Source organism: Podarcis melisellensis, assembly GCF_964234715.1.
Source record: "Podarcis melisellensis genome assembly, chromosome: 6".
In the NCBI taxonomy this organism is placed as follows: Eukaryota; Metazoa; Chordata; class Lepidosauria; order Squamata; family Lacertidae; genus Podarcis; species Podarcis melisellensis.
The window spans coordinates 19,110,165-19,175,742 of NC_138538.1; the positions used below are offsets into that span (position 1 = coordinate 19,110,165).

Genomic DNA, 65,578 nt, shown 5'->3' on the forward strand with positions numbered 1-65,578 from the left:
CACTTTGAGACTCCTTAGGGTAGTGATAAAGCAGGATATCAAATCCAAACTCTTCTATTATGGGAGCTGGGGTCCAACAACATCTGGAAGGCTGCAAGTTTCTCCACCTCCACCTTTTAGAGGCCAGAATTTATTCCTGAGGCTTCCCACAACTGAAGTGCAATTATTCTGCTCTAAAATGTTTTGATTATTGCTATGTTTAAGCTGGGTTTTTTAATAAAAAAATGCTGGCTTCTTATTCTTTATGGTCCGTTGCTTTTTATGGTATTTTAGAGCGCTGCAGCCTCAGAGTCGGCCACAACTGGACCTAATGGCCAGGGGTCCCTCTACCTTTTCACTACTTTATTGTTAGCCATCTTGGACTATATCACAAAAGGTGGGATATAAGTGTTTTAAGTAAGAATAATAATAATCGTAACAACACCAACATATGTTAGTGCGTTGCTCACGAAAGCTTGTGGAGTGTTGTGTTGTTGTTGTTGTTTAGTCATTTAGTCATGTCCGACTCTTCGTGACCCCATGGACCAGAGCACACCAGGCACTCCTGTCTTGCACTGCCTCCCGCAGTTTGGTCAAACTCATGCTGGTAGCTTCGAGAACGCTGTCCAACCATCTCCTTCATAGATCACTGCCTTGTCGTGGAGAAGGGGCTTGAATAAGAGAAGCTATGAGCTATGCCGTGCAAAGCCACCCAAGACGGACAGGTCATAGTGGAGAGTTTTGACTAAACGTGATCCAGCTGGAGCAAGAACTGGCAAGCCACTCCAGTATCCCTGCCAAGAAAACTCCCATCAACAATAACAACAGGAGTGTTGTAGCTTGCATCTTTTTTGTCGTTCTAAGAATCATGGAATTGTAGAATTGGAAGGGACTACGAGGGTCACCTAGTCCGACCCTCTGCAATACAGGAATCTTTTGCCCAAAATGGGGATCAAACCCATGACCATGAGACTGAGTCTCATGCTCTACCAACTCATCTTTCCCAGGATGGCTGTTGTTTGCAAGATCAATATAATGTGTGCAAATTTACTGAAAATCTCAGAGCTATACTTTTACCATGAAAGAAAGCTCATCAACTCTTCAAGACTCTACAGGAAACGGAGTGTGATCCACATTTATTTACATGTGCCGTGCCTCCAAAGTTGCTTGGTTGCGCAAATGTTATGAACAGGAGTTACGACATCCCTGACATCCCCTCCTCCCCTCAATGTTACAGCTCTGTTGTTAATTATACTTTGGGGCCGATTCAAATTTTACTGGTGCCAGGAGATTTTTTTTTTTTTTACTGTTCACTGCAAAGGTCTCCCTCTGGGAACCCAATGAAATCAGTAGCAGGATTTGCAAAGGAGCTGCTGATGGGTGGCTGATAGGATTGGCAAGTGTAGGTCATGTGTGCTGGTCCAGAATGCCTTATTGGGCCTTGCAACAATAGGTTTTTGCTGGAGACAAGGGCTTAGGAAAGTGCCCACTGCTGTTACACAGAGTATGTGAAAAGTGTGACTTTCAGTTGCTTGCTCTGACAATTCCCAGCAAATTAAAACATATCAGGTATCTCCTCCTCACTAGCTGAACTCGGGCCTCGGTCCAGTATACCTGAAGGAGCGTCTCCACCCCCATCATTCTGCTCGGATGCTGAGGTCCAGCGCCAAGGGCCTTCTGGCGGTTCCCTCATTGCGAGAAGCAAAGCTACAGGGAACCAGGCAGAGGGCCTTCTCGGTAGTGGCGCCCACCCTGTGGAACGCCCTTCCAGCAGATGTCAAAGCTATAAACAACTACCTGACATTCAGAAGACATCTTAAGGCAGCCCTGTTCAGGGAAGTTTTTAACGTGTGATATTTTACTGTATTTTTTGTTTTTATGGAAGCCGCCCAGAGTGGCTGGGGAGGCCCAGCCAGATGGGCGGGGTATAAATAATAAATTATTATTATTATTATTATTATTATTATTAACTGTGCCATGTACATTTAAAGTACTCTTGTAGCACTTTTTACAGTCATGGCTTCCCCCAGAGAATCCTGGGAACTGTAGTTGGTTTAGGGTGCTGAGAGCTACAATCAGCTACAATTCCCCAGGTTCCCTGGGAAGAGGGATTGGTTATTAAACCATTCTGGGATTTTTAACTTTCTGAGGGGAATGGGGATCTCCTAACAATTCTCAGCACCCTTAACAAACTACACTTCCCAGAATTCCTTAGGGGGAAAACTATGGGTCATTAAAGTGGCACAATAGTGCTTTAAGCATAGGGTGTGTATGTGACCTCAAGTTGGACTTATTTATGAGTGGACGTGCATTGGAACATAATGTTTGAAAGCTGTTTGTAAGGTTAGTTGTCAGTGCAATCCTATGCATGTCTACTCATGGGTAGCTGTGTTAATCTTCTGCAGCAAAACGGCAGCAAAGTAAATCCCATTGCCTTTGATGAGGCATATCTCTTAATAATTGCTGTATTCAATTTATTTTGATTTGGGGGGGAAATCCCCAGAGTCAGAGGGTCGAAAGTCTCCCTATCTGTAATATATATTAGCATCTGTCTGTCTTCGGAGACAGTGAAGGGGTGTGCCTTTGGGTGTGAAGTCAAACTGTTGGAAGGTCACAGTGCCTGTATAGTGCCCCTGGCCTATTGACATCATCTCTGATCCAGACTCACAATCTCAAATCCTCATTGATAGGTCATTGATTTAATCAGCGGTGAGATAATCACACTTACTTTAACCCTTTAGAGATGGGCACCACCCACTTCTCAGGAGTGAACCTTGAAGTTCAGCAAGTTGAAAATAGGCTAAATCCAGGACCTGATTAAAGGTCATCCCTTCAGTGTCACATTACAACCTGGGAGAACAGGTTCAAACACCTATTCAGCTTGGATCAATCATTCCCTCTTCCTTTATTCTACCTGTGAAGTTAAAAGATGTGTGCCATCTTGGCCTGCTTAAAGAGATGGCAACAACAACATGTCATTAACAGCACATTATTCCTTCTTCCAACATCATTGTACGATACTCCTCAAGCTAACAGAGAGCAACCCAGCCAGATGGGCATGGTATATATTACAAGTTATTATTTATTTGTTAGAAGAGGCTGAATACTGTCTCCACTACCCTGGTAAAATATAGGTTTAAGACAGGGGTGTGCAATCTTGAGGGCCACTTTCCCTCACAGACAACCTACCTGAGGTAAATGGGTCAAGTGATACAGCTGTTACCTCTGTAGAGTAAGTCTCATTCCAGCCATGCCAAAGCCAGATCATTTCTCCATCCTGTGTCAAAGTGAGGAAGAGACAGTAACACATTCCAGTCAGCCAAGTGCAGGTGTGGATCTATCATGAAACTCTTGAAACTTAAGATTCAGGGCCCCAAAAGCAACTTTAATCCACATTGCTTAAACTTTTTAGGCCTAGTAGATCCAATTTGAGTGGCACAACTCAAATTGATTAATTTTTTGTTGTATATATTTCAACAATCCCAAAGTTTGAGAGCCGATTAGAACCAATGTTGTGAAGGTGTGGTGATCTGTCATGGAATGACCCCATCAAAGAACATAACAGTGGTTCCCCAGACCTTGTTGTTGGTTGTGAAGCAGCCCCCATGACAGCTGAAGCTTCAGAGCCCCCCAAATGTAGGTCTGCCATGGATAAATGCACTCAAGGAGAGTGTGGATCAAAGTTGCTAAGAGGTGTGGCCTGAGGAGAGACCTGAAACCAGAGAGAGGGTTCCTTATCTCTGCTTTAAAAGACATGCTTCTATTGGGGTGTGTGGGGAGAAATGGACTGCTACTGCATTCATTTCACACTGGAGGGACTTATAGGAATGACAGGTGGTTCTCTTGCAATTTATAGGTCTAAACAGGCTAATCTTAGATTTCCTTTGGGAAATCAATAGTTGAACTCGCTTTGCTTCAGATGATGTCACAAGCATTGATGCCATAGTCTGATTCTCACTTGCTCAAGGCCTTCAAACAAGCTACACAGCCACCTGTTGAGGCTGAAAGCTCAGCGGCAGATTTCCTGCATCAAGCTGGGGGTTGGATTAGACTAGATGGATGGTCTACAGGGCCCCCTCCACTCTCTGAGTATGATTCTGTCACTATTTCAAATACTTATTTGTTCACATCCAGCAGAGGAGAGATGCTGGAGAAAATATATGCACACCTGGGTGCAAATCCCCATTGGAAGCCCAACTGGTTCCCCCTGAGGTGGCTGGATGCATCCTCTTTTGTGAACAGGGGATGCACATTCTCACCTGCAGATTTAAGTCCCTACTACAAGTGACTCGAGATGGAAGGTGTGATCTGCCAAACTCTGCCTCTGCTAGATTTTGGTTCACTCCCAAAGGACTTAATGCTGGGTTTCTGCCAGTGGTGTAGCATGGGGGTGCAGGGGGGGCCGGCCGCACCGGGCGCAACATCTGGGGGTTAGGGTTAGGGGGCGCAAATCCATGGGTTAGGGGACGCAAATTACTTGCCTTGCCCTGGGTGCTGACAACCCACGCTACGCCACTGGTTTCTGCACAGAGATGTGTGGAGTACGTGCATTTGCTCACGTACATCCCTTGTTCTCTCTGCATCTTCCATGCCTCCTCCCCCACTGTCAGACCTTATAAGCTCCATGGAGCAAGGACCCGCAAGGGCTTGCTACAAAGCATTGTCCACATTGATGCCACTCTTATAATAACAACACAGCAATGACATTTGACGGGCTGTCCCCATTGCTTGCCCAGAAGTATTAAATCTGTTAGTCTTTAAAGGGGTTCTCTTGGTCCTTCTGGCATACTGGGAATTGTGACCTTTTCTGTGGCAGCCCCTAAAGTGTGGAACACTGAGATGCACCTGCCACCTTCATTGTACAGCTTTCATCATATACTGAAAACACACCTCTTTCTCCTGGCTTTTGGCAGTTAACATATTTTCCTTTGGGAGACCCACCTCTTTTGCTGAATTTGTATGTTGCAAAATTATAACTTTGATTTCTTTCTATAACTGTATTGTGGTAACCCACTGTGGAATTGTATCCCTTCATCATAGCAGCATATAAGAAATCCTAGCAATAAGTAAAACAAATAAGTTGCCACTGTCCTCTTTTGATGTAGTTTTACTGTTGTGGACTGTTAGCATAGCTACTCCGCTGACAATTAATTTATCAGTTCCTTTTCTAACAGTGAATTCTATGCTTGTCTATGCAGAACAGAACTTAGTCCCACTTGAGTTCGGTTGGACTTACTCCCAGGTAAGTATGCATAGGTCCAAAGTCTCAATCCATAGCTTGCTGCTTTTGCTGTAATTGCTTTTTGTATTAGCTTTCTCAGTTTGTTGGCCTTTTATATTTTTAAAAATACAAAGGGGGGAACAGCTATTGTTTTTTAAAAAATAAATAAATCCTAGGAGTCCTTGATGCAATCTGAAAACTATTTTGCATCCAGCAGAGTCTAATCTAATTAAGTATGCACAACACCTCCTTACACTCCATCTTAAGACTGTAACAAACTGCAGGCTTTGGGGCTTTTCCATCATGCACAGCTGTTCCTCTCTCTGCCCCACAACCTTTTTCTTTTTAAAGGGTGGTTGTTTTTATTATTCATCCAGCATAAGGAAGAGTCCCAGAGTTCTCAAAAGCTTATCCGCTGCTCTATAGCATTTTAGCTGGTCGTCCTAATAAGAATATCATTCTATGGCAGCTTTTTGAATAGGCCGATTGATTATATTCAGAGGCTGCTGACAAATCCTCTTAAAAGGGGTGTGAGACAAGGAGACGGGAGTGCCTTTTCCTCCCCCTTTCCAGGAACTGTTCTAGTCAAGTGAAGAGCAACAGAATTGTGACCCAGCCCAGTGCTGAGTGATTTGGGTTGCTATCACACTGCATTCAGATAAAGGTGGCAGTTCACACCCTTTGGATAAAGCTATTGTCCCATCTGTCTCCAGACTCCATGGCAGCGGTGCCTGAGATCCCTTTAGCCCCGAAGCCACATGGAAATAGGGATGTTTGTTTAGGGAGAAGCATCAGATCCCTGGGAAATAAACATTATTATTTTAAATGGTTTTTAATTGGGTTTTTCCCAGGCGTAGAATCTCACCATCAGGACCATTTGGCCCTATTTACCAGCTCCAGAACCAGGTAGATCACTGCCCCTATTTTACACCTTTTTGGAAAACTGCATTCTGCTTGGACTTCTGTTCCAAGGAGTAGTGGGGTTGGTTGGTTGCAAAGTATACCAAATAGTTAAACACTTGGACCACACTTTGTTGTTGTTGTTTAGTCGTTTAGTCGTGTCTGATTCTTCGTGACCCCATGGACCAGAGCACGCCAGGCATTCCTGTCTTCCACTGCCTCCTGCAGTTTAGTCAAACTCATGCTGGTAGCTTCGAGAACACTGTCCAACCATCTCGTCCTCTGTCGTCCCCTTCTGCTTGTGCCCTCCATCTTTCCCAACATCAGGGTCTTTTCCATGGAGTCTTCTCTTCTCATGAGGTGGCCAAAGTATTGGAGTCTCAGCTTCAGGATCTGTCCTTCCAGTGAGCACTCAGGGCTGATTTCCTTAAGAATGGAGAGGTTTGATCTTCTTGCAGTCCATGGGACTCTCAAGAGTCTCCTCCAGCACCATAATTCAAAAGCATCAATTCTTTGGCGATCAGCCTTCTTTATGGTCCAGCTCTCACTTCCATACATCACTACTGGGAAAACCATAGCTTTAACTATACGGACTTTTGTTGGCAAGGTGATGTCTCTGCTTTTTAAGATGCTGTCTAGGACCATGCTTTGAACTCCCAGAAAGGTGGGCTTCCAGTCTTTAATCCAAACTATTTCCCGTTCTCACAAAACAGCCTGCATATCCTCTTCCTTCCAGCTGTTGCCACTGTCAGTTAAAAACTGAATTATATGCCAAAGCTCCTCCCCCAAAAAACCCATTCCCCACACCTCTTCCAGGCCCTGATCATCTGTAGTGTCAACCTTGAGAGTTTTACTGAAAGGTAAATAACGAGTTTTAACTTTGTGGTTGCATAAAGACACAGGCAAGTTTCAGAAGTGTGCGTCTGCTGCCTAGAAGCCAGAGGTCGTGAGGTGGGTGGCAAAAAACCCACATCTTTCACAGAGAGTTACCAATATCCGTTCCTGAGGATTATTTCCCATCATCACAACCCTGGGCTTCGAGGAAAAAAGGGTAAGGGAATTAATGCTCCCACGTTTACACTCTTCTGTGGTTCTGCTTCCCAAATTAAAGTTGTTTGCCTCCGCTGCAGATCTTGACAGCTCAACGTGGCACCTGGTTGTGGGTGCTGAAATTCCTTTTGGTTCTGAGATGGCTGTTGGTTGTTTCTTACAGCAGGGGTGGCGAAAGGGAGAAAAGTCATCCCCTCCGACATCATTTGTGTTAAGTTGTGGGTGAACATATCAGATGACACAGCGATTCTTGTTTATTCACAGGCCAGAACAGAACTGAACTGAAGGGTTCAGCCAGCCTGCTTATATAGAGCTCCACTACAATGCAACAGTAACCACTTTCTGTAACTATCCAATCACTGAACGTCACTTTCAATCCCTTATTTGCATATGTGGACCTGAGTGACAACTATCTACAGTATCCCCCTGCTGGCCCACTACATAACAATTTGGGTCATGGATGGGGAACTTTGTCCCTCCAGATATTGTTGGACTCCAGTCTTTCATGGCCAGTGGGATGATGGGAGCTGTAGTGCAGCAACACCTGGAAGGCCACAGAGTCCCTGTTTCAGGGGACCCTGACATAGAGGGTTGTTTTGTTGTACAGTGGTACCTCTAGTTACGTACTAAATTAGTTCTGGAGGTCCGTTCTTAACCTGAAACACCACTTTAGCTAATGGGGCCTGCTGCTGCGCCTCCGCCGCACGATTTCTGTTCTCATCCTGAAGCAAAGTTCTTAACCTGAGGTATTATTTCTGGGTTAGCGGAGTCTGTAACCTGAAGCATATGTAACCTGAAGTGTATGTAACCTGAGACACCACAGTAAAATCTAAATAACTTTCTCCTTTCTTGCTATTTGTTAACACGGAGGCATAACTCAGGGGGCGCTTTCCTATACTTATTCTCAGATTGTAGACCCTTGGGTAGCCAAAGCCATGAAAATAAATAGGAAGGTGGTAGCAGCAGGCAAACCCAAGGCTTGCAGAACTACATTAAAAAAAAAAAACCCTAGGGGGAACTCCCAGAAACAGCTCTATGAGGGCTGAACATGCTCAGTGGCCACAGAATGATGGCTATTGGAGGAGAAAGAAACAGAAAACTAGGGTGGAATGGGGAAAAAGTTTGGGCAGGCTGAAATCCTAAACAGGATCCCGCTGCAGCATTTTGTTGCAGGTTTCACTTGTGAAACTGCCAGAGCTGAGTAACAGGCAGCAGTGGGGTTCAAGAGTCAAGCCAGGCCCAGAAAAGACTAGTACTGCATATGTAAAGTCTCAGCCTGAACCAGAAACCATTATTACAGCTCTTCCTGAGTATACCTGAAGGAGCACCTCCCACCCCCATCACTCATCCCGGACACTGAGTTCCTCCTCTGAGAGTCCTCTGCTGGTTCTCTCACTGTGAGAAGCAAAGTTACAGGAACCAGTCCTTTTCGGTAGTGGCGCCCTCCCTGTGGAACACCCTTCCTTCAGATGTCAAGGAAATAAACAACTATCTGACTTTTAGAGGGCATCTGAAGGCAGCCTTGTTTAGGGAAGTTTTTTATGTTTGCTGTTTTATCGTGTTTTTACTATTCTGCTAGCTGGGGAAACCCAGCTAGATGGGTGGGGTATAAATAAAATTGTTGCTGCTGCTGCTGCTGTTGCAGTGAGCCTACAGCAAGCCATGCGACTTGGAAAGCCTTTACCACTTAGGGAGACACTCCAGTTTATAACCCTAGCACAGGCATGGGGGCTTGTGGGACTTCATCCAGTTGTTGCAGAGCTACTAGTTATGCTGACTGTAGAGATAGCAGAAATTGTGCAATGACTGGCAGCCACAGAGACTCTATCTCTACCCTAGTTGAGCCTAGTGGCTCAACCCCATGTGGCAGCTGTGCAGAGCCAGGGGTCCACTTCTGTAGCCCCAGCAGCTCCTGCCAGCGAGAGAAGCTACTGTGCTCTAGGTAAGAGCCATGGATGAGAAATCTGCCTCCCACTCTCCTGCCCTTGAGAACACCCAAAGTCTGCTGCTTCAGCTTGCCATATGGAAAGCCATTGCCACTCATAAGACTATAATGCTTGGAGACTAGCTGACTTTATGCATTGTAATCTACAAGGAAATGATTCCTTCTGAGTACACTGGACTTTTCCCTTACTTGAGACAGTCCTTAGTAGCGGGAAATATTAATTGCATTTTCCACTTTTGGCTTCTGAATGGCAGGAGTTTTAGGGGTTTACAAATCCAGGAGCAAAGCAAAAAGGAGGCCAAGAACAGGACATGCAAGGGCCATTGAAAATGCAGCCTTATTACAGCACCAACTTGAGCAAATTTTACTCCAAAGTCAGTTCCAATGAGTTCAATGGGGCCTTTATGCGTGCAACTGGGCTTAGAATTCAAGCCTTAAGATTTCTGCATTCAGAAGGCTGGATTTGACATGAGGCAAGCTGCTGTACGCACAGTACATACGTCAAGCAACTACTGTACTCAGCTGGTAGAGGAAATGCTCAAAGATAATAAAAATGTAGCAAATGCTTAATTTATGTTCTCCACACTTGTCTGGCCTGGCAACTTGAAAAGAGCTGCAAGACTGCTCTCTGCTGTCCAGATGCCAAATTCCTTGTAACAGAAATGAGAGACTTTGTAGAAGAGTAGCAGCAGTGCTAAACATAGGAAGAGGCTTAAGACACTGTAAAAAGTCTTGTTTTATTGCGGCATAAGCTTTCATGGACTAGAGCCCACTGGAACAGTGTGTGTGTGTGTTCTACTCAGCTGATATATACATGCACTAATGTTTAAAATCCTAAACAATTTCACCCCCAAATATCTGAAGAAAATACCTCCTTCCCTACAGACACTCTCCAGTGCTAAAATCAGCAGAGACCCTCTTGGTAATTTCAGCCCCCTTAGAGTATCAGGGGATGGGGACCCAGGCGAGAACATTCTCTGTGACAGCTCCTAAATTGTGGAATTCATCCCCCACAGAGGTGAATCCATCATTTGATGGCTTATGACATAAGCTGAAGACAAACCTCTTTACTTTGCTCTTTAAGACACACCTATTATTCTGACTGTAAACTGTTTTAGCTGATTTTAATTTGTAGTGCTGTGCTTGAACCTTATGTAAAGTTACGAAGTTCAGTAATATATGTGTTAACAGTGGGTCTAAAGTGCTACAAAATGCAGTTAGCACTAAGCCCGATCCCACATATCATCGCACTAGCTATGATTTGATTAAAACCTCAAGTGGGTGAGGAAACCTTGGTTCTGATCCTGTTCTATACAAATAGAGTTGTTGATAAATTCTAGTTCTGCAGTTCCATGCTGGCGTCTCCTTTTTACTATCCTAGAGAATGGGGACTTGCAGGTCAGCAGCAGCAGTGTTGTGGAAGAAATGAAATTGCCTTTTGTGTAGTCTCACTGATTCAGCCTACAGTCATGGGATAAAGAACATATACCCTCTTTGAATTTGGCTTTATTTGTGTTAAATAAATCATGACAGGGTGTAATATGTCCTGTGTTGTTTTTCATCTGAGGTTGTATTTACCTAATTTTAAGACTTGCTAAGGAACAGATGATTGTTGTTATGTCCGTGCGATGCTCTGGTTCACCAGAAGCGGCTTAGTCATGCTGGCCACATGACCCCAAGGCTGTCTGTGGACAAACGCCAGCTCCCTTGGCCAGTAAAGCGAGATGAGCGCCACAACCCCAGAGTAATCCACGACTGGACTTAACGGTCAGGGGTCTCTTTTTTAAAATGTAAAATGACAGAATTCAAAGAGGGGGTACTTTCTTTCCCTCGACTGTACGGTCTATGTAGCTCAGAATTGTCTACCCTGATTGGCAGAGGTTCTCTAGGGTTTTGAACTGGGCACTCTAGCAATCCTTCTTGGAGATGCCAGAGAAAGAACGTGGAAACTTCTGCACGCAAAGCAGATGTTCTACCACTGAGCTACCATCTTTCCAAATTGGGGACACTGCAAAACCCTCCAATACAGCCAGCTCCAATTGTGAACACGACTTAAAACATAGTTGAGAAATATGCAGCTTAATCATGCTAGCCACATGACCCGGAAGCTGTACGCTGGCTCTCTCGGTAAATAAAATGAGATGAGCGCTGCAACCAGAGTCGGTCACGACTGGACCGAATGGTCAGGGGTCCCTTTACCTTTTTAACATGCATTATGACAACTCCAGATCCATTAATAGGTGGTTGACCTTAGCAGAAGGCTGGAAAGCACTGGGAGAATTTGATTCAATGCTGGCCATTTGTTCCACTGAGTTGTAGAATTTCACCATTGCTTAATGAGTGCATTTTATAACACTATTATTTTTGTTTGTTTCTTAGCAGTTTATAAATAACATTGACACCATTCTTACAAATGTTCAAAAATCCAACACGTACCAATACTGAGCTCATCAAATACCTGGGGGACAACAAATGAGCCCCAGAAATATACCAATCCAGCACATGTATTTACTCCCCAATGATAAGCATATTGCTATCGCTCTGTATTCAGTCAGTGTAAAGGCCAAAGCATGAATCTAGCTATCTTCTCCTTAAAAGTGAGGCCAAAGTGTATTTGAACATTGGGTTGTAACTACCAACAAGGCTTGGTTCAGAAATGACACCTCTTGCATAGCTATGCGTGCAGGGAATAAAAGGAAGAGACTAGATTGAATTTACAACCAACACAGCCATTGTGCTCATTTATACCTGTAGATTCAATATGGGATGGTTTCTATACCTCCATGAGGTGAGCTTGAATTTATTTATTTAATGTATAAAGAGCACTTGATCAGCTGTCACTTTCTATATTTGGTAGGGTCATTTAGATTAAATGAGCAAGGCAACGTTTTACACTTAGAATAGGGCTTTTGTCAACATGATCAGACACCTACCAACATATGCAGGCAGGATGAAGTGTCTTAAAAAAAGCACAGGTTAATGCAGTTTCTGTACCCCATATGCATTTAATCCTTTCCCTTCATATCCTGAAACAGTACATGTCAGCATGCCCAAGTGTTGATAGATTTATTTTTGTCCACAGTATGAGTTGCACAAGGCTTCTCTCCCACTCCCCACAGCAGTGTGGAGGAGTTGCCAGGCTGAAGTTGGTTCAATAAAACTATGTTCCAAAATAAAATTCTGTGCTTGAGATTTTCACTCTGCAACAACAGAGGAAGCTGGTGAAAACCTAGAAGAGTAAGATTCAGCAGAGACTGAGCTTTGCTCATTACTGCTCTTCAAGTGACAGCCATTGGACAGCAAGGGACAAAGTATTTCCATACATTAGCGTTTATCCATTACGTTTATTTACATTTTTTTTTCATTTAAAAGCCAAAACAAAACAGATTTGACACTCTAAAATTTTTATTAAAATTACTAGAAGTGCACTTAGAATTACAAGAACAAAAAAGACTTGATGTGTTCATGGAGGATACCCAGGTTCCTATGAATTCCATAGGCGGATGGCAGAATGTTCTGACTGAATACTGAAAGACAGTGGCCAAGATTCAAAGAGGCCCACACGCATGCAGAAGGCACTTCCGTGCATATATGGACAGCCAGTTCTCCCTTCTGGCTACAGCAGGCATGGGGAATGTTAGACTCCAGCTCCCATCAGCCTCAGACAGCATGGCCAATTAGGAGAGATGATGGAAACTGCAGTGTACCTGAAGGGTCACAGGTTCCCAATCCCTGTGCTAGGGGCTTTCTATACCATACCGAACATTGTTTTGGTGGGTTTCCCAGACTTCACGTACTGCTTTGAAATGCAAAGACACACAAGAGGCTAAGATGACAGGAGTGAACTTCATGAGCCCCAGAACACCACATGCCCTCTTTGTATCTTGGCCAAACTCGCACACACAAAAAAAATTAATGGTTCAGTGCAAAACTCTTAATATGGAATCAAAATCCTAGCAACCAAGGGTTTCAAGATAGAATTTTAGCATAGGACTAAGCGGTCTCCACACAGAGCTCTTTCTAAAAAGTAGCCTGAGCAGTTGGCAGTTAGACCACTTCAGCATAGGAACTAGTTTCAGATGTACCATGTCATTATTAGTCATTGTTAGCTCAAAGCCACAGGTTCTAAGAATCTAACTTTCAGCAGGCTGTAAACATACTTCAGACTCAGATTTTATCACTGCATGCCTGTCAGGCTAAATTATGTGTGCAGATTTACATAAATCGCTATTAGCTTTGGCGCTATAACCTCACATTGGTTTCACTTATAATAATTAGTGCAAAAGGTTGTCGTTAAACACAGAACAAATGATCTGATTGTATAACAGAAGTATAATTTAAGGCAGCCTTTCCCAACCCTTGGGTCTCCGGATGTTATTGGACTACAGCTGGGGATGATGGGGGAGTTACAGTCCAACACCACCTGGGGACCCAAGGCTAGGAATGGCTGAACTAAGGAATCTGGCCCAGTTCTCAAACTTGCTTATGACAGTTAAATGCACTGTTATTTTTTGTACACAGAACATGACATCCGAATGTGCCACACAAGAGGATATTTACACATCCAGCAAAAGGAAAAGGTTATTCAGGACTAACATTTCAGACTTAACTACATGGCAGTACATTCAGAAGTGCTGATAACCTCTGGCAAATCACTTCACTGTAGCCCTATTCTCACTGTATATTGATTAAATGTGATGGGGAAGTAGAATTACACCTGCAGGCCACATCATAAGATCTCTGGGTATTCAGTAGAATAAGTTCCTAATAGGGTTTCTGACCTGGCAGATAAAACCTGCAAAGCTGTATAGAGCCCTGTTCTTCCTATCCCATTCAGCACAGGACCACCAGGCCAGCAGACACCACCCAACTTGTCAATCACCTGTTTAGTTAGTGTGTAAACAGCAGGCAAGAATAGAGCTAGGGTTTTTGAGGTATCAAGAACCAATTTGAGAATCAGCTCTTGTATACTATGTACTGAAATGTTTTTGAACCACAGCAGCCTAAGAATTCAAAATGTGGCTGTATGCTTACAATAGGTTAAGCACATTAACACTGCCATGTCAGCATGGAAATTCTCGTACATCCCTTCATAGCATTTGTTTTGGATATAGAAGTGCAGTTTTACATAAAGGGCAGTATTTCCAACATATTACATCTAAGAAACCAGCTGCTAAAGTTCACCCCTCTTGTTCTCAAATTGTTCCGAACTCTAGGCGCAGAGGTAGAAATATACAAGTTTGAGTTTAAGAGGCAAGAAATAAAACATTGTGTTTGAATTCTTCTGTCTTCCCAAGCACCACACAAACACCATCATACTTCACATCTGAACTTTGCAAAGATGTCAAAAGATGGAGAAATAAAAAACAAATTAAAGAAACAACCAATTCCCTCTAAACTCACAGAAGCAGGTACTGTACAGTTGCTGAACGCGCACAAGAGCATATTGTGAAGTGAGAGAATTACTCACAACTGGGACTTGTGTGGTTGAATGGCTGGCGTCAACTTTTGTAATGGTGGATTTGGAATAAAATCCACCATTTCTCTACAAAATCAAGAAATGGAAGCCCATTTCTAAGAGCTGAACCTAACAAACCAGGGCTTCTATATTATCTAGAAAACCTAGTCTTCCGATGCTTGACCAATGTCTAGGACAGCACAATAATTTGAAAAGGATGCTCACAGGGTGAAATTATTGCCAAGTTCCTGATGATGTATAGGCCTTAGAAGTCAAAAGTGAAAGAAAAAGCAGAGAATAATATTTAAGATTAACTGGAAAGAAGAGAGATACCCTTGAGCAGGCAAACAGTAAAGGAGCAACCATTAGAAGAGGCCAAGTATGGAGACAGCAGGAACCAAAACTAAAAAAGGCTCTTCACTTTTAAGGACGCCAAAGAATCTTGAGGCAAATAGTGTCTGTGGTACATTTCCCCTAATGGAAGCCAAGTATTGAAGAGTTTTACTCCTTGCAATATTCACTGATCCCTCAAGGAACGTAACAGAACTTGGGCCACCGTGTCATCTTCATCAGCATTATAATCCTAAAAACAGGAGACAAGGGAGAATGCGTGTGATTAAACAGATTTTGGTCTTGTGTACCAGAACTGTTAAAGCCAATTTCCTTCTTTCACTTCTCATTTCTCTCACTACAGGATGTTAAGTGGTATAGGCACAAATTTCCAAGGGGTGCGCCCAAGATTTCCTTGTATGCGCAGGGCCCAGTTGTGGCTTCGCTCATTTCTGTGTATGGGCTGATCTGTGAAGGGTCATCCCCCCTCCAAGGACGGCAATTAAATGAAACACTATTTCCTAGCTTTTTACATTAGAATAAGGCTGTCCAAAAAGATAAAGTTTAAAATAAAAGACTAGCATTTGGTAAATTCCGAAGAGGCTGTTTCCTAGTTACTACTTACCACAAAAGTATCATAAGAAAATTGGTGTCGTCGTTGAAGATGTTCCATGAAGTTAGCACTTCTGTAGTTTGGATCACCCCATGGCATTGATGCACAAATCGGGCAAACCTGGAAAAAATTTCAGTTTATCCAACCCAAATTTCTTCCATTTCAAGTTTGGTGGGAGGTTCCCCCCCCCTCATCTGATCAGCATATATTCTAGATCCTGCCCACTATTTTCTTTGTCAAAGCCTTGTCCCAGGAAAACCCTTAGTAAGAAACCCAAAGAACAGGAGGGATATTCTGTCCATACAAACTTATTAGTCACTGCCCCAAGCACAGCACTGTCTTGCTGCAAAGCCTAGGAATGGCTTTTCAAAAGGCATAAGGAAATGGTGTGGGAAGAGTGGGAGGGAAAGAAAGCCTTGGAGGGCAAACAGAATTCTACTGGGGATTCTTTGGCCGCAAGCCAAATATCTTGATGCTTCCTAGTGTAAACTTTGGGTGGGGCAACTCCTACTAACTGCAACAATCTGAAGTATTCAAAAACACCACTACAAACACCCAGCCACGTTAGTAGTTGCTAAAATGCAGCAATGGCAGAAAAAAACTTTGTGAAGAAATTTTTAGCAAGTCATGCAGCACTGGGATACTAGCTATAATCAAAGTAATGCTATTTGTTCCTTCAAGGGAAAAAAAAGCTTCATATTAAATGACCTCTCAACCCACCCTGAACTACACTTTGAAAAGTAATGCAATTACCACTCGCTTTGCATCCATGCTGTGATACTTTCGGCAGTGTTCTACCAGCCCTTCCTGGTCCAGATTTCTCTCATTGCAGTAAGGGCAGGGAAATGTGAACCTATTTGGAACACTCCTGTAGAAACAGAGGGTAAGGCCTTCACTTCTATGAAAAACTTCCAATTACGTAGCAGCTTAACTTCATGTAGGAGAAGGCTCTTTGAGTAGCACAGCAGAATCATTCAACAAAGCAACTATGATAGGCAGTGCAAGCTATTAGGCAGTACTACAACCTCTGAAGGGAAAAGCACACAAAATAGCTCATAATTAAGCCTCTAGTGCCCTCAATGTTTGAGGCTTTTAAAATATGAAAGGAAACCCCTTTCTCATTTGGCACAAAGCAGCAACACTTTTCATGCTGCAGATAACCTTTCAACATGTGGCTCCGAAGATGAACAGTACAGTAGATACGGTACAATGCTACATTGGTTAACAAACAGTCCTGTTTACTAACGATTTGGTTTATGAACTCCGCAAAACCAGAAGTAGTGTCCCAGTTTGTGAACTATACCTCAGTCTAAGAATGGAATCCGAATAGTGGAAGGGCACCGGCGGCAGGAGGCTTCAATAAGGAAAGCACGCCTTGGTTTAACAACAGTTTCATTTTAAGAACGACTTAAGCTCATAAAATCGAGGTACCACTGTAATAGGAAGTAATTCTTGCCATCAACTACACATATGTACATGTGAACAATTGCTAGAGCTGCTTTGCATTAGCTAACAAACATTTGTCTGGATCTCAGTTGAGACTGCAAGTGAGGTGCCATATACTTAGACCTCATCACAGTTCATTTAATCAAATTCCAAATAAGGTTTCCTTCTTTGGGAAGCTCAGCTGACCTTTGTAGCCTGTGGGTGAATGGTTATGACATACTTATTTCACCAGACCTTTCAATTGTCCAGAGGACTCTCACTCTTCCATTATGTAAATGTACCCTCCAAATAATTTAATCTCCTCACAGGGATACCATTTTAAACTAAGAACAACCTTCAGGAAGGGCTCAGGTGGCAAAATTCAAGGGTCCCAATGCTTAAGTGGAGAAGATCTCCAAGGCCATTTGGTTAAGATACAGCAAACTTCAGTTTTCACACCTATCTGAGGCTGGCTCCATTACAAGTAAGCAAATCACAACAGTTGAGAGGTTACCTGGTATCCTGTGGTGGATCTTTTGTCACGGCTTTAACACCTTCCATTATATAATTCTGGTACTTCAAACAAGAAGCTGCATGATTACGCAGCTTTGAGAGGGACATCTGTACAGAATGAGAAAATAAAACATTTTCTTTAAAACAGTGTAGGTGTTTCAGATGTGACATAAAAGTATGTTCCAAGGACTGCACACAAGGGTTGTTGTGACAGGCTCTGGGTCAAAGAACACAGAGTTACACAAGGGACACATTGTACTAAGTTGATTTACCACTTTGCAGCAAGACTGCAGCACCTAGCCTATCCCTTACTGTTCTGTTAGCTGACACCTTGTTTATCCAGACACTGTTCTTATCTTTCATTCCCAGGAGATTAAACAGTCTACTGTTTCTCTTATGCCCCAAGTTAGTTAACTCTGTATAATACAACCAGCTAGAAAGAAATAAACTACTGTAGCTTGCTTTAAGAACTGCATTGTGACAAGGTCACATGAACAGCACCAGGATATATGGATAGTGTTAAAATTGTACTTGGGGACAACTTCTCTCCTCTTCAAAATTATAAAACAAACTCTGGATTCAGAAAGCAGAGGTGGATGGAATTTAATATTTCCTATTGTGCTGTGACATTTCCCATATATAATGTTAGACTCTAAACAAGTTTGTATCATCATCTGGACTTCTCCAGACACTGACAAAGTCCAGTTGCCAACATTTACCAATAAAAGCTTTTCTTTCTATATAGTCACAATATTGTATGATATCTTATTTGTACTGAAAACACAAATTACAGGATTACTCTATGAACAATTGAACAAGAATTTTAATTTTGGTTTACCAAATCTAAAGTAGTCTATGATCTGACAATTTCTAGAATGGTAAGGAATTTTTAACAGTCTCAGCTGGAAAATAGATCAAGCTGAGCACATTTAATATAGTATGTGTGTGCATTTATAGATAAGAGGATGCTGATTTAAGCTCAGTACAGAATATGATACACTTGAGAGGCATTCAGTTTGAGACATGGAAAGTCAGATATTTTAAAAACAGAGGACTTCAGTTTTACTTTCAACTGCAAATGATATAGACAAAAAACATTCTTACAAAAGAGCAAAGTACTTTTAGATACTTTTAGATATAACAGCTCTTCATTAATCCCCCCCTTACATTCTCATTGTACTGTGAAGACTGACACTATAAAGGAGCGCTCCACAACGTGGTGCCCTCCATATGTTTTGGGCAACAACATCCATCAACCTTGACCACTGGCCATGTTGCTTGGGTCTGATGGGAGCTGTAGGGCTTCGGGAAGACAGCTATAAAATGCAGTTCCATTCCTGACACAATTTTGGCACAAAACAGTCCCCAAACTATCAGACTTTATTCAAGATATCAGCCGTACATCCAAAATCCACTTTGTTAAGCCCCTTAAAGGGTTATGCAACCTTCACTACAAATCATAAACAAAGTGCATGGGGTCCATTGAAGCAATTATGGCATCAATTTCACAAAACAATTGTATGCTCTCATGAGAGCTACTTCATATATTACAAAGAAATACTAAAAAGCTGCATGAGGGCTTGCCATGTATTCTCTTCACCACCTGCACTGTAATGTTGGCGTGCAGTCATGGGGTGGAATCCAAAATAGTGCTAAGGCAATCATTCTGTTAGCACAAGGATTTATGCAAAGGAGCATTCTAGCCCCCCCTCCCAAAAAAAAGCTGCTCCAGGGCTTCCCCAAACCCACTGGAGCAGATTTGGAGAGAGTACAGAATGGAAGAAGGGGTAGTCCTGTTGTGCAAGTGGAAATCCTTGCACTGACAGGACATGTTAGTAAAATATGTCCCATGATCCCTTCCTGTGACAAGATCTGAACATGCTGGATTGCTTCCACTACTGACAGATCTCATTGCAGGAAACTGAAAGACCCATTTCCCACGCTCTAGTCGAGGCAAGGAAAAAAAGTAAAAAAAACGTTACCTTGGCCAGTTCTTTGAAAGACCTGAATAGCCTCTTCCCCACCACCATGAAATTCAGCAGGGCTTACCAGAATTTTGTTTTACACAAATCTGACAGTTATCAAGTGAGAAATCTAATGTGAAAATTTGCTTTTATCTAGATTCATGTTATATATAGGTAAACACAGGCCAGCTTTTCCTACTTTTTTATTGCAGCCATTGCAAGTAGTCTCTGTCATTTCAATTTGCTTTTCCAAGTCGAAAGCTCTGCTGCCGTGAGACAGGGTACTGCGGCAAACTCCACAAACTGGCTTTTTTGGCTTAAGACACTCCTGAATGCATGGTGTGCAAAAGCTAATATGAGAAAAAGACAGTATATTAACATTTGCATTGTACACAATCAGTCAATGTGCCAATGCACCCCTTTCTTATAACACCAAAAGAAATCACAAGCAGCACAGGACCTAGAAACCTATTAATATATTACAATGTAATCTTTAAAAGGCAACCTACACTCAACTATTTCTATAACTTACCTTAAAGTTACCTAGTTAACCGGTTAACAGCTTCTTGTTCATTTTAGTAATGTCTCTTCTTGTTTAAAATTGACTACATAAGGAGCATAAAACCTGCTCCTCAAAGACCTTGTAAAACCAACATTAATGATAGCGGCATGAATCACTGATGACGTTTACTTTTGATAACATGCAAGATGAAGTCACAAAAGTATACCACTGGTGAAAAGTTAGCCACACCTTATATAAAAAGTGAATATTGCTGCTATAAACTTCACTAAGCAGCAGTGTTAGCAATAGTAATCATATTCCTAGGCGCTGTATACTTAGCATGCTATATACATAGCATCAAATCATGGCAAAATAAAAAACACATATAAAAGTAGTCAGGGACTATGGATTGCACCTGTCACAACCATTCACACTTCCAGTAAAAACAGGCAGCATAATTGCTCAACAGGTGCAGTTTTGATTTCTTTCATTTATTTCTTTAGAACTGACCAAGGAAGAACAGATATAATGCATGCTACTACTGCAGGATGACAATATTTGTTTCATGTATACAGGGCTACCCAACAAGAGCATTTCTGCAACCGAGTCTAAGCGTTATGCCTTCTGTGCTACACAGAAATGCATTTATGTGACCAATGAAGTTCACACAACACCAGCAAGTTAACAGCAATATGTACCTGTTAATAGATGGCAAACGGTAACACTGCTGGGAGCATGTGGCCATTTTTAGCGCTGGAAAAATTATAAAACTTTCAGAAAGTTTTTTCAGAGAGCATATAAGTGCTAGCACCCCTATTTTCTTAAGGCATGCTTAAGGTCAGCCAATTTCTCATGCTGGTTCCTAAAAACCTCAGAAAGGCTACAATTTTTTCCTTCACTTATAATTAAGCACCTGTTCTTCCACTTATAATTAATTACCTGTCACTTATAATTGCCAGTTAGTTCTTTTGTTTCCACCATTTCAACCCTGTGCTCTACCAGAAACGAGCAATTTTTAACCTATGGCGCAGGGTTTCGAGGTGCGCTTGGCACTGCCCTTAGGCGCGGGATTGGTGAAAGGAAGGGCGAGCCGCTCGTGCAGCAGCAGCAGCAGCAGGAGGAGGAGGAGCAAAAGCGAAACAGAAAGTGTAAACACTGCAAAGAAACTCCATGGAACCGAAAGCTAACTCTGGAAAGAACCTACACGCCCTGTTCCTTTGCAAGCATCTCCGCTCAGCTGCAAAAGCGGCAGGCCGGCGGAGACCCGACACGTTAACTCGGGAGTTGTTATGAACGGCCAAAAGGGGAAACTCGGGTTTAAACACCACCACCCCCCCAAAACCCCCACACCCGTTTCCCACCGCATTGGCGATTTAAACCCGGCCTCCGCCGCAGCCCAGAGCTTTGGTAAGACAAGGCGGGGGCGGTGCAGCTGGAGGAGGGAAGAGGCTAACGGAGCCGCGGCGGCCTCCTCCTGGCTGCGCTCCTGGCGAGAAAAAAGCGGCCCGTCCAGTTCTAACCGGCCTCCGCCCAAGAGCGGCCCCCCCAGCCCCTCGTTGCCATGGTTACCTCACCCACCCCTGCGGCCTCCTATCTCCGCTCCGGCCCCCGCGGCCTGTTCCGCACTCACACATGGCCGCAGGGCGCCCTCACGGGGCTCTCGAACACCTCCAGGCACACCGGGCAGGTGAAGCGGGACAGCGGGTCCAGCCGCTCAGCGGCGGCCGTTGCCCCCTCCGCGTACCGGGAGCTCGCCTCAGCCAGCGCCATCTTCTCCCACAGGCCACTTCCGAGAGCCTCTGCCGGCAGCGCGACGGCAACGACGCTTTAGCCAACAAGCCGGGAGCGGAGGGGAGGGAGGAGGAGGCGGCGGGGACGGCGGCCTAAAAGGGCCAGTGCCGCCCAGGCCACGCCCACCGGGTCCGAATGCGCCTGCGCGGCCGTGGCGGCGACTTTCGTTTCGTCACAGGAGGCGTGGTCTCCCTTACAAGGTAGACCAAGTTCAATGCCGTACGGTACTTGGGAGGCAGAGCTGCCCGGCGGTTTGGTCACTGGGTGGTAGACACAGACCACAAAGTGCGCAAGGTGACTTTTGCTTGCAGAAAAATAAAATAAATGAAGACACAAATTTGCGTTATTGTTGCACATTTATTTATTTATACCCCACCTCTTTCCCCTGACAGGGACTCGAGGCGGCTTGCATTTTACAACAAGGAACAGCTAAAAATATAGGAAAACGCAATCGCTAAAAAAACTCCCCAGTTTATAGGCACAGGTGCAAATATAAAGATAGATGCTATAATTTAAATAGAAGCAGTTTGCATCTCGCTATCTCTCAAGCAGGGATAGCTCTGCTTACTTGAGCCTATGTAGATTCAAAATGGACACGTACCAAAGGTGAGATAGCTGATAGTAAAAGACCCAGAGGTCACCCAAAGCTCTGATGTCAGAATATTTGCAAACGCAAGGCAAACATTTCTCAGTGGATGGAAGGCTCTGGCAAACAATAGGAACATCTGGTCATTTTGCAGAGATGCCATGCACAACTTTTATGGGAATCACTCTTACAACTCCAGAATGATCATAAGAAGCTAAACATCAGCCATGACCTCTCCCCTTGCGGTTTACAGATGTGACAAGCGCAGCATGTCTTTCCCATTCAGGAATGGCCTCTTCAGTTGCAAGAGGAAGTGTATTCAGACAAGAACTTGTCCAAAGACACAATGCAACTACCTTGTCTTATGAGCACTGGCAGCTGCCTTATAAGTTATGCATTGAGGCAACCAAATACTGTAACTTCACAGGCGTCTCAAAGGAGCAACATGTTGGGCAAGAATGGGGGCAAGTTTATTGCATTCCAATGGTAAGATTGGAAGCTTTTATAAAAATAATTCCATCCCAGTGCATCATAGTCAGGAATTATACATGTGGGTTTTTTCCTCAGGGATGCAGTGATGGAGAAAGCCTTACCTGTTGATTTTCTGCATTTTCTGCAGCCCTGCCCATTTAAAGAACTTTTGTACATTGAAGGGTAGTGATGCTATTCATTGGATATCATCCATCAAACCTGACCTGAAGGCCTAGCAACTGTTAGGTATTGCACCAGATATTTAAACTTCCAAGCTACTAAAAATATGATCTCTGCGTCTCTGGTGATGCCACAAATAAATTTCCATCACATTTTGAGCAGTGGAAGCAAAACAGGCAAATATTTTACACTAGAATATAATTACTCTAATAAAGTTTTCACAGAATAAAGATAATAGTTTGAGTTCCTCACTTGAAGCTTTATAAATTTATATATTGTAACATCACAAATGGAAATCATTAATTATGTAGCTATTGATTGAGGAATTATTACTATAATGGAAATGTAACTGACATCAATTAAGATTATGGAATGCAGTGATATAAGATAGGAAATGCACTCAAACCATCATGTAGGGAACCACTTTAACTAAAATGTATTAAATGGAAGTTAATTGGCATTTTGATAATTGTATAATTTGGGAATTGTTATAATTATAATTTGGGAATTATTATTACAATTTGGCTATTAGTGGGGGTTTATTGGAAAACTAATTTAAAAAATACATATTTTTAAACTCTAATAAAAGGGTTTCCCTTTAGCTAGAACCCAGCCATACGATGTACTTGCTTGGGATTAGCAATTTAGGAACAAATGGGCTGTAACTATTAAGATTTTTGTGGTCAACTTGCTCTGCTTTACAAGATCCTTGTGTGACCAGCAGCAACTTTAAAATTGTGCAATAACACTGTATGCCTGGGGACACATTTTTCACTGGACTAGAATTTTTCATACATTGGTGACATACAGGAGATTGGTAGCAAAGACAGACGCTGAGAGCTTGGAGTGGGAGGTGGAATTAATCACCATGCAATATGGGGAATTTTCTTTTTCCTTCAGTAACTGTGGATATTTGTCACTGTTGGCAGCAGGTCACCTTCTGGTGATTTATGCTTTGATTCCATACGTTGCTGCTTGAGGTGTGAGGGAAGGAACACAAGACAGTCGCATATCAGTTCATATATGAACAGAAGCTATGCGTAGGCTGTTCTGTGTTGAAGAGGATAAGGGGAATAAATGCATCAAAGCTATTGAAGACAGCTTTCATATAAGGAGCATGGCGAAGGGGTTCCAAAACACCACTGAAATAAGATATGGTAGGTGTGGGAGAACTTCAAAATGGGGTGTATAATTTCATTATTGTGATTATAATTTAGGACCAAACTGCTTAGCATCATTCAAATAGGAGGATGATAAAAGGAGGGACAATCTGAGCTTGCTTCTAGACTGTCACTATTTTTAGGTGAGATTCAAGCACAAGGGTCAGCAACCTTTTTCAGCCGTGGGCCGGTCCACTGTCCCTCAGACCATGTGGGGGGCCGGACTATATTTTTTGGGGGGAAATGAACGAATTCCTATGCCCCACAAATAACCCAGAGATGTATTTTAAATAAAAGCACACATTCTACTCATGTAAAAACAGCAGACACGCCCCACAAATAACCCAGAGATGCATTTTAAATAAAAAAACACATTCTACTCATATAAAAACATGCTGATTCCTGGACCATCTGTGGACTGGATTTAGAAGGCGATTGAGCCGCATCTGGCCCCCGGGCCTTAGGTTGCCTACCCCTGTTCAAGCACATACCAACATTGTATGCTGCACAATTATAGTTAATTTGGTTCTCTTGAGCAACAAACCTGCTTCTCCAGCAGAGAGGATCTTTTGGTGAAAAGGAATGTGATGGGGAAATGCCCTGGAAGGTGTGGGGTAGCACTTGCTTTGACATAATGAGCATTTATTTGCAGGGAGGTTAGATGGCATTAAGTGGCCAGTGTTGTGTAAATCTGCCTGCAACTGTGTCAGGTGAGATGCTCAACAGCAGGAAGCGCCCTGTGTGTGCAATGCATCTCCATGTACCGCGCGTGGCACTGTGGTGTAAACCACTGAGCCTCTTGGGCTTGCCAATTGTAAGGTTGGCAGTTCAAATCCGTGCGACAGGGTGAGCTTCTGTTGCTGTGTCCCAGGTCCTGCCAACCTAAGAGTTCAAAAGCATACCAGCACAAGTAGTGGAATGGTAAGCAGTGTTTCCGTGCACTCTAGACGCATTCCAGCTTTGCAAAAACTCTTGGTGTGCAATGAAGCCTGCAGAGGCATGGAAGGTAGCATTCAATCTCCAGGCCTGAGATCCTTCACCTCCGAACGAGAGAACAGGTTGGAAAGTATATGATTATGCTGGCACCGTAGATGTGAAATACAGTGGTACCTCGTGTTACATACGCTTCAGGTTACATACGCTTCAGGTTAAGAACTTTGCTTCAGGATGAGAACAGAAATCGTGCTCCAGCGGTGTGGCAGCAGCAGGAGGCCCCATTAGCTAAAGTGGTGCTTCAGGTTAAGAACAGTTTCAGGTTAAGTACGGACCTCCGGAACGAATTAAGTACTTAACCCGAGGTACCACTGTACTAGTTTCTGCTCTGGAAGGCAAATCTTTACATTTAAAATCTTTGAAAATAGCATTTAGTTAAAATAAAAATAGAGGAGTGGTAGGCTTGCCAAAGTAGGAAGTTTTTTGGGGCGAGGGGGGGTGGTGTGTTTGAACACAATGTAACTCTGGAGCCAAATGTTTCTTCTGATGTGCCAAGCAACATCTCTTAACTAGCTGAATTAGAAAATGGAAAGGCGTGGATTGCACGCTGGTGACAGAAGGCTTCTGTTCTTTTCATAGAACTGTGCTCACACAGCACTTAGTATGTTAACTGCACAAGCTAACAAGGGGAAAAGATTTATCCAGAGTTTCGCTTCTCCAAAGAAATAAATGCATCCTTTTTCTTAGAAACTGAAACTCGAGAGTCAAGCTCTCAAGGCTGAAGGCAGAAGCCCAGTCTCTGAAGCAGTTAACAGTGCATTCTTCACCTAGCTGTGTGAGCTTTCACCAGCAGAACTGTAGATTTCATCAAGTGCATTCCAGACATTCCAGCAAGCCTGTTAAATCAGCTCAGTCGTCCCCCTCTTCTTGTGTACAGTGGTACCTCGGGTTACATACGCTTCAGGTTACACATTCCGCTAACTCAGAAATAGTGCTTCAGGTTAAGAACTTTGCTTCAGGATAAGAACAGAAATCGGGCTCCGGCGGCGTGGTGGCAGCAAGAGGCACATTAGCTAAAGTGGTGCTTCAGGTTAAGAACAGTTTCAGGTTAAGTACAGACCTCCGGAACAAATTAAGTACTTAACCCGAGGTACCACTGTATACTACAGGCTGTGCTCCTGCTTGCTTTGCTCACCAGCCACACCTACCTCGTCACCCCCAGCCCTCTGGTCCCTGTCACTGCCCCCCCCAACTAACCTCTTAGACCTTCCCCTTTCCACCTCTGGCTTCTGCTCCAGCAGAGAGAGTTGAAGAGTCAATCCACTTTCCATCTCACACAGAGCCCCCTTTCCTTGGTTCTCTTAATGGTCCATCACCCAGGCCATTGCCCCAACACAGGAAACCAGCCTGAATAATATTTTAACACTTGCAGGCACCAGGAGGTATGATATCTCATATAGCCTTCTCTCTCTCCCAAAACACACTACACTAATGCTGCATCCAAGGGGAAAACTAGAAATATTTATTAGCCTTGTTCAGGTTTTGCAAAAGGGTGTGGGTAGGAAAAGCCTACTTTGAATATAATTCATAGTGTGGAACGTAATTAGCACATACTAAGGGATGGTGCGGAACTAAGGCTATGTATTAGAGAGCCAAAAGGAAAACATTATGGTTCATGTAGCGGAATGTATGCACTGATATGGGCTTTAAATCTATCTTCAGGCAACACATGAAGGAAGAGAGGTTTGCTCAGCCTGACTGTTGAAGCAGGCACTTATTACAGCATTTGTTTAAAATCTTCTTTTTCCCTCAAGGGAAACATTTAAAAACAGAAAAAGCTGCTAGAAAGTAAGTAATCATACAGCCAGCAGGCAGGATAGAGTGGGTTTGCTGACATTAGCTTCAGGGCTGGAGGATGTGAGCACATTTTACTTATTATGTTATTGGTCATGTATGGTTTGGAGGCTTTTTGTACAGAAGGAAAACTTAAAGCATGCTGTTTTCTTCTTCATTGAAGTCCAAAGCTACTGAGGAAAAAATAGTGATCTTTTTAAGAATAGGACTATTCTTCTCTGTCTTCTTTCAATACAAGATGTTGGATGGAGTTAAAAATTAATGACATAGCTGAATTTCATTGCTGTGATTGCGTTTTAATTATCGTGAAACAAATGTATCCTACTAGTTCCCTGGAGTGGACTGATGGCTCTGAGCCTCTCCAGATTAACTGCAATGAACTGGTAGTGAAACTTCCAGATTCTGAACTGAAAATCTTTTGCTGGAATTCCTCTCTGGATTAACACACCCTGCCTCATACCACCCCATCCATACTCTACTAAAACATCTTGCCTTTGATTTCTGAAAGCCAACAGATTCAAGGCAGGATTGAATCAAATGGATTGAAAATGACATCACCCACACATGACAGAGGTAGGAGGAGGTACAAAAAACTTTTGCAATTGCACAAATAACTTTTTTGGGGGGAGGGGGAAGGAGCCCTCCATTCCCCCCAAGAGAAACCCAACAATTACCGAACATATTGTGGTACTGCATTAGATGAGTGTGTAGGGAGGGGGCTGTGTATGTAAGAAGGGAATGGGGTGCCCTAGCTGCCTACCCTACTGCAGGCTGCAACAATTTGTTACAGGTCCTACTGCCTAGCAGAAATCCATGTAAGTTATTTTTGCTCATAAGTGCATTGATGCAATGCAACAGCATAGCTGCTGGGCTTTGGAGGGGATCCCGTGGCTTTACATTGTTTATGACGTCACACACGTGCAGGGAACGTCAATCTCCCGCTGATCCCGACGTTTCCATCGATTTAAGAAAAGCCCTTCTCTCCCCTCCCCACCCCTCCCCTTCTTCCTTATCTTTGCAGCTGCCAGAATCACCACCTGACGGACGTGTTCCCGGAGTAAGAAACGAGCAAGAGCGAAAGGCGGAGCGAGGAAGGTGAGTAAGTACCATGCTGCTACTAATGAGGGTTTAAATATTTATTATTTAAATATTAAAAAAGCTAAAGATAGAGAATTCGACGCATGCGCCCTCGAAGACTCGCCTTTCCAGGCGCACAGATACTAGAAAAAAACGTTAGAGCAACTCATAGATTGGGGAGGAAAGATCCCAAAAGAGCCTAACGCCTCCAGCCCCGCTGTGGAAGCTAGAATTAGAAATAAACGAAGGAATCGGTATGTTTTTGCATGGTTGCGATTAGGTGGCGAGCATAGTTGCCTTCCAGCCTCCAAACAAAAGGAAAAAGGGAAAAACAGAAGATTATGCTCATTTCAAACTTAGGTTGCAACTTGCTTTCTTTTTTAAAATGTGATTTCTGCCCAATTTGTGGCTCTCCCCCGAGGCATTCCATGTACAGCATGTTAACGCTGAGAGTAGTTTGGATCCTCAGCCTCCCTTTATGCAACCCACCGCTGTCTGGCGTCGCACGCACACAAAAGCACAGCCCACTTTATCACTTATTTATCACTTATCACTTATCACATAACAAAGAACTAAAACGGATTAAAATTACCTCCGCTTCCTAAGGGCTTTTAAACCAAATAACGCTTTTAAGCGGAGCACCGCGGAAGGCGCCGCCCTCCGCGTCGTTCTCAAGTGGCAGGGAGTTCCGCAGCGCCCCAAATGGCCCGAGTTTCCTCAAATGCTCCGCCGCAGCCCAAGCCTCTTTTGCGGTTTTATTTGGGGTGGGGGGGGAGAGAAAAAGAACGCGGGGCAGATTTTTTAATTTATTTTTTTAAGGCCCATGCGGACCCTCGGGGGGGGGGGGCGAGTGTGAGGGACGCACACACGGAGAGAGCGAGAGGAGGTTTTGAGACAGGAGTCGCGCTCACTTCCGGTTTCCGGTTGGGAGGCGGGGCAAGGAAGAGAGAGTGACAGGATGTTGCGCGTCCGGGTCACTAGCGACTTCCTGGCTGGCGAAAGTGGCGGCGGCGGTTGCAGGTCTGTGGTCCAGGGTGGGAGGCGAAGAGGAGGAGAAGGGGCAGTTGCTGCCGCCGCCAGCACCGCCGGGTTCTCGCGCTGCGCCTCGCGAGATTTCGAAGGGAGGGCAGAGGAGTCGGTGGGTACCGCTTCGCGACAGCGGGCGGGGGGGGGGCTGGGGGCCGAAGGAGGACTGGGAAGCCTCTTGGGGAGAGGAGGGAGGCCCTCAGGCGACCCCCGGCTGTGGGGGCGAAGGGGAAGGGGAAGGCGGCGGGTGAGGGGGGGGGAGCCTGTGAGGATTTCCGAGGTCTTCGTTTGTTCGCCCACCCTTCTCTCTCTCTCTCTCTCTCTCACACACACACACACACCCCAGTTGAGGAAGGACTAGGCAGATGGTCACCCCCTGCAGTTGCATTTTTTCGCTGGCCTTCCTCCTAGCTTTAAGGACCTAGGTTGAAGGATGTGTGTGTGTGCGTGTGTGTGTGTGTATATATATATAGGTTTAAGGGTGTGTGTGTGTGTATTTATGTTTAAGGATGTATGTCGTGTGTGTGTGTGTGTGTGTGTGTGTGTGTGTATATATATATATATAGACAAGTCAGAACACAAACCCAAACTTTGGCTCAGATATGTTGACGACACCTTTGTAATTTGGCCACACGGGAAGGAAAAACTGGATAGCTTCCTCACACATCTCAACAGCCTACACCCCAAAATACAATTCACTATGGAAATAGAAGCCAACAACCAACTTCCCTTCCTTGACGTCCTAATCTACAAAAAACCTGATGGCTCCCTAGGACACACTATCTACCGGAAAAAAACACACACCAACCGCTACTTACATGCACAATCACACCACCACCCTGCACAAATAAACTCCGTAGCCAAGACTCTCATCTCCAGAACCAAACGCCTGGCTGACCAAGACCACTTGACAACTGAGTTACAGAATCTCTCAAATGTGTTAATTGCCAATGGATACCAGCAAAACAGGGTTACGAAGCTAATCCAAAAAGAAACACCCCCCAAAAACCAAGACACAGAAGAAAACAATGGCATGGCCCTCCTTCCTTATATCAAGGGCACTACAGATAAAATTAGCAAAATCCTCCATAAACACAATATCAAAACAGCCTTTTGCACCAACCAAAAAATAGCCAATATCCTCAGAAACCCCAAGGATAAAATCCAGTTGGAAAACCAAGGGGTCTATGAAATACCCTGCAAAGTCTGCCCAGCCACGTACATTGGACAAACAAACAGACGAATAAATGCACGTATCGCAGAACACAAGAATGCCGTCAAAAAAGAAGAAAAAACTTCCTCTCTTTTCCAACACATGAAAGAAACAGGACACGAAATTAATTTTGCAGATTCCAAATTGCTCTTTAACATGGAACATCACCACAAGAGAATAATCATGGAAGCCATCGAGATAGAGAAACACCCCCACAACATGAACAAGCGTGACGACACATCCCGCTTGCCAGACATCTGGAAATTAGCCCTCCCCACAAAAACTGACACCAGATCCAGAGGCACACAGAACGCCATCACCAATCAACCACACCAGACCCAAACCCAGACCCTCTCCACAGATAAATTACAGACACCATCCAGTAGCCAAACCATGGTGGCACCTCCGGATGCTGCACCCCCCTGCAATCCCTACACAGATCTGGCTGACACAGGCCACAAAACCACAGCTCGCCCCTATACACGAAGCCAAGCCAGAGCACAACTAAGTGCAGTACAGCCATCTTCTCAGAAAAACTCTTCACAAAGTTCAAGAGGTCAAGACACAAAGACTTTAGCAACTAATCCACACCTAATGACCCACCTAAGTGGTACTCAGGATATCACTCAAGAAATCACTCAAGATATCCCTCAAGTAATTAAGGAACAAAAGAAGAAAAGGCACACTAGCCTGGGAACTTCCTCTCTGCCCAGAACATTGGAGGCTATACACCACACCCCCTCAACAGTATTTATAGGAACTCAAACACTGAGATCCTGCTCTGTTCCAGTAACAAGAAGCCGAAACCACCAGCCTGAAGATGACGAGTGAGACCTCGTCGAAACGTCGCCTAGACACCCCAACTTTTACACGGGAAGACACCCGAGGACACCAAAACCTGCATTCCTGTACCCGTGAAAATCTACGAAAGCATATATATATATATATATATATATATATATATATATATATATAGGTTTAAGGATGTGTATGTGATGTGTGAATATATATATATATACACACACACACAAATATATATATGTACATACACATGCACGCACACACAAAAGCAGCCGCCCTCTCTCTATATAATGGGGGTAGAGGCTGGTTTTGTTCGTTTAAATCTACCCCCCTACCCTGTGTACAAGCCACACAAAGCGTGCCTCTGTTCTGAGCGCTGTTTTTGGCCTTGCACCTTGGAAGCAGCTTAGGCTCAGGCTGATGGAGAACCGTGGCCAAAAAGTAAGGAGCATAGTGGTGCTTTCTTTCTGGGATTGCATTCCATGCTATCTCTCACCACGGGGTCAGGTTGTGCAAGGGACCAGAGGCCTGTTTGTAGCTGGGGCGCACATCCATTGTAAGGACTGTTACCTTTGCAGGGTTGGTTTTTATTTTTACCCCCCTGGGGATGGGGACCTTTCCTCAGGAGTGAGGATCAGCTTGCAGTTCTTTTCAAAATAGCTTGAGGATGTTGATTGGCCACTTCATTGTTAGGCACTGATTTTCTGCTGGAAGAATTAAGTAATACGCAGGGGCACAGGTCTTGTGATGTGAAAAGTTTCCAAAGATTACTCTCTTGGTGTTTTTAAATTCGCCTTTCTTTGTCTTTTTTATATTATTTGGGACAGTTTTCTGTTGCGGGACATCCATATATATTCAGCTCATGGTCCACAATCTAAATGAAGACTTAATTTAGAAAAAGGGTGTACAATAATCTTAGAAAGTGAGGGGCTCAAAACTATACAGTGGTACCTCTGGTTAAGAACTTAATTCGTTCCGGAGGTCCGTTCTTAACCTGAAACTGTTCTTAACCTAAAGCACCACTTTAGCCCAAGGGGCCTCCCGCTGCCACTGCGCCACCACCACGCAATTTCTGTTCTCATCCTGATGCAAAGTTCTTAACCCTAGGTACTATTTCTGGGTTAGCGGAGTCTGTAACCTGAAGTGTCTGTAACCCGAGGTTCCACTGTACTAGTAATGTGGGAATTTCCAAGGCTTTCCACCTGTATTTTTTGTACAGATTCTGCATGCTTAAGTGTTTGCCAAAGGAGTCAGAAGCTAACGCCCTGTTTATAGTGTTCTGCATTGTAGTAGTCTATAGTGATAAGAAGAGATAAGCCTGAGACTGGAGAAAACGCAGGTGCCTGGCTCAATAAGAATGGCTTCTGGTAGCTGAAAACTTGGAAGTTTGTCTGGTGTGATGTTGAGCTAAATTCTGGGATCTGTAAATACATTTTCTGTCTTGTCTGTAAGCTTCCAGAAATAAAACATTTAATACCCATTTAACTTTACACAGTGAATAAGCCTCCTGCAAACTGCCTTGAGTTTAGTCTCTGCAGAGTCAGGGCTCTGGCATTTACATCTGAAGGTGCTAGTAAGCTACTTTGCAGGAACTGAACATATACAGATGGTAAGTCATAATTAGGATGGAAAAGAGATGCAAATATTATACATTTTTCCAAAAGAATGTAGTTGATTCCAACACCCCTTAGTCTAGTGTTGCAGGCTGCAATTCTACCTAGAACAACGTCCAAGTGAACTCAGTGTGATTTTTTCTGTAGAGGAGTGTGCTTCACATCACAGGGTAAAGCTCCTTCAGAACCACTGATAGACAAAGCTGAACAATTTGGCATTTGATCAGGCACTATGTGGAACTGCTTTTTCTTATGAGCAATAATGTTAATTTCCCCATATGATTGGTTTCGAAGTTGTGGATGATTTCACATAAGCAGGAAAATTGTTGTAGGAGTTGACTTTTCAAATTACACAGGCCTTCATTTTATTAGCCATTAAAGAAAAATGCCTAGTGTAGTATTCGGCTTCTCCCATGTAGAGGGCTGAGTTGCATCCTTTTTCGTCATTTATTACTTGGGTGATGAATTTGAATAGCAGAGTGTCACATCGCAGTAAGATTACATCAAGTTCTCTAGCTAAAGGGACCTACCAAACAAAACTTTCTCTAGGCTTTATAGAATTGACTTGCTTGTCAGTTTTGATCCCTAACCCAGTGAAACACCATTAACTCTTGGTTGCTAAAAACCTGGCAAGATAAAATTCCTCCCAAATGTTCAAAGAGTTTTACATATACCACACCAGTAATCCTTATAACAAGCATTTAAGGTAAGTGGGGGTTGCCCCAATGTTGCACATCCAGCGATGAGACCAAGCATGAGTTTCTTGCCTAAGGCCACCTAAGTAGGTTCATAGTAGAAGGCACAATTTGAACTGGAGGCTTTCTGATTCACAGTTCTGTCACTAGGCCAGTATGCTACAGTAGCAGTCATTGTTGGTTTTGTTTTGGACACCCCCCTCTTTTTCTTTTTTCTTTTTTTTAATCCTTCCCTCCTCCTGGTTTCTTTTTATTCCTTTGTATAAATTCCTTGTGAGACACTTGCCTCATAGTTTCCCAAGGCTTATTAATTCACAACTACAAAAAGATGTTGGGAAAGGTCCAGAAACAGGCAACCAAAATTATTAAAGGGATGAAGCCGCTCCCCTGTGAGGAAAGTTTGCAGCATTTGGGACTTGTTAGTTTTGGGAAAATACAAGTAAAAGTGATGTGATAGAGACGTTAATACTAATTATGCGTGGTGTGGAGAAAGTGGAAGTTTCTCTGTCACATAACATGAGAATTTGTGAACATCTCAGGAAACTAAACATTGGAAGATTCAGGAAAGGTAAAAGGCACTTCTTCACACAGTGCATAGTTGAACTGAAATTCACTCGCTTCCAGAGGAGGCAGTGGTGGCTGTGAACTTGGATGGCTTTAAAAGAGGGTTAGATAAGATTGTGGAGGGTAAGGCTAGCATGTCTCTTAACACCAGCTTCTGGGAATTGCAGGTGGACAGAGCGCTGTTGCACTCACATCTTTATAAGCTTCCCACAGGCATCTGGTTGGTCACAGTGAGAACAGAATGCTAGACTACATTGGCCTTGATTCAGCAGGCTCTTACAATAGTAAAGTAGGGTGAGAGATGACAGATTTTAGTAGTAATGGTAAGTGATTTGTGTCTTCTTTTCTTTCAGAAGACTGCAGCACTATCTTACATTGCCGCCGCCTCCTCCCCAGCCTGCTTCACTGTAGCCATGAAAGAGATGAGGTAGCCGCCCTTGAGCGTGCTAGAATCTAACTTCAGATGGATGCAAAATATAAAGACGATGTATTTAGGAAGTATGTACAGTTTCATGAATCCAAATTGAATACCTCTGACAAGAAGCAGCACTCAGTTAGTGATGAGTGTCTACAAGTGACAGCTTCAACCTTACTCTGTTTTCCCAAGACTGATCCCTTCTACAGATTCCGGCTGATAAAATTTTATGAGATAGTTGAAAATTCACTTAGGTCCTTGAAATCTTCACGTTTGCGTTCACTCCAAAATGCATTTGGCATTCTGGAATCAGTTGGAGTTAATCTTTTTCTTTACCCTTGGAAGAAGGAATTCAAAAATATAAAGGTAAGAGTGTGCAAATATGTCTTTTGTAATCTAAATATTTGTGCTTTCAACTCTTAAAAGGGCGTCTGTTCTATCTGTAAGGTGGTGTGTAGCACTCAAATTTATTCCAAAGATTAAAAAATAAATGCAAGGCGAAAGTCTGGTTGCTTTTATAAATGCCTTTAGGGCAGTTGTGCCAGACTTCATGTCCTTTGTTCAGACCAGTTAATCTTTATTGTAATTTAGGATGCAAAGTAGATTTTCACCTGAAATCATGATTCAAGAAACTTACCCTGTGAGCTTCAGTTGGGTTGGAATTTGGCTTTAAGTTTTGTTACTTTAACCCTGATTTCTGCATTCAGCCTTGCCAATTCCTATCCTCGAGTTCAGCGAATATTTTCATTGCATTTTATTTTAGAATCACCTCATTATTCTAAATGAATAACTTCAGTGCAATTCCTCAATGTACATTTCTCACCCACTTCCCTAGTGCTCTCCATACTGTGGCCTGTAAGGAAAATAATGAAAAGTTCAGTCATGAAATGTAAAGTTAGAAAGAATAAATAATGAGAGTTTGGTATTGGTCAGCCTTGATGCTGGTGTTCAAGAAGAAGAACCGTACACAGCCATTTCCAGGGCTTGTGTATATAAATCTGGTGTTGCTTCCCATAATCTAAGCTAATGTATAAATTGCTTTTCTAGTCCTAGTAACAGTGTTTTAGATCCTGATGCCAATTTATTCTCTGTATCTCCCCTTCCTTTTTAAAATATCTTTTAGTGTTTGGAGCAGTTAAGGATTCTATCTAGCAATACTGGTCATGATTCTAGCAAATATATCAACATCAAAACATTAGTACAGTTTAACTATAAATCTTTACAATTTCACTGACTGATTTTAGCAAAACATGCATTTTCTGTACCCATCCCACCATTTCAGTTCCTCCATGATTTCCTAGGTACCAGAAATATCCAGTTGTCCCACCCCATTACACCTGATACAGTTCTCTATGGTATTCATCTATTGTGTCCTGTCAACACAAGGATTTCTGCTTGCCCAACAGAACTTTCCCTGCCTGCTCCAAATCTTCTATGGAGGGTTGGGAATCCCTAGAACATATTTAGGGGATACACAGAGGGAGGAAAGACCTGTTGCACAAGTAGGAATCCGTATGCTGACATTACCACAATGTAGCCATGCTTTGGCTGTAACCAATTGAAATTAATTTGCCTTAGTGTGCTCAAGTGGATTGTGCATAGAATTATCCTGAATTTTAGCACCAAACCCTGTTTTTTGAAAGTGCATGACCCCCTCATGTGGTTATAACCAGTGCTTTCCCTCCTAAAAAATGTTTAGGGGTACTCTCATTTTGACTCAAAAAAATCACCATTTTATAGTTCAAATTGGGGGAAAAAATACAGTAAATGGACAAAAGTACAAAGATTTACAAAATGTTTAGGGGGTATGCATCGCCCTACGTTCCCCCCCCCAAAAGCACTGGTTATAACATGTACACTATTTCAGAATTACATTTGAGCACTTAGTTGAATACTATGTTTACCATTTTTTTTCTCTTTCCCATCTTCAGACTTACACAGGACCTTTTGTTTATTATGTAAAGTCTACAATACCAGATGAGGATATAAGACAGATACTTAACTCAATGGGATACATCCAAGAACTTGGAACTATGTATAAACTCAAAGACATGGTTGATACCCTCCAGGTAAAGATGGTATCATTTGAACTTTTCTTGGCCAAATTAGAGTGTGAACAATTGATTGAAATTCATTTGCAAGTGAAAGATAAAGGTTACACAGAACTTGATATTGTAAATGAAAGAAAGAATAGCAGTGATGTCCGAGGCTGCTCAGATGCCTTGAAACGTCGTGCAGAATGCAAAGAAAATCTAAACACTTCCATGTCACGAATGGTACTTCAGAAATCTGCAAGTGAGAGAGGCTGTAAAGATTACTTCAAACCCAAAGTTAGCAAAGCTTCTAAATCAGTGGATGCCTATGATAGTTACTTGGAAAATAAGAAGCCACCTTTGATGACATCCTTGAGTCTCAGAAAAGAACCCATTTTGGTTGATACTGAAGATGACATTAAAGATGAAATAATTCGTCCTTCGCCATCCCTCCTTGCTATGTCAAGTTCTCCGCATGAATGTTCTGATGAATATTTGCCAGTTTCATCCCATACCAACGGCATATTAAGAACGGGTATTCCATACAGTACTTACTATTCCCCTCAAGATGATTTAGATTTATATACTGACTCTGATTCTAGAAGTATGTTCAAGAGACAAGAACCCACTAAACATGATGTATGGCTGCTAAAGAACGATGCCAACCCGACTTACCATAAACGTACACATCTAGCCAAAGATACCACTTCCCTTAAGTGCCAAAACTGTGGATTATCTTGCGGCACCTCCATTTGCCAAAAGTGCGACAACTTGCTCGTCTGCAGGCAGGAATATCCACCAGTGAAGCAGAGCAGCTATTCACTCAAAACTCTTGCAAGTGAAGGCATATCTTCTGGGTCAGTGATAAGGGAGAAGCCTCAGTACATGTTGCAGACTCAAGACCGAGTGTCTCAGTACAGTTCAAAATCGAAGCCTTCAGGCTCTTCACGCTGTGGATTTTGCAACAGACCAGGAGCTACAAACACATGCACTTTTTGTTCAAAAGTTTCCTGCGATCCTTGCCTCACTGCTTACTATTATGATCCCTGCTGTCGAAAAAGTGAGCTTCATAGGTTCTTGCCAAACAATCAGTTAAACTATAAATCAAACCAGCTACCACACATGGTTTATAGATAGACCTTTATTTTTAATCTTTTGTTTTTTGGAAATCCTATAATTTGGGACAAAAGGGCTAAAAACACAAAACATTCTGATGTTGCTAGAAGTATCCTACTGACCTCTTAGGAGAAATAAAAAAGTAGACATGCCCTAACATTGGACATATACATCTTAACATAGTGCCAGTCTTCAATGATGTGACTTTACAAATGTTGTCTATTCAATAATTGACACTGCTGCTACTGTTTTAGGTGACTCTTAGCTGCTTTTCCATTCTAGATGGGAGAGAGGAGCAATTTTTTCCTTTTTTTTTAGAAGCAGGCAGGCATTGCAATTCATTTTTTTCTAAAGACATCATATGTCTGTGCTTTGTGGCTGTCACACTGCCTCATCCACATAACACAGCACCAGAGTAGTAACTAGAAAGATGACCAAGAAACTAAGAACAGCATTTTCAGTGAATTGTGAAATTGTCTGTTTTGGTAACTTGCACGGAATATTCCTTTGTGTTTGCCAAAAAAGTGATTTTTTTTTTATTTTAAAAAAAGGAAAATTAATAGCATTACTTAAGCTCCAAAAGGCAAAATCACCATGGCATCTATTCCTTGTGTCTCTTCTACTTTTCCTTCACCATCTCAAGCATATAAAATCAAATTCTAAACTGAATATTTGCTTTATTTTTCGGTGTTGCCAATACACCTTGTGTGTGTGGTTGTTTTTTTAACTGTTCTAGTATTAAGAAGTGAATCAGTATGTGTTACGTTACGCCTGGAGTGTTCCCAATGAATTATGATCAGATTCACCTTCTGTTGCACATGTATCAAATCCAGTTGTTTTTACTGTAAATAGGTGTTTTGGAAGCAGATTATTTTTAAATAAATATATTCAGTATGTTGTGGTTTTTTAAAAATATATATAAGGTCCTGTAAATGAAGTCTCTGGGTTATTTTTTCAGGTAACATTATTTTTTCCTTGTACTGTATTTCACCTACAGCTTATTACAGCTGTTGTGGTAGACAGGTGTCCCCAAATCCATTAGTCTCTTTGCTTCTTTCACCTGGTTTGAAATTCTGCCTCTGGAGCTTTGTCAGAGAGAGGTGGGCAAGTCACTTGGCTCCAACCGTTTCATGCAGAAGTGAAGCTTTTCCCCTTGTAATGATTTTTAGCCACAACAAGGATGTAGAAGATTCGGCTATGCATACATGCTTTCTCCCATCCATGCTCACGGGAGTGTGTTTGCATAAAGTACACAGCCACAGCGCACTAGAAATAATGATGGTTAAAATAACAAGGATTGCACCATTCCCAGCCAACTGAAATTTCTTAAGCCACAAAGGATATCAAACTGTCCTTTTTAAATAATTCGCCCTTTTTGTTTAATTGCTATTCCATTGCATTGAGTTTTGAATTTTGTGGCAGATTACATTTGACCTTAAAACTGTTAATTTTTAAGAGCGTGGTTGTTGATTCTAAGACTTGCAGTCCTTTCACCCTTTCTGTGACAGAAGCTTACATGAATAGCCAGTGTGTGGCAGGGGTGGGGGTGGCAGAAACATAAAGGGATTAAACACATTGTAGATTTGGTGAAATTCTTCTGTTGTGATTGAGCATCAAATACACTGTTTCACATGATCTTTCTGGAATGTTGCCAACAGCAAAGTGTTACCAAGAAAAGAATACATGGTTGAGAAAAGTAGAAATGAGATTATTGCGATGGCATACTACTGCATTCAGCATTTTATTTTCTTTGCAGGCAAGTATTAGCTTGCTGACTGGGAAGGTCTGTGTAAAATCATTGCTTAAGTGAACGATGAAGGTTTTCATAATCTTAGATGGATTTTTTTTTAGAAGCATATATTCATATACCTGTAGATAAAATGTGTATATAATGCCAAATTTGAAATAATTTTACTCTTTCTAAAGTATCAGCCTGTAGAGTTCATTTTGATGTGTTCCGTTTCTGCTCAGCCTCTTCCAAGTACCATGCCTGTCTTTACTTGGCTGCTATACTGTACAGCTTCTAGTTCCTCTCTTGTTCAGGTTCCATACTGCTACTCACATGACACTAAATGAACAAAAACTGTGATGCCACGTAATTTATACAGTGAACCTAGCAGGGACTAATTATATTGCTTTAAAAAGGAAAAAAAAACAGTCCTGTGTACATATTTGTCATGGAATACCTGTGGTATTTAACAGTGTTAAATTGCAAGTGATACCATGCAAACTATACTTTTATGTGTATCTTACTGTATGAGGTTGCTGTGATTGAGACAGTAAAATATATGTTAATTTAAAATGCAGCTGCTTGGCATCTGATTTGTTAAACATCTGAATTTCTGTGTTATGATTTGTAAAGAAGCACATCACTCTCCTAAAAGCTTGATTTTTGGGGGAGTGGGGATTTAAACATGAGCTCATTTTTGTGGAGGGATTGTAGCACATACCGTAATGGCCAACCACTTCACAATCCAGGTTATGCTTGCCCTCACCACAGTCTGAGGTTGTGTATTAATCCTATTTTCAGCTAAAGCTGGAAGATTTTTGATGCTCCTCCCTACATCACAGCAAAGCCAGCCCCATCGTATTTGAACCTAGACAGGAGAGGGGATTCTCCTAATAAGCATTGGCAGTGGAAATCCTTTGCAAGGATTTATACTTACGAAATGGGGCTTTCTTCCCTCTCCTCCCCATGTGTCCCCTGGAACGAGTTTGGGGTTGGGAGGTTAAGAGAACACCCAGAACATACTGTGGGAGAAGACGGGGCATTGTTCCATTGGGCAAGCTGCAGTGCTTGCACAGATGGGATGTGCAATGTCTAATCCCACCTCTGATATTTTTGCCCTTCACTTCCCTTCCTCCCTGAAAATAGATCATGGTGGCTGAGGCTGATGGGAGTTGAAGTCTTAACAGCATTTGGAAGGCCACAGATCCCCACTCTTCTGTTAAAGCTTACATTTGCAGCAATATGAGCTGGAAACCTAGAAAGGGTGAACGTTTGAGCATACAGAGTTTTCTGGTGAATAGCAAAAGGTTTTGTTTTATTTTCTCTATGACACTTGTCAGGAGCTGGAGTCAAGTATAATAGATCAGCAATAAAAAACACGGTGTCAGTGACATTAACTCTCTTAAGAAGCCAAAACAGGTCTTGGGCCAATGAGGCAGTTTCAAGGACTGAAGGTCCCCACCACTCCCTAAGGCTCATCTTCTCCAGGGTCTTTCCCAAGCAGTTGAAGACTCGTGTGTACAACCAGTATCTGCTGTGCCCTTTTCATTTCTCTGTGTGTTCTAGGAGACCAATGGGGAGGGGAGCTGGTCTCATCTGGAAGGAGAGACTCCCTGGCTTCTTTAGCTGCCTACCTCATTGCTGCCTCTTGGTCTGTCCCAGCCTCCAGTCTGAACTGCTCTCTGCCACACCCTCTTCCTGCTCACTGAACCCTGTTACCTCTTCTACTTCCAACACCTCCTCCTAGTCTGCCCCCTTTTCTCCCTCTGACCACTCATTGTCATCCCACCACCAGTCCCCTTGCTCTGAGCCACCTTCACCTGGGAGTTCTGGGGGTTTCTCAACTGGTTCCTCCCACCACTTTTCTGCATCCACCCAGTCCATGACTTCACTCATATGACTACATCCCAAAGGCCATTTTTCAGCAGCGATAGAAACACTTGCTTTAGAGGCAAGGATCCACATTTTCTTGGACAACATAGAATTGCAGCATTGGAGAGACAGGTTAGTCCTGGATTTACCAGTGCTCTTAGGACGGTGGGCCACAGCTCCCATCCTTAACCATTGGCCATGCTAGCTAGTGCTGATGGGAACTGGAGTCCATGGCAGCTGGAGGGGACCTGATTCAGTCTAACACCCTGTTTGATGTAGGAAAGCTAAAGCATTTGATTCTCCAACATCTTCAAGAGTTCCAGTGGAGATCCTGCCAACACTTGGTAACTGTTTTCACTGTCAAACTGCTCTCGCCATTAACGAGGTTCCACCCCCTGCAGAAGCAAAGGCTGGACGTTGCAATTCCTCCATGACAAATGTACACCTATTGGGGGAATGTTCTATTAAAGTAAAGCATAGCTTTACATTTTAAGACATCTGCAATACAGAACAGGAAATGCAACCACAGAATTGGGCACCTCTCAGCCAGCCACAGCCGGACATATGAAGCTGTTTTAGCTGATTTTCCTATCTACTTGTGTGGGGTAGCTGAAAACGTCGGTTTGATGTAAGAGTTTTTATCTAGTCCCCAAGCGAATGTTTGGCACAGGCCTAACAGCATTCAAGGCTGTTCTGTAGGTGTGAGCCATGGATTTGCCCCAAATGGGTGAGATTCAGCTGTGTTGAGCTGATAGGAACAGCTAGTCCTGGCTCTACTATTGGGCAGAGCGATGCCGCCAACACGGAGTGGTGGCAAAATGTTGGAGAATGGCACTGTGTCTGCCACGTGTGCTGTCCTGCACCCCTAAGATAGACAGCTGCCTTCAGGCTGATGATACTGACCCATAGCCAGGCTTGAAGAAGAAATAGTAATCTGCTAGCCTGGGTGACTTCTGTATGTGGAAGGGAGCCAGGGGCATCGTGACCTTTACTCAAGCAGCAAATGTCTGGTGTTGCCCCTGTTCCATCTACATCCCCTGCAATCATCATATGTGTGAGGAGGGGTGGTGGTCAGCAAAATGTGTGCATCACCAAAGCCCCTGAGTTTTCCTTGCTGTCCGGTGAGCCCAGACCTTCAACAAAGAATTTCTCTCTCTATAAGACGCACTTTCCCCCTCCTAAAAAGTAAGGGGAAATATGTGTGCATCTTATGGAGCAAATGCAGGCGGGAGGCTCTGCTCAGTGCTCCCTTTAAAGAGCCGCGTGGAGCATGTGTGCGGCTCTTCGGGACTTTTTCCCAAGGAGGGAGAAGGGCTGCCCTTCTCCCTCCTCAGGAAAAGCCCCCAAGAGCTGCACACACACTCCGTGCATTCTTTAAAGGGAGTGCAGCTCTTGGGGGAAGCCTTAGCCGTGCACAGCCTCTCCCGGGCAGGGGGATGAAGGCTCCCCTTGCCCTGGAGAGGCTGCGCACAGCCAAGAAGAAGCCAGGACAGCCAGTGGGATCACTGTGCTGCAATCCCGCTGGCTGTCCTGGCTACTGGCTTAGCCGAGTGAAGCCTCCGCAGGGGAGCCTTCATCCCGCTCCCCTGCGGAGGCTTCGGGGCTACCCCAGAAGCCAGAACAGCTAGAGGGAGCGCTCCTTGGGGAAAAGCCTGCAAGCGCCGCACACACGCTCCACGTGGTTCATGAAAGGGAGCGCTGAGCAGAGCCTGTATGCATCCCAGGCTCTGCTCAATGCTCCCTTTAAATAATATTTTTTTTCTTGCATTCCCCCTCTAAAAACTAGGTGCGCCTTGTGGTCAGGTGCGTCTTATGGAGCGAAAAATACGGTAACATTTGGAGAACATGAATCTAGATAAACCACAGAAGGTAGAGGAGTCAAAGTAGCAAAGTTTCTTTCCTGCCACTTGGAGTGTAGCATGCATCTGTGATGCTGGAGAATTTTGCACACTGCCCTGAAATGTATCTGTGAAAGACAAATAATCATAACCATGCTTGTGTTTATTAAAATTACGAGTTTTATAAAACAGTGGTTGCAAAAAACCTTTCATTATACTGACTCATTTGTTGAGAAATGCATGCATGTTTGCCGTAGAATCTTAGCACACTTATTCATCTTTTGGCACGAGGGCAGCATAATTTAAAGTGGCATGTGTCGAAATGAAGTATTGGGCTGCTCTGATGCCAGGACATGTTACAGGGGCCAACTTCCAGGAGAGTAGCTAGCAAGTCGTAGCAAAAAATCAGAATCTTGCAGCACATTAACAACGAGGGAATGTGATGTGGCATGAGTGTTTGTAGGCTACAGTCTACTCCGTCAGTTGTGTGAAGTGCAACCCTGAATTGTCAAACATATATGCACATGGGGGGGTTGAAGTGAAATCAGAGAGAGATTAGATGCAAAAAGAACGGACAAGGAAGCTGACCTGAAAGCACAACAGATATCAATTTATTATTATTAATAATAATAATAATATCAATATTGTATCATCAAGCATTTAAAAAGACAATTCCTTCCGTTCTGTTTGCTCTCAGATCCATTGGAATTATGAGTCCTGCTTTGATGAGCAATCAAAACGGGGCTTTTTGCCAGTGGCATATACCAGCCAAAAGTCCTAATAAATAAGACTGTTAATAACAACATGTGCCTTAGCAGCTTCTTAAACACACACACACAAGCAGCTTAAATGAGTCAGCGCAGTCATGCTGCTCCTCTTTCGCATAGCTGGCTTGAGCTTTCTCAGTCTGCCTCATCTTTAATCGTTATTATCATATGCAGCATCTATTTCAGCCTTTGCCAATCTGGTGCCCTCCAGAAGTTTTTGAACTACAGCTCCCATCAGCCGCAGCCAGGGTGTGAGACAAGCTTTGGCCCTAGCAATAAAACATTTGTGGGAGAACCCCCTCCCAAGTAGATGGCTATTGTCTTTCAAATGGTGTGCATGCAGCACGTCATATGATCAATTACGCAGGGCAGGGCATACCTGGCCCCTCGGCCATATTTTATTCAAGTTAGCACCCCTGTCCCCACTTGTCTCCCAGAACCAGAAGAGGCATGAAGAGGGTGGAAGAGAGGTTGGCTGCACGTAGGCATAGCCTCTGATTGCTTGGGGGGGGGCAACCTGGGAGAGGAGGGGATTCAGACCATTGTGGGTTGGTGGGAGCTTTCAGTCTCAGCAACTGATCCATGGGGCAAGACCTACAGAGGATGAACTGCTGTGCCCATTAGGCCTGACACTCTGCCACTTGTGCTCAGATATTTGAACTGGTTGCTGATCTGACAGCAGGTTGAGTTCAAGGGGTTGCCATTAGTATGTAAAGCCCATAACAACTTCGGACCAGTTTACCTACAAAATTGCCTTCCCTACATGTGCCCACTCAACTGCTTTGACTGGCAGAATTGGCTCTACAAATTTGTGCCGCAAATTACCCATTCCACATATGTAAGAACTTAATCTTTTAGTGTGGCAGATCCTAAACTTTGGAACTCCCTGCCTTTTGGGATCAAGCAGGCGCCTTCATATTTTACTCTTTTTGGCGCTTGCTGAAAACATTCCTGTTTAGACAAGCTGACCCAGATGCTTAGAAAGTCGAGGCCATTTCAATCCGTTTTAGTATTTTAACTTCAGTATGTTTTATAGTAGGATTGTAATTCCCTCCCCCCCCTGATTTTACTGTTTTATCTTTTGAGGGTTTTTCTTTTTTTTAACAGTCAAGAAATTTAAGGAAACAAACAAATATTAGGTCTGACTATTGAGCCATTTAGCCTGATTCTCCAGACACTGGCGGAAGAAGGGGGGGGGAGCGCACTGCCCCCGGCACCATCGGGGAGAGGGTACCATCGCGGCCACTGCCCCAGACATGTGCTACACACCCCCCCCAAGTGCCAGGTGCCACGCCCTCGGGATGCACGCCACGCCCCCACAGGCGACGTGCCACACCCCCAGGATGCGTGCCAGCCACGCCCTCGCCTGCTCTCTGCCCCCGGTGCTGGAGCATGCAACTTTGCCACTATCTTCAGCCCTGTTTGCCTTTGTCCCCATCAATTGGGCTTCCCTTTCCCTCTGCCTTCCAGTCCTGGAATGCACCCCCAAAAAAGCTTGCTCATAGGGGAGTGCAACTTTTGGGCTGAAAAAGTCCCCCATACAATTACCTGGGTGTCGGGGGGGGGGGAGTCTTACTGAACTCAAGAGGATTTTCTTCTGATCTGATCTGTAGCAGATGGCACTGTAAGAATTGTGTTCTCCCAAAATTAAATGTGGCTCTGCCATGCTGTGGGAGTTATTGAAAAATGCCCGTAGGTGGCGCTCTGGCATCAGCTTTTGCCTTGCAGAAATTGTCCAGAGCTTAGAGCTCTGCTTCAGGAGATCACAGACATGCAACGTAAGTTTATCATGAAGAAGGATTGGAGAAATGGAACTACGGTTATTGCATCCCAACGCGGTGGAAGGAGAGCTTTACTTTAAGGGAAGTGGTGCATATTCGCAGTTCTCCTGATATTGTGGGCTTTGTGTGGGCAACCCAATCAGATGGGTAGCGTACAATTATTATTGTTATTGTTATTATGTGTGCTAGTTGGAAGGAGTTTTTTATCTGGCTGTAGCTCAGCGGTTGAGCTACACTGCAGATGGTGACAGCAGTCACAAAATTAAAAGACGCCTTCTTCTTGGGAGCCAGAAGCCAGTGGCTGAGGTCCTGGGAGGGGTAGGGTACCTGCAGCGGTGCCATCTCAGGGGATTCTGAGACGGCTGCTTCACCCTGCATTCACCCTGTAATAATAATAATAATAATAATTTAATAATAATGTATTCTTTATATCCCACCCATCTGGCTGGGTTTCCCCAACCACTCTGGGCGGCTTCCAAGCGAATATTAAAAACAACACAGCATCAGACATTAAAAACTTCCCTAAACAGGGCTGCCTTCAGTTGTCTTTTAAAAGTAAAATAGTTGTTTATTGCCTTGACATCTGATGGGAGGGCGTTCCACAGAGCGGGCGCCACTGCCGAGAAGGCCCTCTGCCTGGTTCCCTGTAACCTCACTTCTCACTGCGAGAGAACTGCCAGAAGGCCCTCGGCGCTGGACCTCAGTGTCTGGGCTGAACGATGGGGGTGGAGACGCTCCTTCAGGTATACAGGACCGAGGCCATTTAGGGCTTTAAAGGTCAGCACCAACACTTTGAATTGTGCTCGGAAACATACTGGGAGCCAATGAAGATCTTTCAGGACAGATGTTATATGGTCTCGGCGGCGGCTTCCAGTCACCAGTCTAGCTGGCGCATTCTGGATTAGTTGCAGTTTCCGAGTCACCTTCAAAGGTAGCCCCACGTTGCAGTAGTCCAAGCGGGAGATAACTAGAGCATGCACCACTCTGGCGAGGCAGGTAGGATTTCAGCCTGCGTACCAGATGGAGCTGGTAAACAGCTGCCCTGGACACAGAATTAACCTGCGCCTCCATGGACAGCTGTGAGTCCAAAATGACTCCCAGGCTGCGCACCTGGTCCTTCAGGGGCACAGTTACCCCATTCAGGATCAGGGAGTCCTCCACACCAGCCCGCCTCCTGTCCCCCAAGAACAGTACTTCTGTCTTGTCAGGATTCAACCTCAATCCATTAGCTGCCATGCATCCTCCAACTTTAAACTGTCACGGCTTCCCCCAAAGGATTCTGGTAGCTGTAGTTTGCTAACAGCATTGTTAGGAGAGAGCCCTATTCCCCTCTCGGAGCTACAATTCTCAGAGCAGTTTGTCTCTCCCTCTTAACAGGAAACTCGTGAGAATTGCAGCTCTGCGAGGGAAAGGATGCTTAACTTGTTGGATTTGTTATTTACGGCAGTTCCTTTCCCACTCTCTGAGTGCAAGGAACAGCAATGTCCTTTTGACATCTCTGAGCTGCATTCATGAAAACTGATTTATCAGAGCTTTTGCCTTCTTGTTATTTTTAAGATCATTTCACCTAACACTCAGTTAGCCTGTGGCCGGCGGGCCTGCTCCGCAGCTTCTCCTATTACGGAAGCACAGCTGTTGGCTTGTTTTCATTTATTTCTACCTTGCAGATTTGGGCTTTAGCAATTGGCATGATTCATGCCTTTGTAACCTTGAAGATTGCCGGCTGCAATGCGGTCTGTGTGGGGCTGCCCCTGAAGACTTTCCACATCTACAGCTGGTGAAGAACAGAGTGAGTGACCTCCTAATAGGGGTGAGCTGCTGGAAGCAGTTGTACCAGAGAGACTCAAGATGGAAGGGGAAGCAATCTCCTTGCAATCACTTTCAGAGGTTACCTAGATGGGAGTCTCTCAAAAAGGGGAGGGGAGCTTAATATACTATCCCGGCTTCCAATAGCCCTTCAGAAACACTTCAAGGTTTTGATTTTTTTTAAAAAACTTATAAGAAAAGTTGGGAACAAAGTACAGTAAAGGCTGGGGACAGGCAACAGTCTTGCCTACATATGCCAACCCAATTAAAAGTGTGGTACATAGAGGAACGGGATGTGGGTGGCGCTGTGGGTTAAACCACAGAGCCTAGGACTTGCCAATCAGAAGGTCGGTGGTTCGAACCCCTGTGACGGGGTGAGTTCCCGTTGCTCGGTCCTGGCTCCTGCCAACCTAGCAGTTCGAAAGCACGTCAAAGTGCAAGTAGACACGGCAGAGGTGGGCAGAGTGGGACAGCATTTCCCATTTCACCTCAAGTGGTGAAACAAGACATACCACCCCTTTGTGAATGTGGCTAAGGTACATTCTAAGGTGGCTTAAAAGCAGGAATAGGGAAAACCTGTGATGCAAAGTTGTTGGACCAATCAGTGCCAACCATTGCCAGGCTGGCTGGGGCTGATGGAATCAGCAAACAACATCTGGAAAACTACAGGTTCAGCTACAGGTTGCCTAAATCCCTGCTTCAAACAAAAGCACAGCTTAATTGGGGATGGGTGCTCTCATTGTCTCCCATCAATGACGGGGCCAAGCCAGAGCCTACAGGGACAAACATTTCTCCTCAACACAACAGCATTAATGATTGTACAGTGCTTGTTTAGCCCAGTCTTATGTTTTATATTTAATCATTTTTTATTAAAGATTTTCTTGGTTTACAAAAGTCTCTTGTCTCTTTTTCAGGTTGTACAGTATTTTTTACAGATCAGTTCCATTTGTTATGAGACATTTGGGTTGAGTACACTATAAGGCAGACTTCCTCAAAGTCAGCCCTCCAGAAGTTTTTGGCCTACAACTCCCATGATCCCTAGCTAGCAGGACCAGTGGTCAGGGATGATGGGAACTGTAGTCTCAAAACATCTGGAGGGCCAAGTTTGAGGATTATTGCTATAAGGTCAGGAAGAAGGAGGGGTGGTGGTGAAATATATATACAGAGGTACCTCGCGATAAGTACTTCGTTCGTTCCGGAGGTCCGTTCTTAACCTGAAACTGTTCTTAACCTGAAGCACCACTTTAGCTAATGGGGCCTCCTGCTGCCACCGCACCGCTGGAACACGATTTCTGTTCTCATCCTGAAGCAAAGTTCTTAACCCGAGGTATTATTTCTGGGTTAGCAGAGTCTGTAACCTGAAGCGTCTGTAACCCGAGGTACCACTGTAGCGCGTTACTTCTGGGTTTTGCTGCTTACACATGCACAGATGCTCAAAATGACGTCACGCACATGCGTGGAAGTGCTGAATCGAGACCCGCGCACACGTGAGTTGTGTTCGCTTCTGGATGTGAATGGGGCTCTGGAACGGACCCCGTTCGCATCCAGAGGTACCACTGTATTTTTACAGCGTATGTGTGGGGTTTTGTGTCAGCTTCTGCTGGATAGGTCTCTTTCTGTTCACTTGCTACATTTCCTTGGTCACGAGAGGGATTGGGGCCCCAGGGTGTGGTTGGTTGTCTGTACAATCATAGAAGCCAATCAGCTGTTAAGGAATGGATGGTTTGACAATGATGGGAACCAGGTCTGTTTCCCCCTAGTTCTCAACATACCAGCACCTCACCCCAATGATTAAGTTCCCCCACCCCACCCGCTTTGGGGCAAATAAACTAGAAAGTTGAGAATTTCAATTACTTGACTGTGTCTGGTTTGATTATTATTATTTTTTTAAACATAATTACATCAATGCAGAGCGGGGGTCATTTGAAACTTGAGCAGACTTTTATCAGCAAATGGGCTTCCTTTCTCTATTTTCATTCTTTCACCAATTTAGAAGCTGGCTAATTGTGTGATTTGTAAAACAGAGCATGACAAATGCATGGGAGCGATGTATTATCATGGGCATTATGTGATGATTTATACTGGGGCGCTTCCTATAAATATCACGGCACGTCAAAGTAGAGGGACCATATAGATTATCTGACCTCGATTCCAAAACCACTGACTCAGATACATCGCAGGTGATTTTAACCAGGGGGGAAAAATTAATCACCCCTGACGCTCCAGTATCCAATGTTAACATGAACCATTAATCACATTCAGCCTCACTTATGATAGCGACACTCACAAAATGGGCAGCTCTCCAGTGTTGCCTTATATAGTGGTACTTCGGGTTAAGTACTTAATTTCGTTCTGGAGGTCCGTTCTTAACCTGAAACTGTTCTTTACCTGAAGCACCACTTTAGCTAATGAGGCTTCCCGCTGCTGCCGTGCTGCCGGAGCACGATTTCTGTTCTCATCCTGAAGCAAAGTTCTTAACCTGAAGCACTATTTCTGGGCTAGCGGAGTCTGTAACCTGAAGCGTATGTAACCCGAGGTACCACTGTACTGCAGGTGCATTCTGATTTGGGGAGTATTGCATTAGTTTCCCCGGTTATAATGCTAGATCTTCTGTTATGTTTTCGAATGTTCCTTTCACACTGTGCTGTAACTCTTGTGTTATGGAACTGTGGCTTATTGACTGAAATACCAGCATGTTGTGCAGAATTTCATTCACACCAGTCGGTTCGGCGTGCCATGACAATCCACAACATTGGGCCACGTCTCTACCCCCACAACCCTTTCCACACATTGGTGCTTGTGCTCACCCCCCCCCCGCCCCCAATGATTGCCCCATGGAAATGGCAGGAAAGAACTGAATGCCAGGATACCTCCCTGAATTCCATCACTTTCCTCCCACTATTTTCCGGGTTAATGGGTTTGCAAACAGATTTTTTTTTTCCTGGCAGCAATTAACACAGAAATGCAGACTAAACTTCCACTAGATTCCACTGGATCTCTGGGAGTAGCTTTTACATGACATCAAAGTTCAAATATAATTCAGAAATTAACATTTGGGGAAACGGAATAAACTGCCATGTGAATGCATCCGGGGTCAGATCATTGCTTCACCTAGCTCTGCATTACCAACACTGGCAATAAAGGTTATCCAGGGTTGCAGACAAGGGGAGTCTGCTCCAGCCCTACCATGGAGATTCAACTAGGTTCTTTCACATGCACAGCATTTAATTAATTAACTAATCAATGCATTTATATACCGTCCAGTCAGCTACGTCCCCTGGACAATTTGCAAATTGAAAATACAATCAATTAAAATAACCCCTCCAATCATAATTTTAAAGCAATCAATGTATGAACAGCACCAATATAGAATTAGCAAAGGGGGGGGGGAATCCCACCTTGCATTAAACCACACAGCTTGAGAAAAATAAATGAAACAATCCTAAAACCCACAAGGGGGGGGGGAACGTTATAGTTTAAAGAACTAAAAGCACAGAGAAGACATGCAAAGAAGACCTGGGAGAAGAAAAAAAGTTTTCCCCTGGTGCAGAGAAGCTCCTAAATGTAGGTGAAAGGTGAAACTGTGGGGAAAACATTCTATTGTTGGGGTGCCACCAGTGAAAAGGCCCTGTCTCTAGTAAGCTGGATAAGGCCCTCCAATGAAAAGGTCCAGATAGGTATATAGAAGAGGCACCTCCAGGCCCCCAGCCATTACAACAGAGCTTTCCAAACTGTGTGTCACAACACGGTTGTGTTGTGGTGTGTAGATGTCTCACGCAAACCCTCCCTGCACTCCTTCCGGGGCTGGAAAGGGGTTAGTTTAACCCCTGGTTTGCTAGTGAAACTGAATTACTGTGTTGTGAAATGATGCGTTTCTGAAAAGTGTGCCAGCAACATGAAGAGTTTGGAAAGCTCTGCATTAGAGCTTTAACTGTTAATACCTTTGAAGCAGAGGTGAGGAGCCCTTCTAACCAAGGGCTGCTGCATTGCCTCCTGGTCAACCTTTTGAGGGCCACATGCTAGTTAGTGGTGGGCAGGATCTGAGGCAAAAGTCAGCAGAGCAAAACTCCTATGTTTTCCTTTTTTGCAGCTGACTCGTTTCTACACACACCATGCAGCCTCTCTATCCGTCATTCAGACAACCCAGAGGCCTTATCGAAATGCATTTTGGCAGGAAAAACACACCCAGAGCCCAAGGATCTCAATTCCTCCAAGGAGTTCAAGGCGGTTTACATGATTTCCCCTTCCTCTCCATATTTGTCATCACAGCAACCTCACGAGACACTGTGACTGGCCCAAGGTCACCCAGTGAGTTTTAGGGCTGAGCTGTGCACCATTTGACACCATGCTTGCTATGGCAAGTTTCAAAGCTGAGTTCTCAGCACAGGTGAAAAACCCGCAGCTACTAGGATATAGGATGCTCTTCTGTCTGTCTTCACCCAAAGCAAAGCTCCAGCTTGGGCATTTTATCAGGATCTTAGGAAAGTGTACCTTATTTCTTTTGGAATTATCCTGCATTACTCATTGTACTTTGGCCTGTATAATAACAGTTTCATTCTAATTTATATTCCCTTTTAAATCTGTGGATTTTCTCTCTCTCTCTCTCTTTTAATTTGTGCACCTGCTATGCTTGGTGTGCCTTGGAACAGAGAGATACACTGTTTCAGGCAAGACTCGCCCGTACATTTGGAGTCATAAGATACCAGTTCATTATCATAACCTTTTCTTTCTTCCTTTTTAAAAAAAGTTTTTTTAAAAAAAGAGCCACACAGTTTCTCATCCTTCTCCAGGCGAAATTGCTCAGCCTTATCTTTCTATTCATAGCTCAGCTTGGCTGAAGTGTAACTTAATGTGCATTTTGCCCTGAAGGCAAAAATTAAAACTCGCACAATTATGGAAGCTTCATTTAAGAAATAAAGAAGGAGGGGAAAGATCAAGATATAGACTTAAAGAAGAATGGGGTGAAAATTGTATTCCTTCTAATTCTTATTATAAATTTCTTAAATATGAAATGTGATAGGAAGGGACTGGTTGGAGGGGTTACGCCACCAGCTGGTCCATGAGGACAAATGGGGTGCTGCCCCACCAACCTTACCCAGGCCACACCTGCCTGCCTTCTTACTGCTAACCAGCCCAGAGCCAGCTGGTCCTTGGCTGTCAGCTTCCTCCTCCTTAGTCTGTTTTGTCCTTGCAATGCACAGAAGGCAAGAGAACGAAGCCAGAATGAGTTGGCTCCACCTACCCTCAGCTCTGACTCCATCCACCATCAGCCTCCTTGCTTTCCACCCCACCAGCCACAATGTGCCCCTGGCCAACTGAATACAAGCTAAGGTAAAGGTAAAGGGATCCCTGACCATTAGGTCCAGTTGTGACTGATTCTGGGGTTGCGGTGCTCATCTCGCTTTATTGGCCGAGGGAGCCGGCATAAAGCTTCCGGATCATGTGGCCAGCATGACTAAGCCACTTCTGGTGAACCAGAGTAGCGCACGGAAACACCGTTTACCTTCCCGCCGGAGTGGTACCTATTTATCTACTTGCACTTGATGTGCTTTCGAACTGCTAAGTTGGCAGGAGCAGGGACCAAACAACGGGAGCTCACCCTGTCGCGGGGATTCAAACCACCGACCTTCTGATCGGCAAGTCCTAGACTCTGTGGTTTAATCCACAGCACCACCCATGTTCCTGAATACGAGCTACAGGGAGGGAAATATTGTTCAGGGAGGGAAATATTGTTTCCATGCACTGCTCTGTGAGCACCTGAGAGACATCTGCCACATAAGGAGCAGAAGTCCCGCCAGACAAATCTCACTTCTTTTTTTGATAGAGTTACAAGCTTGGTGGATCAGGGGAATGCTGTGGATGTAGTGTATCTTGATTTCAGTAAGGCTTTGGGCAAAGTCCCTCCAGTTGGATGCTGTAACTGTTAGGTGGATTTGTAGCTGGTTGATTGACCAAACCTAAAGAGTGCTCACTAATGATTCTTTGTCATCCAGGAAAAATGTGACAAGTGGGGTGCCGCAGGGTTATGTCCTGGACCCATTGTTGTTCAATGTCTTTATAAATAATTGGACAAAAGAATTGAGGGGGTGTTCATCAAATCTGCATGTGACACAAAACTAGGAGGGGTAGCTGATGACACACAAGGCAGAATTGGGATTCAAGATGACTACAGATGGGAGAAATGGGCCCAAACTAACAACATGAATTTTAATTGGGACAAATGTAAGGTTCTGCACTTAGGCAAGAATAGGGTTGCCATATTTCAAACACTGATAATCTGGAGAGAAAAGTTGTGGGTTTTTTGGCCAAAGTTATTGGACTTTTTAAAGTTTTCCCCAAAGTTATTGAGCTTTATGGGCAAAATCACTAAAAGAAACACGGCAACAATAGTACTGCCTACGTCTAGGTGCCAAAATTTAGGAAAGCTATGACAAGCTGAAATGTATTGACAGGAGAGGGACCAAGATGATAATCATTGGAGTTTTCCAATGACAACCTTCTGGGGGCCACATACTAATAGTGAGCAGGGCCAGAGGTGAAAGTAGGTGGGGCAATGGATGTGAATTTTAACTTTGTACAGTAGAGTAGTTTCCATGAACACACCCAGGCAACCAAGAGGCATTATCATAGAGTTCAGGATCATTTCCCAGCCACACATAAACACTCAACAAGGCTATGATTGGTGTGGACTGGGAAGAGTCTGTAGTCTGAGGGTGGGGAACCTTTCTGGCTCCACAGGCCAACTTTGATTGGTGGGGCTGTCCACCTGTCAATCACCTGACATAAGAGGTGAGGCCAGGGGATTGGGTGCTTTGAAATCCTGAAATTGGGGCTTCAATGCATGAGCAGGCAGAAAGGCTCAGCTAAAAATAAGGTTCCCCCACCTTTGTTTCAGCAGCAGTTTCGGGACATTACCTGTGCCAGCCTTTGTGTTGTGGAACTCCCTTCCCACAGAGTTGCATCTGGCATCTTCACAGTACAGCTTTCAGCAAATGCTGGAGACACACCTGTTTCCCCTGGCCTTTGACACCTGGCCTTTGTCTCTGTGATTGTAAGTGGCTTTAAATCGTTTTAACATTATGTTTTGTTTTAACATGCCCTGCGACCTTAGGGTGAAGGGCTGGTAAAGGTAAAGATAAAGGGACCCCTGACCATTAGGTCCAGTTGTGACCGACTCTGGGGTTGCAGCGCTCATCTCGCTTTATTGGCTGAGGGAGCCGGCGTACAGCTTCCAGGTCATGTGGCCAGCATGACTAAGTCGCTTCTGGCGAACCAGAGTAGCGCACGGAAACACCATTTACCTTCCCGCCGGAGCAGTACCTATTTATCTACTTGCACTTTGACGTGCTTTTGAACTGCTAAGTTGGCAGGAGGATGGACCGATCAACGGGAGCTCACCCTGTCGCGGGGATTCGAACCACTGACCTTCAGATCGGCAAGTCCTAGGCTCTGTGGTTTAACCCACAGCACCAGCCGCATCCCTTGAAGGGCTGGTATATTTAATAATAATAATAATAATAATAATAATAATAATAATAATAATAATAATTTTAGGCCAAATTTGAAATTAACCATTTCCCACAAATTAACCCACTCCCAATACTCACATGGAGGGCAGACAAATGGCAAGTTCAGCAGAACACTTCCTGCCCTGAGTGCCTCCGCAGGACAGCAATTTCCAGACACAACGGCAACAGAGATTTCCTTGGCTCCTTGCCCTTGCCAAAGGGGTCTTGGGAGACATGATAGCTTAAGTAAGCTCTCTGAATGACACTCCTCCATTTCGTCCCTTTGATCCCTGGCTATTTTTATGCGACAGATCGATTCTCTATTTGTCACTGTGTTTATATTTTGCAGATCTCTTTATTTTTAGCTGTAGTATTCCCCCGGCTTCAGCATTCGGGGCCTCTTTTTCCCTCCACTAATTATCCCTTTTAACCCACCACTGTTTGCTCCTATAGATCTCCCCTCTGTAAAAGACATGGTATTTTTAAAAGCTGCCAGCCCTATCGCTTACTCTGATCTATAAATCCCAGCGGACCCATTGCAGCTTCTAGAGCTCTTTTCATTGATTAACCTGAATGAATTTCAGCTGGAGGCTGGCCAAGGTACCTCTCTAATATTTCCAGCTTGCCCCCGGAAAGTCCCTCTTGGAAAACTACGCAGGTGACATGGCAGAAAGTCAGGGACAAGAAAGCCTCCTGTTCTTAAACTGGCGCAAGTCTGGAACATACTCGGGGGGGGGGGGGTTGAGCTGGAACAGGGCTTGTTCAACTGCATCACAGTGAAGAACCTCTGTAAGCAAGACGACAACAAAGGAACCATCTCAAAATTTAATGGAGCTAATTTGGCTGCCTTTTTCAAAAGTGAAGCTGTCAGTAGCTGCTTGATCCTGGTTATGTTTTTTAAACGAAAGGGACCTGGAACTTAAGCCCCCCGCAGAAGGAATCCTTACTTTGACCTTACATATATTTCCCCCTTACAGCAGATATATGATCCTGCTCCCAAGTTATCCCTGGGGAGGTTTGAAAAGCTTTCCTGCTTGCCTCAGGTCAGGATGGAGCCAGACAGTAGCTGGTATTTCACCTGTCATTTTCGTCTGCTCTTTGTTTTATTTGCCGTTGTTCGGAAACTTGTTAGATAGATATTGATGGATAGGCTGGTATCCAACGTAGTGCAAAGAACCGTCCCATCGCTGCAAAGATTTGTGCTTCCATAACCCCCACCCTGCAACATATCCTAAATCTGTTCCGGGTTTCCCCTAACCATCCATAATTAATTTGGTGGTGGCACTGGGGAGAAAGCCCCATTTCACAAGCATAGATCCTTGCATTGATGGGACAGTTAAAGGTAAAGGTAAAGGGACCCCGGACCATTAGGTCCAGTCGTGGCCGACTCTGGGGTTGTGGCGCTCATCTCGCTTTATTGGTTGAGGGAGCCGGCGTACAGCTTCCTGGTCATGTGGCCAGCATGACTAAGCCGCTTCTGGCGAACCAGAGCAGCGCACGGAAATGCCGTTTACTTTCCTGCTGGAATTGTACCTATTTATCTACTTGCACTTTGACGTGTTTTCGAACTGCTAGGTTGGCAGGAGCAGGGACCGATCAACGTGAGCTCACCCCGTCGTGGGAATTCAAACCGCCAACCTTCTGATCGGCAAGTCCTAGGCTCTGTGGTTTAACCCACAGCGCCACCCATGTCCCTAGATGGGACAGTTACTTAGCGCTAAATTAGATACAGGCTAGTGGTTTCTGTATTAGTAGCCAACTTAGACATAGCTGGATGGAAAGATGGGTCACAAATAAGCTTAGATGATGAGATGGATTGGCAGATAGGATTTCAAAGACTAGAAAGTGCTTGGCAGTCCAGTCCTGGGCATGTTTACTCAGAAGTCAATCCCACCTAATTTAATGGGCCTTACACAAATGTGCCTATATTGCAACCTAAAAGTGGGTTCCTATCACTTTTGACCCATCATTGCCTCCAATCTAACAGGTATTGCAGATCTATGAAGCAATGCCGAAGAACCGGACATCGTATTTGCCAGAGTCAAAGGTGGGTTTAGTGCGCTCACAAGCAGCAATCGCCTTTCTAATTCTGGGAGGGGAACCCTCCCCTACTGTTTATCTCTGTCTATTGGAGGCTGTATAGATATGAGCCCATTTTCATCATCTGCAGCACTCTCCCTCAAGTTGAAATGTATTTATTTATATTTTTAAACATTTATGTACTGCCTTCCATACCAACCTGTCCTTGAAAAGCAGACGCGGGTGGCGCTGTGCGTTAAACCACAGAGCTCAGGACTTGCCGATCAGAAGGTCAGCGGTTCGAATCCCCGTGATGGGGTGAGCTCCTGTTGCTCAGTCCCTGCTCCTGCCAACCTAGCATGTCAAAGTACAAGTAGATAAATAGGTACCGCTCCAGCAGGAAGGTAAATGGCATTTCCGTGCGCTGCTCTGGTTCGCCAGAAATGGCTTAGTCATGCTGGCCACATGACCCAGAAGCTGTACGCCGGCTCCCTCGACCAGTAAAGCAAGATGAGCGCCGCAACCCCAGAGTCGGCCACGACTGGACCTAATGGTCAGGGGTCCCTTTACCTTTTTACATGCTGCAAATGTACTTTAGCTGATCATTGCAAACAATAAATTAATTACTTATTCTTGCCGTAGGGTCAAAATAGAAAAGGTGTTGAAACGGTGGATGTTTTTCAAACACAAAAGCAGCAGTAGTGTCATGGACTGGCTGGATGCAGAGGAATGCTGGGAGCCACCAGCTGGAGAACCCCCAAGGAAGAAGGCTCAGAGACTGGGAGTGATGGTGGGATGATGATGAGTGGTCAGAGGGAGAAGACTGGGAGGAGGATGTGTCAGAAGCTGATGAGGTAGAAGCCCAGAAGCAGAAGCAGATGCAGGAGAGGAGACAGACCAAGAATCTGGCAGGTGAAGAAGCCAGGGTGTCTCCCCCTCCTGCTGTGACAAGCTCCCTTTCCCCCCTGCCTCCCAGAACCAGAAGAGCTATGAAGCAGGAGGGCACACAGGTGAAGTCTCAGATTTACTTGGGGGAAGACGCAGGAAAGGAGGAGAGCTAGGTGCCTGAGGGAAGGCAGGGACCTTCAGTCTCCACAACTGCCTCATAGGGGAAGAGAGTTGCTGTGCTTATTAGGCCTAGCACTCCTGAGCAGAGCCTGTTTCTTCTAATAGTTAAGTTCACTTACTCCGTGTGATTTATTGCTGGCTCACTCCTGACAAGTAGTGTGAGTGAACACATGTGTGGATGAGTGTGAGATGCTGATTCTGATCTGTGGTATTGCTGGGTAGGGGTGACCTTCTTCCTCATACTGTTTTCCAGACCTAATGAGCCCCTCAGCTGCTATTTGCCCTGTTGCTATTGGGGAAAATATACAAGTAGCAGCTTAGGGGGAGGAGAGGTTCTAAATTGTCCCAATAAAGGGTTAAACTTCCATTCTTCAGCTTCCATTGATTCAAGTCCCCTTGCAGCTACTTCTGACTTAAGAAAAACACAAACACAGAACATCAAGTCACAGATTTCCAAACATCTTCTCCAGTTTGGTCCTCACTTTGAAGAGACCTTGATTCTAAACCGGGCTTTAACCAGTGACTCACTGAAAGGTAGACAAACTGCTTGCACCTCTGATGCCTGCCACATCCTTAACTGAGAAATGAGCACAATAATTAGCAGTTCCTTCTCAATGTTAGGAAGGCAAGCTCTCAGTTGCATACCTCATATGTGACATCACACAGCAGCCAGAGCTGGTGCAATGACTGTGAGAAGCTGAAATCCAAGATGGCAGAATCTTCCTTAAGTCTCTTTCAAAATGGCGGTACTTGTGGATGGAGAAAGCAATATGGCAAGTAACAAGGAAGATTGTGCATGAGGGGGTCTGGTTACTGCTGCTGCTCTGTGTGTATGCTTTGGGAGGCAACAAAGGATGGGTGGAGGCATTATTCTGAGCTGTCCCCACCCCACCCCCTGAATTGGGGAGGACTTAAGAAAAGAGTTTGCTGGCATGAACATAGTGGATGCTGGTTCTTATCCAGCTTGGATTTTATTTTGAGATAGAGAAGAATTTCTTGGGTTTTTAAGGCTTAGCTTTTTCAAGCTCCACTAGTTTGTAGCTGAGCCTGGCTCAGTCATTCTTTACCAGCATCTCTGGAAGAAACTCGTGAGTCCTGGATCTCAGTATTTTTTTGCTTTTAACTACTTTTTCAAAAGCACAAGGACATTTGTAGCTTGTGCCATAAGCAGCACAATTCACCTATCTGAAAAGGTCTGCTTTGTGAAGGGTAGGGAGAAATGACTTTGTGAAGAGAAAATGAATTAACAGCATGGGCTGAAGTGCACATGGAAGAAAGGATTTATTAAATAGTTCTACAGAGGCGATAAACATTAGGGGGAACCTAATGGAGCAGAACTTCTAAGTGAAAACCAAGGAAAGGGGGAAACCAATTTCAAGGTAATGCTTTTATATTTACATAGTGCTGGAAATGGACAGCACAACTCAATGTTGGTTGGAGGAGAAGTACAGCCCACCTGGACTGCTCTCTGCAGGATTCTGGGGGTCAATGAAAGATAAGAGATGGTCTGATTTTTTCCTTTTCTTTTTTGTGGAGGCAATGTTGATTAGTGGTTAAAGTATCTGGGCAGCTTTGCTTCTTGCTTCCACAGAGCTAGTTCACACTGTGTTTGTGATTTGTGCACAGGACAAATTTGTGTCTGGTTATTTGCTCCATAGAAGAAGTGCATCTTCTGCCTGAAAACACTGTACTTGTTCTTAGGGCAACTGTGCTGGCATTCATTTGTCTCAAGGGACAATGGAATGTGCCTCTGGTGGTGAAGTCAAGCCGCTGTGTTTAGAGCACTGAAGCGACCTCCCTGGGGTGCAAGCCTGGGCAGTGTATATGGAGTTTCTGGGCTGCCCAAACAACCAGACCTCCCTCTCAGCCTCGCTGATGTGGTCCAGAGGAAAACAGAGCAATACATTTGGCACCAGCCTGGCTGCAGGAGTTGCTGGAAGGAAGCTTACAAGACCCCATCCAACTGTCTTAGGGACTCTACTAGGGTTTACTTCTTAGTCATTTCTTCTCCTGAAGATATCCTGCAAAGCAGCAGAGGTTTAGGATCAGAGTTTTCCTTCTCCTAGATGGACTACCTTCCCAGGTTGACGAGCCCCATCTGCCCCTCACTTCCATCTACAGCACATGCAGAAACCACCTTCTTGACTGTGGGATCCACTACTGGGCAACATGACTGTGATACAGAAGTCACACTTGCCATGACTACACTGGTTTTTTCTGAAGTAAGCAACTCACCATCCTTAGCGACAGCACTTTGACCCGACCCCTCAGATGTGTTACTGGGGCAGCCGTTTGCAAAGTTAAAATAAAATAATGTAACATAATTTTAAAATGTGCAACCACAAACTTCAGCCGGAAATTCAAAAAGCACTGATTAGTTGCGGCTCCTCGCCACGGCCCATTACATCCTGAGAGGTGTGCATCCGTTATCAGCTCAGTGGAAAATTTCCTAACTGCAAACGAGCCAGTGAAAAATGGCCAGAGAGTAATTCTGAATCAGCAAGTTGCAGGAATTATGCATTGTGTGTGTGTGCCGACTTCTTCCAAAAAGCTTCTGTTTCGGTGTTAAAATGAGTCTGTGCCGGCCTATCATAGAAGTTTACATAGGCCAAGGAAAAATGTGGAAAATACCTATCTTACCCAGGCATAGGCAAACTCGGCCCGCCAGATGTTTTGGGACTACAACTCCCATCATCCCTGACCACTGGGGATGATGGGAGTTGTAGTCCCATAACATCTGGAGGGCCGAGTTTGCCTATGCCTGATCTAACCCATCACTGGTTGCTAGTGTGTGATCTGGAATGTATATGGCAGCTGTACCAACTGCAGCCATTCCTAGACAGAGGTAGTTTTGCCATGTGATTCACTCTTTCTCTAATCTTCTGGCTAGATTACTGCAATGTGTTGTGCACGGGGTTGCCCACCTGTCAAACTTGGCCCATGAAGGGTAGAGGAGTTAAGTTCCCACTCTTGTCTTTGCCCGTCTTCTATGTGTGTGCTTTCTCCAAAATTACTGGGTTTAGATGTTGTGTTATTTGTTTTCACTCTTATGTATTTTGTCCTGGAACCTTCGGGTCAAGAGCAGTTAAGAACTATTTTAAACCTATCAGGCACTTAGCTCAGTTGGTAGAGCATGAGACTCTTAACTGCAAGGTTGTGGGATCAAGCCCCAGGTTGGGCTAAATGATACCTACCTTGCAAGGGGTTGGACTAGATGGCGCTTGTAGTCCCTTCCAACTCTACAATTCTCAGATTTCTATGAAATCAATAACCGTTGTAATACTTAGCAGGGCCAAAGCCGGTGGAAACAACAAAGGAACAGTCTTCACCAGCCAGGCATCAAGAGAGTTCCACAGTTTGGGGGCAGTTAGTGGTGCTACCAAGGAAGGACTTTAGGGCAGAAGTCCAGAGCCCCCACTCAGCAGAATGAGCCACAAGGCCCCCCAAATGGAGCAGGGCTGGCTTACTACATTGTGAAGTGAGCAAAGAAATGCACCTGACCATTGAAAGATATATCCCTATGCGCCCCCCCTCCCCATTAAAGTCAGAATATCAAATGACCTAACGGGTGGGCTGTGGGTTAAACCACAGAGCCTAAGACTTGCCGATCAGAAGGTCGGCGGTTCAAATCCCCACGACGGGGTGAGCTCCCATTGCTTGGTCCCTAGCAGTTTGAAAGCATGTCAAAGTGCAAGTAGATAAATAGGTACCACTCCGGCGGGAAGGTAAACGGTGTTTCCGTGCGCTGCTCTGGTTTCGCCAGAAGCGGCTCAGTCATGCTGGCCACCTGACCCGGAAGCTGTACGGTGGGTCCCTCGGCCAATAAAGCGAGATGAGTCGGTCACGACTGGACCTAATGGTCAGGGGTCCCTTTACCCTTTACCTTTCACTGCACACGGAGTGTGACCAGTTAGGCAATTTCACTCTCATCCCATTCAGAGAAGCCTCTCTTATAGGCTGCTTCAGAAGCCCACACTCTGCATGCTCCATTGTTGAGCAACATGGGGCAGAAGGTAAGTAGTTCTTCTCTTTACAAAGAATGCCAAGAACACACCAGTGGAACATGTTTTGATTTTCTTTTGGGTTCTGGCCTGCTCCTTCACAAGAAAATAGCCCTTAATTAGACCTTATGGTTTAAAACTGTTGAGTTTTCCTTTTTGGTGTTTTTTGTAGGTGGATTGTGCAACATGACTCTGATGCAATAACTGTGCATTCATGTTGGACCACACGCACACCATTCCTTTTTATTAGTCGTTCTGCAATCATTCCCCAAAGTTACTCAATATTGCTGTCTTGTGCTGTCACTCATTCCTGCACTGTAGCTCAACAAAAACAGGACGAAAGCAACCACCGCCCTGGAACATTTGTGGTATAAGAAGTTCCAGAACTTCAGCAGGAAGTTACAGCTCGGGACATGTAGCGATTGGAAAGAAAGCACCATGTCCTTTGCAGATGCAAACAGTGTTGAACGAACACAAATCATCTTGAAAGATCAGTCAAAGGAGTGTCTGGAGAGAGTGTCAGAGTGAAAATACTCTTTGCATGCACACCCAGCAATTTACAGTAGGAGACTCCGATATACTGGCCTGCCTTACAGAGTTGTTGTAAAGACAACAGAGAAGAAAGTAATTTAAGTGTTGCACGTACGGCAAAGGCTAGATATAAGGAAATTTGCGCATTATCCTTTATATCGCCTCACCCTGATCTGTTTCTGGCTGGACCTTTCAGCCAGAAGTTGCAAAACCGAGCACGAATCGCGGACAATGGCGGGCTATATAAAAGAGCCCTTATCTCTCTTGTTTCACAGTGCGTGCGTGTGCCCCCTCCAACCAGGGAAATTTCATCCATTCATGCTTCACAAACAAATAATTACAATAAAATTGCCTTGACGGCCTAAAGACGTTATACATGTGCTAAGTGTTGCTATTTTCAGCCACGCTACTTAGGTGGCTGCGACGGGGCTATCCATCACAGGCTTCCCCCTCCCTTCTCTCTTTTAAAAAAATACTGTATTTGCCATCAGCGCTGCGTTGGATCTGCGGTATATTTTATTATAACAACGAGCCTTGCTGAATCGAAACTCCGCTGCCCTTTCTGCTCCACGCCATCTCCTGGGCCTGCAAGAAGGAGATAGGGTCTGCTTCTCCCCCTCCTCTCTCCCCCCGCCCCAGTTAGGTGCTTGTGCGGGAGGTTTTGGCTCACCTATAGATAATATCCCCAGTATCAGGAGCAGCTGTTTAGACAGCTCCTCCAGCCCATTAATTCTACATGGAAGGAAGGAAGGAAAGAAAAAGAAAGAAATTTCTGCGCAATTGTCCTCCGCGCTCCTTGCGAGCAGTGATTGCAAACACACCACGAAGCCCATTGATTAATTTTGCATCCCGCCGTGGGACGGATCACGCCCCCGCCCTGATCTCCATTTCCTCTTTGATCTCGCAGACAAGGCACGTTCGGAACGCAGCAGGGGGCCGTGCGCGCACAGACGCAGACGCTGCTCCGGATTCTCTTCCCCCTTTCATTCATTCACTCATTCGCCCAGACTTTCATTCATAACCCAGCCTAGCCCGGCCCGGGCTCCTGGCTTTCTCTTACGACCCTTTCCAGGTTCTCATTATGTTTCCAGCTGCTTATTTTTTTTTTTTATTATGATTTTTAATCCCTGCCTGCTGCAAATGTCCACCTCTTCGCGTCCTGCCTGCTGCAACCCGCCCACCCTCTTTAGTCTGCGTGTTCCCACTCACGTCGTCCACGCTCTCGGTCTCTCCACCTCTTACATCATCGCGGCGAGTGACTGCGCGCCTTAAGCAGCTCCAATGCCGCCTCTCTTCCCCCCTCCCGTACCCCCCCCCTCTACCTTAGCTTTGCCACCTGCCTGGAAGCGTCCGTGGGCAAGGCGGGTGGGGAGGGGGAAAGGGAGAGACAGCAGGACTCTTGCCTTACTCAACGTGAAGGACAAGGCCGACCGCCCCCAGCCCCCCCCCCTCGCCAAGTGCCCATCATCTCCACAGCGAAGCCGAGCGATTATTCAGAGCGATCTTGGAAACTGAGCGCGTCGCTTTGCTAGGAAGGCTAAAAGCACGCGCGCGCGCGCGCAACCAAAACACCGCAGAAAACAGAGCAGAGCAGAACCCACCGCGCCGAAATCCTTAGGGCTGTTTTACCGGCGGAGCCGCTGGGCCTCCGCACTTTTCGTTACATTGTTTTGCCTCTCCTGTCTTGATTATTGATGAGAACAATTTGCAGTACGTGATGCTTTATTCAGAGGGAACAAACGAGGCTTACGAGGGAGGGAGCGAAGGGGCGCGCGAGAGAGCGAAGCGCCAACAGCCCGCCTCATCTTTGCTTGGGTTGGGAAAATCCCTGACGAAGTCTTGGCCCTTGGTCCCTCCATGTGCCTGCGGACAACAGCCTGAGCTTATCTAGGGGGTCCTTGCAGACTGGTAGTTTTTTTTGTGGGGAGTGTATTCAGAGTTGGCCGTATGCCGAAACCCAATTCCTGGCACCAGCACGAATTGGAGTGGCTGAATAAGTCAGGGAAGGGCCATAATGGCCTCCTAAGTATGGGTCTTTAAGGTAACAAAGGAAGTGGCTCTGTGCCATAAGACAAATGGGTGGGGCGCCCTCCCTCAACTGTCTGTTAATTAGAAAGACAAAGACCAGAGTTGAGAGTTGTGTGAGCTAGAAGCTAACTGTAGGCTGGGAAGCCAGAGAAAGAGGGTCGTGCCTGATTTCTCCTTGAATAGGCTGCTGCTATGGGTGGCGCTATGAGTTAAACCACGGAGCCTAGGACTTGCCAATCAGAAGATCGGTGGTTTGAATCCCCGTGACGGGGTGAGCTCCTGTTGCTCGGTCCCAGCTCCTGCCAACCTAGCAGTTCGAAAGCACGTCAAAGTGCAAGTAGATAAATAGGCACCGCTCTGGTGGGAATGTAAACGGTGTTTCCGTGCGCTGCTCTAGTTCGCCAGAAGCGGCTTAGTCATGCTGGCCACATCACCCGGAAGCTGTACGCCGGCTCTCTTGGCCAGTAAAGCGAGATGAGTGCCGCAACCCCAGAGTCGGCCACGACTGGACCTAATGGGGTCCCTTTACCTTTATGGGACAAGCAAGACCTTTTTGGGGTGCTAATGCTGTGAAACCCTCCATGGTAGACTCAGGGAACTAAACCATATATCATAAAGGCACCACTATCTCTGCTGTGCCTCATTCCAAAAGGAAACACGGCCCCTGAGTACCTGGAATCCCTGGAATTTTGCACCGCTCAGATCGGAGTGGCATGCCACAATAAGAACCTAAGAAGAGCATGCTGGATCAGGCCAGGGGCCCATCTAGTCCAGCATCCTTTTCACACAGTGGCTGAACATGGGGAACTCCAGCGCATGAGCACTCTCCCCTCCTGTGGCTTCCAGCAACTGGTATAAACATCATTACTCTAATAGCCTTATGTTTGGTGAATTTCCCCAATCCTCTTTTAAAACCATCCAGGATAGTGCTCATCACTGGCTCCCTTGGGAGTGAGTTCCATAGTTTATTTGCTAAAAGTGCTGAACTTTCTTTTCCCCAAATTTTCCAAGATTCAGCTTCACTGGGTGTTCTTGGGTTCTAGTGCTATGAGATAAGGAGAAGAACTTTCCTATTTTCCCCCATACCATGCATAATTTTATCATAGCTCTTCTATCATAGCTCTTCTTACTCACCTTTTCTCTATACCAAATAACCCCCAACCACAGCAACCTTTCCTTGTAGCATTGATGCAATCATAGTG

At 44.6% G+C, this 65,578-nt stretch overlaps 2 protein-coding genes and 1 long non-coding RNA gene across 6 annotated transcripts; 2 read left to right on the forward strand and 1 right to left on the reverse strand.

Annotated features, from left to right (window-relative positions):
• The first annotated feature begins 3,994 nt into the window (after positions 1-3,994).
• Positions 3,995-7,138, forward strand: LOC309371332. Its single transcript, XR_014169057.1, has 4 exons — positions 3,995-4,068; positions 5,178-5,221; positions 6,052-6,106; positions 6,997-7,138. It is a non-coding gene; the product is annotated as an uncharacterized lncRNA (long non-coding RNA).
• Positions 7,139-12,482: 5,344 nt separating this feature from the next.
• Positions 12,483-21,781, reverse strand: RNF114 (ring finger protein 114). Of its 4 annotated transcripts, none has more exons than XM_081916119.1 (6): positions 21,645-21,781; positions 19,598-19,748; positions 17,436-17,542; positions 16,250-16,364; positions 15,509-15,616; positions 12,483-15,136 (listed from the first exon to the last, which is right to left on the reverse strand). In XM_081916119.1, exons 1-6 carry the CDS (start codon positions 21,668-21,670, stop codon positions 15,071-15,073), a joined length of 573 nt encoding a protein of 190 aa, XP_081772245.1. In that variant the 5' UTR covers positions 21,671-21,781; the 3' UTR covers positions 12,483-15,070. The 4 variants fall into 4 exon arrangements, with proteins under 4 accessions (XP_081772245.1, XP_081772242.1, XP_081772244.1 ...); XM_081916116.1 differs by having other exon boundaries at positions 21,531-21,780; XM_081916118.1 differs by lacking the exon at positions 21,645-21,781 and adding an exon at positions 21,479-21,597.
• Positions 21,782-34,023: 12,242 nt separating this feature from the next.
• Positions 34,024-39,730, forward strand: SPATA2 (spermatogenesis associated 2). Its single transcript, XM_081917015.1, has 2 exons — positions 34,024-34,645; positions 36,211-39,730. The coding sequence occupies exons 1-2, from the start codon at positions 34,328-34,330 to the stop codon at positions 37,447-37,449; spliced, it is 1,557 nt and encodes a 518-aa protein (XP_081773141.1). The 5' UTR covers positions 34,024-34,327; the 3' UTR covers positions 37,450-39,730.
• The last annotated feature ends 25,848 nt before the right edge of the window (positions 39,731-65,578 follow it).

Bases quoted from the DNA above. Each gene is read 5' to 3' on its own strand.
- SPATA2 (XM_081917015.1), top strand. From the start codon at position 34,328: ATGGATGCAAAATATAAAGACGATGTATTTAGGAAGTATGTACAGTTT. The intron at 34,646-36,210 runs GTAAGAGTGTGC...TCCCATCTTCAG, and splicing joins AGGAATTCAAAAATATAAAG to ACTTACACAGGACCTTTTGT.
- RNF114 (XM_081916116.1), bottom strand. From the start codon at position 21,670: ATGGCGCTGGCTGAGGCGAGCTCCCGGTACGCGGAGGGGGCAACGGCC. The intron at 19,749-21,530 runs GTGAGTGCGGAA...TTCTCATATTAG, and splicing joins AGGGCGCCCTGCGGCCATGT to CTTTTGCACACCATGCATTC. The intron at 17,543-19,597 runs GTAGGAAAAGCT...CATTCTGTACAG, and splicing joins GCAATGGCTGCAATAAAAAA to ATGTCCCTCTCAAAGCTGCG.